Source organism: Python bivittatus, unplaced genomic scaffold (assembly GCF_059951505.1).
Source record: "Python bivittatus isolate LINGU-HERP-01145 unplaced genomic scaffold, Pbiv_v1 ctg000430_np1212, whole genome shotgun sequence".
Classification (NCBI taxonomy): domain Eukaryota; kingdom Metazoa; phylum Chordata; class Lepidosauria; order Squamata; family Pythonidae; genus Python; species Python bivittatus.
The window spans coordinates 158,440-219,387 of record NW_028277071.1 but is presented as its reverse complement, the minus strand read 5'-3'; the positions used below and the strand labels follow the sequence as shown (position 1 = coordinate 219,387).

Sequence of the window (60,948 nt, the reverse complement as noted above, 5' to 3'; positions counted from 1 at the left end):
CTCCGCTGTCTTGTTCCCCAAGTTCTCATTGGGTTGGAGTTATGAATAACCACAAAAACAAACCAAAATCAGAAATTTATTGTTGCTCCAGCTGGTGTTACAGTTACAGCAGCTGTTACTCCATTGTTTAATTTATGATGAGCATCAACATTCCAAAACTGCTTGGACCTTGTCACTTTGGTTCAAGGAAGAAATTGACCATTTCGTGAAAAAGCTAATCCTGGAAACTTCTCCCTGACCAGGTTGCAGAGAAGCAGAGGAGATCTTCCACACTCAAGGACAAGGGTTAGCAGCACCTTGACTCTCAATCCGAGTGTCAACATTTAGTCTGGCAGGCAGGTGTGGTTGGCCTAGCTGAATGTGGAAAGATAAACCTGATGGGAGATAACCCTGAAGAATCCTGAGTTGGTGGAAGTTTGGCAATCCAAGAAAGGGAGTCTCTTATGTGTTTGTGTCTGATACCCTGCTTCAGGTTACAGACGAGGCAAATGCTGTCACTGGGGAATGTAAATGCAGGTAGTATCTCATGCAGCTGGTTTGGGGAACTGATTGTCACTGTATACGGAGTGGCATTAACAATCAAAAGGCCAACTGAAGGTGGATTGAGGTCTAGAAAAAGTGCAGCAAGGTCCCTCCTTCTATCCAATATGGAGCTGGTGATTTTAGTGAACTTGGTTTGTTCTGTTGTAATCAGCAATAGTCCATAGACGATGGATTCCTCTTTCTTAGAGCTGAGAGCCTCAGGCAAACAGGAAATTCAATTCCTTCATAGCAAATTGATTTATATTATATTCCTATATATGAAATCTTTTCCTACCCCTGAAAGAACCTGTCCTGATATATATTATTAATTATAGTCATAACATACCTTATTTATTTATACCTTATTAATTATATTCATAACATACCTCAGATTATTTATATCAGTCAGAAAGTGCACACTTTTGTAAACTGGGTGATAAAGAAAATACAGCTGTGCTTCATATTTAGATTATTATTATTATTTTAAATTTTTTAATTAAATAGTTTAATTACAATAATACAAATAGAAACTAAACTCAGGAAAAGAAGAAGAAATAGAAAGAAGAAAAGTGCACAGAAAAAAAAAGAAAATTAATAAAATAAAATAAAGAAATTTCTAGAAAAGAAGGGCAAAGAAAAAAGAAAAGAAAAAGTTACAAAGAAGTGGCTTCCAATTTTCTTAAAAGCAGTTATAAAGCCATTTCTATTTTACCTTCTGTCTCTAAGGTTACATCATAATTTCCTTCTTTCCATATTCTATCCTTTCTAATTATCAGTTCTAAAAATCACAAGTTCATGTTTTCTTTCTCCAGCAAAAAGCCCATAAGGGGTTTCGAGTCCCTAACAAATGTAAGAGTTGATCTTTCTTTGAGCCAACAAGTTAATTTTGCCACTAATACTTTTATTCTTTATTTTAAATTCAAGTCCATTTTTATCCTGAGGGTACATATCTACATTTCCTTATGAAAGCAGTAACACCTCTCCACCCTGCTAGAATTCTGAGATGGATGTCTACAAGGCATTAAAAAAGGACTTCCATAGAAGTGGGAACCTCTTCAGGCATGCGTGTATAAAGCAAGAATCACATGAAACATACTTGGGTTGGTCAAAACACAGTTCATAGAGTATTCATAAATCAATACACTAGTTTATTGATACCAAGTAGATGACCAACCACTGAGTTATATTACAGGAGACAGCAGAATAAAGAACTCAAAACTTATGGTCAGTTACGTTTAGAATAAGAAATTGTAATGGAGCATTTTTACAGAGCCACACACCATCTTAGAAAATCCTCTTCATTTTAGTTACTGCTTTCCATGGAGTTGTTTTGAAATCACTGTGTGTGTCAATAAAACGGGTTAATGTGGATATAGGACTTGGACGCAGGAGAGACAATTTTTTATTTAATTGGATGTCTCAGTAAGTTGAACGCTTCAAGTACCTAGAGATAGTTTATGTATAAGCATGGTTACACCTGTGAGATGGGAAGCTCAGGTGAAAAAGACTTTGGGTCTGAAGGCAGAAGAGATGATCTGAATTATGGTATCTATAAACCCAGAGGAACCCCACATAGTAGCTGCAATATATATTAGACATACAAATTCAGTATATTATTACATGCAAAATGTTGACGTTTGGCATAACCTAGTCATGGAGAATTCATAGATTCATACACAAGTTTGTTGAAGTCAAATGAGTAACCAGCCTCTGAGTTATAAGACAGCAAATGGAGAAGCAAGGAAATCTTACTCAATAACTCAAATCTTATCATCAGTTCTGTTTAGAAGTAGTGGGATGCAAGATTTTTAAAGAGTCCTACGCCATCTTAAAAATTCATCTTCTTTTTGGTTACTGTTTTCCGTAGAGCTGCTTTGAAGTCACTGTTCCGGATGGTGTAGATGAAAGGGTTTAACATGGGGATGAAACTTGTGTGCACAAGTGATACCACTTTGTTGAGTTGAGGATCGCCCTGAGTTGAAGGCCTCAGGTACATAAACATAAGTACTGTATAAAAAATGGTTACAACAGCGAGATGGGAGGCACAGGTGAAAAAGGCTTTGGACCGCCCGGTGGCAGAAGGGATCTGAATTATAGTGTATATAATACGCACATATGAAATCAGTGAAAACCCAAATGACCCCCACATGATAGTGACACCATATAGGGTACCTACTAATTCGATCAAAGTGGTATCAGCACAAGCCAGTTGCAAGACTGGACCAACGTCACAAAAAAAGTGATCAATAACATTATTTCCACAGTATGGGAAGGTCCACAGCACTACAGACTGAGGAAATATTAGCCCAAATGCACCCAGCCAGGCTAACAAAGCGAGATTGCGACACAGTCCGTGGGTCATAATGGTCTGATAATGTAAAGGCTTGCAAATGGCTATATAGCGGTCAAAAGACATGATAGTAAGGGTGATGAACTGGACCCCCACTGTTGTGAAGACCATGAATCCTTGAGCCAGACAACAGGCAAGGCAGATGGTGTTTTTGCCAGAGAAACTATTGGCTACCATCTTTGGTATCTCTGCTGTGGTGGAACAAATCTCAGCCATGGAGAAGTTGAGCAGGAAGAAGTACATTGGAGTATGGAGCATGGGTTCCACAGAAACAATTATGATTATTAAGGAGTGTCCCATAATTGATAGAAGATACATCAGTAGTAGGACAATATAAAATGCCATGTTCAATCCATAATCAGAAAATCCCAGAAGAATAAATTCATTTAAAACCGTAGCAGTTGACATCATCTTTTTTTTTTTCTAAAAGAACAGCAATAGCATAGGGAAATAAGTTTATTTGGCTGAACTAGGGTAGATTGGATAACACTGAGCTGGATTTCTGAACGGTTTAATTTGTTTCCCTCACAGTCTTTATTAATTACTGGAATTAATTACTAGAAGACAGGAAGCATCCTTCGCCGGAGACTGTCTGCATCTCCTAAATTTTGGGATGTGCAGAGAGGTGAGAAATTGCTTGGTTTCATTTTATTTTTACTTTACTTTATAGATTGTTTTAAAATTTACCTTTTCCTTCAGAGCACATTGAAACATTCTAAAACTGCATTTTGTTTGTTTTTAAATCTAATGCGGAAAAAATAAAACTGACAGACTTGCATCATTACATCAAACCTGCGTCAGCATTGAAGAGAAAGAGAAAGCTTGCATATTGTAGCTATTTTTTAAATGAAAGTTCTGGTAGAATTAAACAGCATGGGGTTTGAATAAATGATTAGAAAATATACAACTGAGAGATAGATAGATAGATAGATAGATAGATAGATAGATAGATAGATAGATAGATAGATAGATAGATAGATGACAGAGAGAACTCTATTAAGAAAGGAAAATTAGAGTGGCAAAAGCTAGAAGGATTTTGAAGAGTTACGGGGGATACATCTAGACAGGTATTTGCAATTTGATAAGAACTACATTAATTTCTTCCTTCTTCCCTATGGAAAAAAAATATATATTCCATGTTTTGCATTTTATAAGAAATGTACCTCTGCACATGAGATAAAAATAAATGTAAAATAATATAAATATAAAAGAAACATTATGCAACTTAATAATGGAAACTCAGGAGACTGCAGATGACCATGATGATCTAATGTCACGTAATCATGATCTGAAGGTAATACAATTTCTCTTATGAAAATATTTTTCCCCAAAACTCTGTAACACTTATGAAATCTGGAAATATTTTGAACAGAAGAATAAAGAAGAAATACCCTGGATGACAAAGGTGTTGGATCCATCTTCTGAAATCCATCAGAAGGGTTGGAAAGTTCCCCTACATGAAATCCAAGAAAACTGATGCTAGCTATCTTCCACAGCATTGAGGTGGATGTCACTAATTCTTCATGAAAGTGACCTACGCAAGTGTAGGTTGTCTTCTAACAGCAGCTGGAATGGGAAGGTTCAGTTTCCCTGTTTAAGGGACACCCCGCCCCCAGTATTTGCCCACTAAGATGAAAGTCTAAAGTATCCTGTGAATATGGGAATACCTGCCTGAGGACAAGGGGATTGCACCCCAAACCAGTCTGCTTGAAATGAGTTACAATTGTTTCTTCAGAGAAACTCAAAATGCTTAATGATTGCATTATGAAAAAGAAGGGCGAACATAGAGGAAAAATGTTTATGCAAAGCCAATTTCATCAGTCTTGTTTCATTAAAGTTCCAACAAATCCAGAACACAAACCTTGCATCAGCCACTTAAAAACATTTGAATGTGTCCTTATTAAAAATAAATCATCTGCACACAGAATTCTTCATTTGGATGAAGAGAAAGCATCAAATATGTTGACAAAATGGTTTTGGAGCAAAATGCATCAATATTCACATATGTCTTCTCCAAGCCCCTCAGATTCAGTGCCATACAAGATTTCCAGTGTATTGAAAACTAAGCCAAAGAACATACCTTTTTATCACTTCCACACCAATTCTGAGATAACGTTTAGGACAATTAATGGGGATATGAATTTTGTTCATTCAATTTGACAAGATGCTTCCCTCCCCCGCTTAGGTCTTTCTTGCTGATAGCTCAAAGATTTCTTAGGAGGCCCCTGAGCACCATATAAATCTCCCTGGGCCAATCTAAGAACACTAATTAATCTCGGAAAGTTTTGTGCACAAAGTTATTAAGATATGTGTCCATTTGTGTGTGTGCCTGTAAGTACCCTTCTGTGTATACACACACACATAGTCAGGATGTAAATATATATTGATATATTTCTCTATTAAAATAACAATTCTTTGGAAAAGTATGACAGTTCATCTAAAAATATAAACATTTAATTATCCAGTTTTTTTCGGGGGGGAGATAAATTTGCTGGCAGATCACTTTTATAGATGTTTTCTTCTTTGTATTACTTTGCCCTAACAGCCTTCCTATAATATTATTCATTGGATTCCCATGATGGCCTCTTATGAAATCCTTGACTTTTATCAACTGGCAATATTCTAAATTTTTTGTAACAATTCAGACATGGTTTAAAATATTTGATTTCCAGGTGACTGGCAATGAGGACTTTTGATGAAGCCATTGCAGAAAATGGTGAATTTCTTCAGTTGTGATGGCATCTCTTAAGGGATATTTCTCTCTCTCTCTCTCTCTCTCTCTCTCTCTCTCTCTCTCTCTCTCTCTCTCAGGTTCCATGGAAACAGCTATGATTATTAAGGAATTTCCCGTCAGTGACAGAAGGTACATCAGTAGCGGAAAAGTTTAAAATCCGATATTCAACTGATGAAATTCAGAAAATCCCAGAAGAAAAATTCAGTGAAACATGTAGCATTCGACGTCTTGTTATTTCCTAAAAAATGATAGTAATTGATGGAAACATGATTGTTTGTTGGTTAAGGAAGGAACAAGCGATAAATAATGAGGGATTGAAGCAAACGTTAATTTGCACAGTTTTCGAAAGAATGGTTGAACTGAACTACTGTGCATAGTATTCCCCAGTATTTCTGAATTGTTTCACTGTCCCCTCCCTGGTCCAACTCATCCATGTTTCATTTATTGGCTGACTTTTGGAAATGTCATAAGACTGAGACAGCCTGTAGCCACTGAATTTGGGAACTGGAGAGAGGACGAAAACCACGTGGCTCATGTTTTGATAAGGACCTCTGGGTATTCAGTTTTCCTCTAAATTGTATGGATATGATTTCCTCATATAGTATAATGATTATTTAAGTCTTTGTTTGTTTATATTTTGCAACTTATCAGCTGCTTGGAGTCCGAATGATTGAAGCTACATAAAAGACTGGCTGGAGGGACGGAGCTATGTTTAAAACTCAGAAAGGAAGGTTGACCAGGTTGAAAGGAGAAAGGCCACCCTGAGGAATCCTGAGGGGAGGAGGTGATGGTGGTGATCCAAGTAAGAGAACTTCTGAGCTTACATTATAATATCTTGATTCAGACCCAAACCAAGCCTAATGGTATCATCAGAGAATTCAGAACCAGGGGCATTTGCAGTGATGTCATTAGCTTCCAAACGGCAGACACACTTGGTTGATCAAAGGACCCTTTTTTAGCAGGTATCAACTGCCTGGCATGCATACGTGCACTTACACACACACACACACACACACACAGACAAGGAGCAGGACTTTGCTTGTCTGGTTGTACCCACCGCGTTGAAACCAGTGGCTGTTGCTATGGATAATTCCATTCAAAAGTCTTAATCAGGGAACTACCTCACTGAGGTCTAGTTTGGAGAACTGGCTGCTTATGAGCCAAGATGTTTGAAGAACAGAAATGAAAGACAACTTGAGCAAACAATAGACATAACCATCTTGAAGACCGGTTGAAGACACTTGGAACTCTAAGGCAAAAGGGAGAAAAGTGTCCCCTTCTATGGCACATGGAGAACAAGCCTGAATGGGGGAGTAGGGTTTATTTCACTGATAGGTGTACACTTCTCCCCAAAAACTGATCACTACAAACTAGCAGAGTGTTCTTCAGCAAGAGAGAGGAGAGCTGGAAGGATCGTGGAAAATATACGCAGCTGAGGGTTGGAACATTGGGTTGTACGAATTCTTAGAGCTTGGGTTTTCATTGGCAGATGTTTCATCCCCACATCTTAAGGGATAGGATCTTGAAGAACAAAGGTTTGTTGATGAGGTGTGGAATGTACAGTTGCCTGTTCTACATTACCTTAAAAAAAGAATAGCTCCTTCTTCCCCAGTTGTAGCTCTAGGATGGAGATCTGCAATGCATAAAAGGTAGATATATATAAGGTAGATATACATAAATGACCATGAACATCTGCGGGCATCCATATATGAAGCAATGCATTATCATATGCAAGATACTTGTGTTCGTTATCACACAGTTCATGGAGATTCAAATATCCATATAAAACACCTGCCACTGAATCATATTACAACAGACAGAAGAGAAAGCAATGCAATTCTGTTTAGGGGAAGAAGTGGTGGGAATGCAAGACTTTTAATGCACCATCTTAGAAACTCTTCTTTGTTTTTGTCACTACTTTCCATAGAGCTGCTTGGAAATCACTGTTCCGGATGGTATAGATGAAAGGGTTTAACATGGGGATGAAACTTGTGTGGACAAGAGACAACATTTTATTTAGTTGGATGTCCCCATGAGCTGAAGGCCTCAGGTACATAAACATAAGTACTGCGTAAAAAATGGACACAACAGCGAGATGGGAGGCACAGGTGACAAAGGCTTTGGACTGCCTGGTGGCAGAGGGGATCTGAATTATAGTGAATATAATGCACACATATGAAACCAGGGAAACCCCAAAGGAACCCCACATTATAGTGGCACCATAGAGGAACCCTATTAGCTCAATCACCCTTGTATCAGCACAAGCCAACTGCAAAACTGGACCAACGTCACAAAAGAAGTGATCAATGACTCGGCGCCCACAGTACGGGTAAAACCACACTACTAATGATTGAGGCAGTATTAGTCCAAATGCACCCAACCAAGCCAGCAAAGACAGACTGAGACAGAGTCCACTAGTCATAATGGTCTGATAATGTAAAGGTTTGCAGATGGCTACGTAGCGGTCAAAAGACATGATTGCGAGGGTGATGAACTCCACAGCTCCCATGGTGAAGACCATGAAACCTTGGGCCATGCAGCATGCAAAGCAGATGGTGTTTTTTCCAGAGAAGCCATTGACCAGCATCTTTGGTATCTCTGTTGTTGTGATACAAATCTCAGCCATGGAGAAGTTGAGGAGGAAGAAGTACATTGGAGTATGGAGCATGGGTTCCATGGAAACAACTATGATTATTAAGGAATTTCCCATAAGTGACAGAAGGTACATCAGTAGCAGAAAAATATAAAATCCCATATTCAATTGATGAAAGTCAGAAAATCCCAGAAGAATAAATTCAGTGAAACATGTAGCATTCGACATCTTGTTCTTTCCTAAAAATGAGAGTAATTTATGGAAACATGATTGTTTGTTGGTTAAAGAAGGAACAAGGGATAAATAATGAGGGATTGAAGCGAACATTAATTTGCACAGTTTTTGAAAGAATGGTTGAACTGAACTACTGTGCATAGTATTCCCCGGTATTTCTGAATTGTTTAAATGTCCCCTCCCTGGTCCAACTCATAAATGTTTCATTTATTGGCTGACTTTTGGAAATGTCCTATTGCTGAGACAGCCTGTAGCCACTGAATTAGGGAACTGGAGAGGGACAAAACCACCCGGCTCATGTTTTGATAAGGACCTATGGGCATTCAGTTTTCCTCTAAATCATATGGATATGGTTTCCTCTGGATCTTATGAATTATGATAACTGAAACCTGATAGGATATGGGAAATTGATAAGGGATCATTGGAGGAAACCATGTGCAGGATTCATAAGAACTGAATTAATTTCTCCCCCATCCCTACTAAACAAATTCACAGACCACATTAATAATTAGCTGTATCTCTATTTCAGTATGTAGTTTAAGGCGAACATTATTCAGTTTAATGTTAAAAGGTCAATAGCAGAGATAGGATAGCTAAGATCCCACAGTACAGAATAGCATTTTGAAGGAAGGGCTGTACATAGAGGAAGAAGAGATGCGTCAGATCCCAGAGCTTTTGGATCTACCACCAATAATCTCTAGTAAGGTCGGTAAGACTCTGTACTCAGAATCTGATAACTGCTACTTGTTGTTTCCGTCAAAACTGAGTTGGACATCGACTCTTCTTCCTGACGCAAGTATAAGTAGCCCTCCACAAACCACTGGGACAGGGAGGTTCAGTCTCCTCCTTTTAGGAGCAGCCTGTCCACCCTCTAAGGTGAACATTTAAAGTATCCTCTGAACATGGAGATAACTACTGGAGGACCACATGATTACAGTCCCAAACCAGTTTGTTGAAAACGCATTCGCTTTCTCAGACAAACTGAAGTTGATGAATGATTGTACTATTTAAAAGAAGGGAGAACATGAAGGCATGGATAAAGAACCTCTACTAAAACCCCATTTAATTGAAATTATTTCATTAAGATTCCAACAAATCCATACCACAACTTGGAACACTAGTTTGTTCAATGCTCCCTCATTACCACAAGTTATTCCATGCTCCCTCATTAAAAATAAACCATTTTAATATAGTATAAAGAGAAATAGATCATTTGCAAGGAGACAAAATTACAGCATCCTTCCATCATCAAATATGTAGAGGAAATGTTGTTTTTCCCAAAAACTTAAACATACAGATGATCTCTTCCCCTAGCCCAGCTCTAAAAAAAATATCACTCGGGTTCAGTAGCACACAAAGTTGACAACAAAGCCAAAGAACACACCTTTTAGCAGCATCCACATCTATTCTGAGATAGCATTCGGTAAGTTTAAGATAGATATGAGTTTTGTTCCTTAAGTTTGGATAAGGTTCTTTTTTCTTCTGACTTTCTTGCACGTACCTCAAGGACTTCTTAGAAGGCCTCTGAGGGTTACATGGATGTATCCATGCCAATTTAAGAAAACTAATTAATCTTGAGAAAATGTATGTCTATGTCTCAGGTTGCATCTTTTTCTCCCTCTCTCTCTCTCTCTCTCTCTCTCTCTCACACACACACACACACACACACTTCTTTCTTTTTCTCTGTAGTGTCTCTGTCTATAACATCTCTATCCCTTCTGTGTCTATCTCTGCCTCTACCTATACAGCTAGAGTATACTTTGTATAATACTCCTTGACGACCATATATTTTCCATCATGAACTTTGAAAGATGAGCCTTTTGTGATTGAATAGATAAATAAATACTTGTTGTTGTTGCTGTCGTTATACATATATTGTTGATGGCTCTGGAGTGACTCGGAAGAGTTACAGCAGATCAATAGTACTGAAAAATAGAACAGCTTCATATTCTTGGGTCTTGTTCATTCATTTGCTCCATGGTAATGTCTTGTATTAAAAGTACTGTTAACAATACAAGTTTACAAAAACTTGTAAATCCACTTGGCGGTGGATTAAGGGCCCTGCAGGCTAGTTGATGTTCATGTAGCCTCTAACCCTCTGTATCCATCATCTCGTACATTTAAAAAAAAAAAAAAGACTGTGAGTTTCAGGAGGGGAGAGGCAATTGTAAAGTTCTTTTCCCCCAGCCAGTTATGGCTGAAGGTCCCTAGAAAAAGAACGATCATGGAAACACATTTCCTTACTGGATCTGGGACTCAGGTATTTGGCCTGAAAGTCCTGCAAGGACTGGAATCAGCTGAGTAAATTGGACAGGGAAAGTATATGCAAAAATGTCATGGGTATTTAATTTATTTCAGGAAGCATTGCACAGTTATGTTGTTTAACTTTGCTGAGGTGTTCTGTCCCTATATGTCTTTGTCTGTGTCCTGATTCCATCTCCTTATGTATAGATTTAGCCTCCTGTACTTTGGCTCCGCTGTCTTGTTCCCCAAGTTCTCACTGGGTTGGAGTTATGAATAACCACAAAAACAAACCAAAATCAGAAATTTATTGTTGCTCCAGTTGGTGTTACAATTACAGCAGCTGTTACTCCAGTGTTTAATTTATGATGAGCATCAACATTCCAAAACTGCTTGGACCTTGTCACTTTGGTTCAAGGAAGAAATTGACCCATTTTGTGAAAAAGCTAATCCTGGAAACTTCTCCCTGACCAGGTTGCAGAGAAGCAGAGGAGATCTTCCACACTCAAGGACAAGGGTTAGCAGCACCTTGACTCTCAATCCGAGTGTCAACATTTAGTCTGGCAGGCAGGTGTGGTTGGCCTAGCTGAATGTGGAAAGATAAACCTGATGGAAGATAACCCTGAAGAATCCTGAGTTGGTGGAAGTTTGGCAATCCAAGAAAGGGAGTCTCTTATGTGTTTGTGTCTGATACCCTGCTTCAGGTTACAGACGAGGCAAATGCTGTCACTGGGGAATGTAAACGCAGGTAGTATCTCATGCAGCTGGTTTGGGGAACTGATTGTCACTGTATACGGAGTGGCATTAACAATCAAAAGGCCAACTGAAGGTGGATTGAGGTCTAGAAAAAGTGCAGCAAGGTCCCTCCTTCTATCCAATATGGAGAACCAAACTAAAATCAGGGTTATTCTGTTCCACTAATGACCCTGTGGAGCGTTCTCCATAAAAACAGATGATTAGAGCCTGGGCAGGTCCCTTGACCAAAAGTGAGAGGGAGAGCTGGAAAGCCCACCTTCATCCTCTACTGCCTTTCCCCATCTGCCTCAGGATAAGACCAGTTCTGATCGTTCATATGAGTGAAACAATCAGGAAACTCTGGGGAGCTATTGTCTCATTCCTCTTCTAGACATCAGGATAACCTTAAATTAGTTTCTCCTATTCCCTCCACAAATGCATTACTATTTTGATCTCAGGGGAATATGTGATGCTTCAGAAGAGCTGGTGATTTTAGTGAACTTGGTTTGTTCTGTTGTAATCAGCAATAGTCCATAGACGATGGATTCCTCTTTCTTAGAGCTGAGAGCCTCAGGCAAAGAGGAAATTCAATTCCTTCATAGCAAATTGATTTATATTATATTCCTATTTATGAAACCTTTTCCTACCCCTGAGAGAACCTGTCCTGATATATATTATAATTATATTCATAACATACCTTATCTCAGATTATTTATATCAGTCAGAAAGTGCACACTTTTGTAAACTCTGGGTGATAAAGAAAATACAGCTCTGCTTCATATTTAGATTATTATTATTATTTTAAATTTTTTAATTAAACAGTTTAATTACAATAATACAAATACAAACTAAACTCAGGAAAAGAAGAAGAAATAGAAAGAAGAAAAGTGCAAAGAAAAAAAAAGAAAATTAATAAAATAAAATAAAATAAAATAAAGAAATTTCTAGAAAAGAAGGGCAAAGAAAAAAGAAAAGAAAAAGTTAAAAAAGAAGTGGCTTCCAATTTTCTTAAAAGCAGTTATAAAGCCATTTCTATTTTACCTTCTGTCTCTAAGGTTACATCATAATTTCCTTCTTTCCATATTCTATCCTAATTATCAATTCTAAAAATCACAAGTTCATGTTTTCTTTCTCCAGCAAAAGCCCATAAGGGGTTTCCAGTCCCTAACAAATGTAAGAGTTGATCTTTCTTTGAGCCAACAAGTTAATTTTGCCACTAATACTTTTATTCTTTATTTTAAATTCAAGTCCATTTTTATCCTGAGGGTACATATCTACATTTCCTTATGAAAGCAGTAACACCTCTCCACCCTGCTAGAATTCTGAGATGGATGTCTACAAGGCATTAAAAGGACTTCCATAGAAGTGGGAACCTCTTCAGGCATGCGTGTATAAAGCAAGAATCACATGAAACATACTTGGGTTGGTCAAAACACAGTTCATAGAGTATTCATAAATCAATACACTAGTTTATTGATACCAAGTAGATGACCAACCACTGAGTTATATTACAGGAGACAGCAGAATAAAGAACTCAAAACTTATGGTCAGTTACGTTTAGAATAAGAAATTGTAATGGAGCATTTTTACAGAGCCACACACCATCTTAGAAAATCCTCTTCATTTTAGTTACTGCTTTCCATGGAGTTGTTTTGAAATCACTGTGTGTGTCAATAAAACGGGTTAATGTGGATATAGGACTTGGACGCAGGAGAGACAATTTTTATTTAATTGGATGTCTCAGTAAGTTGAACGCTTCAAGTACCTAGAGATAGTTTATGTATAAGCATGGTTACACCTGTGAGATGGGAAGCTCAGGTGAAAAAGGCTTTGGGTCTGAAGGCAGAAGAGATGATCTGAATTATGGTATCTATAAACCCAGAGGAACCCCACATAGTAGCTGCAATATATATTAGACATACAAATTCAGTATATTATTACATGCAAAATGTTGACGTTTGGCATAACCTAGTCATGGAGAATTCATAGATTCATACACAAGTTTGTTGAAGTCAAATGAGTAACCAGCCTCTGAGTTATAAGACAGCAAATGGAGAAGCAAGGAAATCTTACTCAATAACTCAAATCTTATCATCAGTTCTGTTTAGAAGTAGTGGGTTGCAAGATTTTTAAAGAGTCCTACGCCATCTTAAAAATTCATCTTCTTTTTGGTTACTGTTTTCCGTAGAGCTGCTTTGAAGTCACTGTTCCGGATGGTGTAGATGAAAGGGTTTAACATGGGGATGAAACTTGTGTGCACAAGTGATACCACTTTGTTGAGTTGAGGATCGCCCTGAGTTGAAGGCCTCAGGTACATAAACATAAGTACTGTATAAAAAATGGTTACAACAGCGAGATGGGAGGCACAGGTGAAAAAGGCTTTGGACCGCCCGGTGGCAGAAGGGATCTGAATTATAGTGTATATAATACGCACATATGAAATCAGTGAAAACCCAAATGACCCCCACATGATAGTGACACCATATAGGGTACCTACTAATTCGATCAAAGTGGTATCAGCACAAGCCAGTTGCAAGACTGGACCAACGTCACAAAAAAAGTGATCAATAACATTATTTCCACAGTATGGGAAGGTCCACAGCACTACAGACTGAGGAAATATTAGCCCAAATGCACCCAGCCAGGCTAACAAAGCGAGATTGCGACACAGTCCGTGGGTCATAATGGTCTGATAATGTAAAGGCTTGCAAATGGCTATATAGCGGTCAAAAGACATGATAGTAAGGGTGATGAACTGGACCCCCACTGTTGTGAAGACCATGAATCCTTGAGCCAGACAACAGGCAAGGCAGATGGTGTTTTTGCCAGAGAAACTATTGGCTACCATCTTTGGTATCTCTGCTGTGGTGGAACAAATCTCAGCCATGGAGAAGTTGAGCAGGAAGAAGTACATTGGAGTATGGAGCATGGGTTCCACAGAAACAATTATGATTATTAAGGAGTGTCCCATAATTGATAGAAGATACATCAGTAGTAGGACAATATAAAATGCCATGTTCAATCCATAATCAGAAAATCCCAGAAGAATAAATTCATTTAAAACCGTAGCATTTGACATCATCTTTTTTTTTTTTTCTAAAAGAACAGCAATAGCATAGGGAAATAAGTTTATTTGGCTGAACTAGGGTAGATTGGATAACACTGAGCTGGATTTCTGAACGGTTTAATTTGTTTCCCTCACAGTCTTTATTAATTACTGGAATTAATTACTAGAAGACAGGAAGCATCCTTCGCCGGAGACTGTCTGCATCTCCTAAATTTTGGGATGTGCAGAGAGGTGAGAAATTGCTTGGTTTCATTTTATTTTTACTTTACTTTATAGATTGTTTTAAAATTTACCTTTTCCTTCAGAGCACATTGAAACATTCTAAAACTGCATTTTGTTTGTTTTTAAATCTAATGCGGAAAAATAAAACTGACAGACTTGCATCATTACATCAAACCTGCGTCAGCATTGAAGAGAAAGAGAAAGCTTGCATATTGTAGCTATTTTTTAAATGAAAGTTCTGGTAGAATTAAACAGCATGGGGTTTGAATAAATGATTAGAAAATATACAACTGAGAGATAGATAGATAGATAGATAGATAGATAGATAGATAGATAGATAGATAGATAGATAGATAGATGACAGAGAGAACTCTATTAAGAAAGGAAAATTAGAGTGGCAAAAGCTAGAAGGATTTTGAAGAGTTACGGGGGATACATCTAGACAGGTATTTGCAATTTGATAAGAACTACATTAATTTCTTCCTTCTTCCCTATGGAAAAAAAATATATATTCCATGTTTTGCATTTTATAAGAAATGTACCTCTGCACATGAGATAAAAATAAATGTAAAATAATATAAATATAAAAGAAACATTATGCAACTTAATAATGGAAACTCAGGAGACTGCAGATGACCATGATGATCTAATGTCACGTAATCATGATCTGAAGGTAATACAATTTCTCTTATGAAAATATTTTTCCCCAAAACTCTGTAACACTTATGAAATCTGGAAATATTTTGAACAGAAGAATAAAGAAGAAATACCCTGGATGACAAAGGTGTTGGATCCATCTTCTGAAATCCATCAGAAGGGTTGGAAAGTTCCCCTACATGAAATCCAAGAAAACTGATGCTAGCTATCTTCCACAGCATTGAGGTGGATGTCACTAATTCTTCATGAAAGTGACCTACGCAAGTGTAGGTTGTCTTCTAACAGCAGCTGGAATGGGAAGGTTCAGTTTCCCTGTTTAAGGGACACCCCGCCCCCAGTATTTGCCCACTAAGATGAAAGTCTAAAGTATCCTGTGAATATGGGAATACCTGCCTGAGGACAAGGGGATTGCACCCCAAACCAGTCTGCTTGAAATGAGTTACAATTGTTTCTTCAGAGAAACTCAAAATGCTTAATGATTGCATTATGAAAAAGAAGGGCGAACATAGAGGAAAAATGTTTATGCAAAGCCAATTTCATCAGTCTTGTTTCATTAAAGTTCCAACAAATCCAGAACACAAACCTTGCATCAGCCACTTAAAAACATTTGAATGTGTCCTTATTAAAAATAAATCATCTGCACACAGAATTCTTCATTTGGATGAAGAGAAAGCATCAAATATGTTGACAAAATGGTTTTGGAGCAAAATGCATCAATATTCACATATGTCTTCTCCAAGCCCCTCAGATTCAGTGCCATACAAGATTTCCAGTGTATTGAAAACTAAGCCAAAGAACATACCTTTTTATCACTTCCACACCAATTCTGAGATAACGTTTAGGACAATTAATGGGGATATGAATTTTGTTCATTCAATTTGACAAGATGCTTCCCTCCCCCGCTTAGGTCTTTCTTGCTGATAGCTCAAAGATTTCTTAGGAGGCCCCTGAGCACCATATAAATCTCCCTGGGCCAATCTAAGAACACTAATTAATCTCGGAAAGTTTTGTGCACAAAGTTATTAAGATATGTGTCCATTTGTGTGTGTGCCTGTAAGTACCCTTCTGTGTATACACACACACATAGTCAGGATGTAAATATATATTGATATATTTCTCTATTAAAATAACAATTCTTTGGAAAAGTATGACAGTTCATCTACAAATATAAACATTTAATTATCCAGTTTTTTCGGGGGAGATAAATTTGCTGGCAGATCACTTTTATAGATGTTTTCTTCTTTGTATTACTTTGCCCTAACAGCCTTCCTATAATATTATTCATTGGATTCCCATGATGGCCTCTTATGAAATCCTTGACTTTTATCAACTGGCAATATTCTAAATTTTTTGTAACAATTCAGACATGGTTTAAAATATTTGATTTCCAGGTGACTGGCAATGAGGACTTTTGATGAAGCCATTGCAGAAAATGGTGAATTTCTTCAGTTGTGATGGCATCTCTTAAGGGATATTTCTCTCTCTCTCTCTCTCTCTCTCTCTCTCTCTCTCTCTCTCTCTCTCTCTCAGGTTCCATGGAAACAGCTATGATTATTAAGGAATTTCCCGTCAGTGACAGAAGGTACATCAGTAGCGGAAAAGTTTAAAATCCGATATTCAACTGATGAAATTCAGAAAATCCCAGAAGAAAAATTCAGTGAAACATGTAGCATTCGACGTCTTGTTATTTCCTAAAAAATGATAGTAATTGATGGAAACATGATTGTTTGTTGGTTAAGGAAGGAACAAGCGATAAATAATGAGGGATTGAAGCAAACGTTAATTTGCACAGTTTTCGAAAGAATGGTTGAACTGAACTACTGTGCATAGTATTCCCCAGTATTTCTGAATTGTTTCACTGTCCCCTCCCTGGTCCAACTCATCCATGTTTCATTTATTGGCTGACTTTTGGAAATGTCATAAGACTGAGACAGCCTGTAGCCACTGAATTTGGGAACTGGAGAGAGGACGAAAACCACGTGGCTCATGTTTTGATAAGGACCTCTGGGTATTCAGTTTTCCTCTAAATTGTATGGATATGATTTCCTCATATAGTATAATGATTATTTAAGTCTTTGTTTGTTTATATTTTGCAACTTATCAGCTGCTTGGAGTCCGAATGATTGAAGCTACATAAAAGACTGGCTGGAGGGACGGAGCTATGTTTAAAACTCAGAAAGGAAGGTTGACCAGGTTGAAAGGAGAAAGGCCACCCTGAGGAATCCTGAGGGGAGGAGGTGATGGTGGTGATCCAAGTAAGAGAACTTCTGAGCTTACATTATAATATCTTGATTCAGACCCAAACCAAGCCTAATGGTATCATCAGAGAATTCAGAACCAGGGGCATTTGCAGTGATGTCATTAGCTTCCAAACGGCAGACACACTTGGTTGATCAAAGGACCCTTTTTTAGCAGGTATCAACTGCCTGGCATGCATACGTGCACTTACACACACACACACACACACACAGACAAGGAGCAGGACTTTGCTTGTCTGGTTGTACCCACCGCGTTGAAACCAGTGGCTGTTGCTATGGATAATTCCATTCAAAAGTCTTAATCAGGGAACTACCTCACTGAGGTCTAGTTTGGAGAACTGGCTGCTTATGAGCCAAGATGTTTGAAGAACAGAAATGAAAGACAACTTGAGCAAACAATAGACATAACCATCTTGAAGACCGGTTGAAGACACTTGGAACTCTAAGGCAAAAGGGAGAAAAGTGTCCCCTTCTATGGCACATGGAGAACAAGCCTGAATGGGGGAGTAGGGTTTATTTCACTGATAGGTGTACACTTCTCCCCAAAAACTGATCACTACAAACTAGCAGAGTGTTCTTCAGCAAGAGAGAGGAGAGCTGGAAGGATCGTGGAAAATATACGCAGCTGAGGGTTGGAACATTGGGTTGTACGAATTCTTAGAGCTTGGGTTTTCATTGGCAGATGTTTCATCCCCACATCTTAAGGGATAGGATCTTGAAGAACAAAGGTTTGTTGATGAGGTGTGGAATGTACAGTTGCCTGTTCTACATTACCTTAAAAAAGAATAGCTCCTTCTTCCCCAGTTGTAGCTCTAGGATGGAGATCTGCAATGCATAAAAGGTAGATATATATAAGGTAGATATACATAAATGACCATGAACATCTGCGGGCATCCATATATGAAGCAATGCATTATCATATGCAAGATACTTGTGTTCGTTATCACACAGTTCATGGAGATTCAAATATCCATATAAAACACCTGCCACTGAATCATATTACAACAGACAGAAGAGAAAGCAATGCAATTCTGTTTAGGGGAAGAAGTGGTGGGAATGCAAGACTTTTAATGCACCATCTTAGAAACTCTTCTTTGTTTTTGTCACTACTTTCCATAGAGCTGCTTGGAAATCACTGTTCCGGATGGTATAGATGAAAGGGTTTAACATGGGGATGAAACTTGTGTGGACAAGAGACAACATTTTATTTAGTTGGATGTCCCCATGAGCTGAAGGCCTCAGGTACATAAACATAAGTACTGCGTAAAAAATGGACACAACAGCGAGATGGGAGGCACAGGTGACAAAGGCTTTGGACTGCCTGGTGGCAGAGGGGATCTGAATTATAGTGAATATAATGCACACATATGAAACCAGGGAAACCCCAAAGGAACCCCACATTATAGTGGCACCATAGAGGAACCCTATTAGCTCAATCACCCTTGTATCAGCACAAGCCAACTGCAAAACTGGACCAACGTCACAAAAGAAGTGATCAATGACTCGGCGCCCACAGTACGGGTAAAACCACACTACTAATGATTGAGGCAGTATTAGTCCAAATGCACCCAACCAAGCCAGCAAAGACAGACTGAGACAGAGTCCACTAGTCATAATGGTCTGATAATGTAAAGGTTTGCAGATGGCTACGTAGCGGTCAAAAGACATGATTGCGAGGGTGATGAACTCCACAGCTCCCATGGTGAAGACCATGAAACCTTGGGCCATGCAGCATGCAAAGCAGATGGTGTTTTTTCCAGAGAAGCCATTGACCAGCATCTTTGGTATCTCTGTTGTTGTGATACAAATCTCAGCCATGGAGAAGTTGAGGAGGAAGAAGTACATTGGAGTATGGAGCATGGGTTCCATGGAAACAACTATGATTATTAAGGAATTTCCCATAAGTGACAGAAGGTACATCAGTAGCAGAAAAATATAAAATCCCATATTCAATTGATGAAAGTCAGAAAATCCCAGAAGAATAAATTCAGTGAAACATGTAGCATTCGACATCTTGTTCTTTCCTAAAAATGAGAGTAATTTATGGAAACATGATTGTTTGTTGGTTAAAGAAGGAACAAGGGATAAATAATGAGGGATTGAAGCGAACATTAATTTGCACAGTTTTTGAAAGAATGGTTGAACTGAACTACTGTGCATAGTATTCCCCGGTATTTCTGAATTGTTTAAATGTCCCCTCCCTGGTCCAACTCATAAATGTTTCATTTATTGGCTGACTTTTGGAAATGTCCTATTGCTGAGACAGCCTGTAGCCACTGAATTAGGGAACTGGAGAGGGACAAAAACCACCCGGCTCATGTTTTGATAAGGACCTATGGGCATTCAGTTTTCCTCTAAATCATATGGATATGGTTTCCTCTGGATCTTATGAATTATGATAACTGAAACCTGATAGGATATGGGAAATTGATAAGGGATCATTGGAGGAAACCATGTGCAGGATTCATAAGAACTGAATTAATTTCTCCCCCATCCCTACTAAACAAATTCACAGACCACATTAATAATTAGCTGTATCTCTATTTCAGTATGTAGTTTAAGGCGAACATTATTCAGTTTAATGTTAAAAGGTCAATAGCAGAGATAGGATAGCTAAGATCCCACAGTACAGAATAGCATTTTGAAGGAAGGGCTGTACATAGAGGAAGAAGAGATGCGTCAGATCCCAGAGCTTTTGGATCTACCACCAATAATCTCTAGTAAGGTCGGTAAGACTCTGTACTCAGAATCTGATAACTGCTACTTGTTGTTTCCGTCAAAACTGAGTTGGACATCGACTCTTCTTCCTGACGCAAGTATAAGTAGCCCTCCACAAACCACTGGGACAGGGAGGTTCAGTCTCCTCCTTTTAGGAGCAGCCTGTCCACCCTCTAAGGTGAACATTTAAAGTATCCTCTGAACATGGAGATAACTACTGGAGGACCACATGATTACAGTCCCAAACCAGTTTGTTGAAAACGCATTCGCTTTCTCAGACAAACTGAAGTTGATGAATGATTGTACTATTTAAAAGAAGGGAGAACATGAAGGCATGGATAAAGAACCTCTACTAAAACCCCATTTAATTGAAATTATTTCATTAAGATTCCAACAAATCCATACCACAACTTGGAACACTAGTTTGTTCAATGCTCCCTCATTACCACAAGTTATTCCATGCTCCCTCATTAAAAATAAACCATTTTAATATAGTATAAAGAGAAATAGATCATTTGCAAGGAGACAAAATTACAGCATCCTTCCATCATCAAATATGTAGAGGAAATGTTGTTTTTCCCAAAAAACTTAAACATACAGATGATCTCTTCCCCTAGCCCAGCTCTAAAAAAAATATCACTCGGGTTCAGTAGCACACAAAGTTGACAACAAAGCCAAAGAACACACCTTTTTAGCAGCATCCACATCTATTCTGAGATAGCATTCGGTAAGTTTAAGATAGATATGAGTTTTGTTCCTTAAGTTTGGATAAGGTTCTTTTTTCTTCTGACTTTCTTGCACGTACCTCAAGGACTTCTTAGAAGGCCTCTGAGGGTTACATGGATGTATCCATGCCAATTTAAGAAAACTAATTAATCTTGAGAAAATGTATGTCTATGTCTCAGGTTGCATCTTTTCTCTCCCACTCTCTCTCTCTCTCTCTCTCTCTCTCACACACACACACACACACACACTTCTTTCTTTTTCTCTGTAGTGTCTCTGTCTATAACATCTCTATCCCTTCTGTGTCTATCTCTGCCTCTACCTATACAGCTAGAGTATACTTTGTATAATACTCCTTGACGACCATATATTTTCCATCATGAACTTTGAAAGATGAGCCTTTGTGATTGAATAGATAAATAAATACTTGTTGTTGTTGCTGTCGTTATACATATATTGTTGATGGCTCTGGAGTGACTCGGAAGAGTTACAGCAGATCAATAGTACTGAAAAATAGAACAGCTTCATATTCTTGGGTCTTGTTCATTCATTTGCTCCATGGTAATGTCTTGTATTAAAAGTACTGTTAACAATACAAGTTTACAAAAACTTGTAAATCCACTTGGCGGTGGATTAAGGGCCCTGCAGGCTAGTTGATGTTCATGTAGCCTCTAACCCTCTGTATCCATCATCTCGTACATTTAAAAAAAAAAAAAAGACTGTGAGTTTCAGGAGGGGAGAGGCAATTGTAAAGTTCTTTTCCCCCAGCCAGTTATGGCTGAAGGTCCCTAGAAAAAGAACGATCATGGAAACACATTTCCTTACTGGATCTGGGACTCAGGTATTTGGCCTGAAAGTCCTGCAAGGACTGGAATCAGCTGAGTAAATTGGACAGGGAAAGTATATGCAAAAATGTCATGGGTATTTAATTTATTTCCAGGGAAGCATTGCACAGTTATGTTGTTTAACTTTGCTGAGGTGTTCTGTCCCTATATGTCTTTGTCTGTGTCCTGATTCCATCTCCTTATGTATAGATTTAGCCTCCTGTACTTTGGCTCCGCTGTCTTGTTCCCCAAGTTCTCACTGGGTTGGAGTTATGAATAACCACAAAAACAAACCAAAATCAGAAATTTATTGTTGCTCCAGTTGGTGTTACAATTACAGCAGCTGTTACTCCAGTGTTTAATTTATGATGAGCATCAACATTCCAAAACTGCTTGGACCTTGTCACTTTGGTTCAAGGAAGAAATTGACCCATTTTGTGAAAAAGCTAATCCTGGAAACTTCTCCCTGACCAGGTTGCAGAGAAGCAGAGGAGATCTTCCACACTCAAGGACAAGGGTTAGCAGCACCTTGACTCTCAATCCGAGTGTCAACATTTAGTCTGGCAGGCAGGTGTGGTTGGCCTAGCTGAATGTGGAAAGATAAACCTGATGGAAGATAACCCTGAAGAATCCTGAGTTGGTGGAAGTTTGGCAATCCAAGAAAGGGAGTCTCTTATGTGTTTGTGTCTGATACCCTGCTTCAGGTTACAGACGAGGCAAATGCTGTCACTGGGGAATGTAAACGCAGGTAGTATCTCATGCAGCTGGTTTGGGGAACTGATTGTCACTGTATACGGAGTGGCATTAACAATCAAAAGGCCAACTGAAGGTGGATTGAGGTCTAGAAAAAGTGCAGCAAGGTCCCTCCTTCTATCCAATATGGAGAACCAAACTAAAATCAGGGTTATTCTGTTCCACTAATGACCCTGTGGAGCGTTCTCCATAAAAACAGATGATTAGAGCCTGGGCAGGTCCCTTGACCAAAAGTGAGAGGGAGAGCTGGAAAGCCCACCTTCATCCTCTACTGCCTTTCCCCATCTGCCTCAGGATAAGACCAGTTCTGATCGTTCATATGAGTGAAACAATCAGGAAACTCTGGGGAGCTATTGTCTCATTCCTCTTCTAGACATCAGGATAACCTTAAATTAGTTTCTCCTATTCCCTCCACAAATGCATTACTATTTTGATCTCAGGGGAATATGTGATGCTTCAGAAGAGCTGGTGATTTTAGTGAACTTGGTTTGTTCTGTTGTAATCAGCAATAGTCCATAGACGATGGATTCCTCTTTCTTAGAGCTGAGAGCCTCAGGCAAAGAGGAAATTCAATTCCTTCATAGCAAATTGATTTATATTATATTCCTATTTATGAAACCTTTTCCTACCCCTGAGAGAACCTGTCCTGATATATATTATAATTATATTCATAACATACCTTATCTCAGATTATTTATATCAGTCAGAAAGTGCACACTTTTGTAAACTCTGGGTGATAAAGAAAATACAGCTCTGCTTCATATTTAGATTATTATTATTATTTTAAATTTTTTAATTAAACAGTTTAATTACAATAATACAAATACAAACTAAACTCAGGAAAAGAAGAAGAAATAGAAAGAAGAAAAGTGCAAAGAAAAAAAAAGAAAATTAATAAAATAAAATAAAATAAAATAAAGAAATTTCTAGAAAAGAAGGGCAAAGAAAAAAGAAAAGAAAAAGTTAAAAAAGAAGTGGCTTCCAATTTTCTTAAAAGCAGTTATAAAGCCATTTCTATTTTACCTTCTGTCTCTAAGGTTACATCATAATTTCCTTCTTTCCATATTCTATCCTAATTATCAATTCTAAAAATCACAAGTTCATGTTTTCTTTCTCCAGCAAAAAGCCCATAAGGGGTTTCCAGTCCCTAACAAATGTAAGAGTTGATCTTTCTTTGAGCCAACAAGTTAATTTTGCCACTAATACTTTTATTCTTTATTTTAAATTCAAGTCCATTTTTATCCTGAGGGTACATATCTACATTTCCTTATGAAAGCAGTAACACCTCTCCACCCTGCTAGAATTCTGAGATGGATGTCTACAAGGCATTAAAAAAGGACTTCCATAGAAGTGGGAACCTCTTCAGGCATGCGTGTATAAAGCAAGAATCACATGAAACATACTTGGGTTGGTCAAAACACAGTTCATAGAGTATTCATAAATCAATACACTAGTTTATTGATACCAAGTAGATGACCAACCACTGAGTTATATTACAGGAGACAGCAGAATAAAGAACTCAAAACTTATGGTCAGTTACGTTTAGAATAAGAAATTGTAATGGAGCATTTTTACAGAGCCACACACCATCTTAGAAAATCCTCTTCATTTTAGTTACTGCTTTCCATGGAGTTGTTTTGAAATCACTGTGTGTGTCAATAAAACGGGTTAATGTGGATATAGGACTTGGACGCAGGAGAGACAATTTTTTATTTAATTGGATGTCTCAGTAAGTTGAACGCTTCAAGTACCTAGAGATAGTTTATGTATAAGCATGGTTACACCTGTGAGATGGGAAGCTCAGGTGAAAAAGGCTTTGGGTCTGAAGGCAGAAGAGATGATCTGAATTATGGTATCTATAAACCCAGAGGAACCCCACATAGTAGCTGCAATATATATTAGACATACAAATTCAGTATATTATTACATGCAAAATGTTGACGTTTGGCATAACCTAGTCATGGAGAATTCATAGATTCATACACAAGTTTGTTGAAGTCAAATGAGTAACCAGCCTCTGAGTTATAAGACAGCAAATGGAGAAGCAAGGAAATCTTACTCAATAACTCAAATCTTATCATCAGTTCTGTTTAGAAGTAGTGGGTTGCAAGATTTTTAAAGAGTCCTACGCCATCTTAAAAATTCATCTTCTTTTTGGTTACTGTTTTCCGTAGAGCTGCTTTGAAGTCACTGTTCCGGATGGTGTAGATGAAAGGGTTTAACATGGGGATGAAACTTGTGTGCACAAGTGATACCACTTTGTTGAGTTGAGGATCGCCCTGAGTTGAAGGCCTCAGGTACATAAACATAAGTACTGTATAAAAAATGGTTACAACAGCGAGATGGGAGGCACAGGTGAAAAAGGCTTTGGACCGCCCGGTGGCAGAAGGGATCTGAATTATAGTGTATATAATACGCACATATGAAATCAGTGAAAACCCAAATGACCCCCACATGATAGTGACACCATATAGGGTACCTACTAATTCGATCAAAGTGGTATCAGCACAAGCCAGTTGCAAGACTGGACCAACGTCACAAAAAAAGTGATCAATAACATTATTTCCACAGTATGGGAAGGTCCACAGCACTACAGACTGAGGAAATATTAGCCCAAATGCACCCAGCCAGGCTAACAAAGCGAGATTGCGACACAGTCCGTGGGTCATAATGGTCTGATAATGTAAAGGCTTGCAAATGGCTATATAGCGGTCAAAAGACATGATAGTAAGGGTGATGAACTGGACCCCCACTGTTGTGAAGACCATGAATCCTTGAGCCAGACAACAGGCAAGGCAGATGGTGTTTTTGCCAGAGAAACTATTGGCTACCATCTTTGGTATCTCTGCTGTGGTGGAACAAATCTCAGCCATGGAGAAGTTGAGCAGGAAGAAGTACATTGGAGTATGGAGCATGGGTTCCACAGAAACAATTATGATTATTAAGGAGTGTCCCATAATTGATAGAAGATACATCAGTAGTAGGACAATATAAAATGCCATGTTCAATCCATAATCAGAAAATCCCAGAAGAATAAATTCATTTAAAACCGTAGCATTTGACATCATCTTTTTTTTTTTTTCTAAAAGAACAGCAATAGCATAGGGAAATAAGTTTATTTGGCTGAACTAGGGTAGATTGGATAACACTGAGCTGGATTTCTGAACGGTTTAATTTGTTTCCCTCACAGTCTTTATTAATTACTGGAATTAATTACTAGAAGACAGGAAGCATCCTTCGCCGGAGACTGTCTGCATCTCCTAAATTTTGGGATGTGCAGAGAGGTGAGAAATTGCTTGGTTTCATTTTATTTTTACTTTACTTTATAGATTGTTTTAAAATTTACCTTTTCCTTCAGAGCACATTGAAACATTCTAAAACTGCATTTTGTTTGTTTTTAAATCTAATGCGGAAAAAATAAAACTGACAGACTTGCATCATTACATCAAACCTGCGTCAGCATTGAAGAGAAAGAGAAAGCTTGCATATTGTAGCTATTTTTTAAATGAAAGTTCTGGTAGAATTAAACAGCATGGGGTTTGAATAAATGATTAGAAAATATACAACTGAGAGATAGATAGATAGATAGATAGATAGATAGATAGATAGATAGATAGATAGATAGATAGATAGATAGATGACAGAGAGAACTCTATTAAGAAAGGAAAATTAGAGTGGCAAAAGCTAGAAGGATTTTGAAGAGTTACGGGGGATACATCTAGACAGGTATTTGCAATTTGTTAAGAACTACATTAATTTCTTCCTTCTTCCCTATGGAAAAAAAATATATATTCCATGTTTTGCATTTTATAAGAAATGTACCTCTGCACATGAGATAAAAATAAATGTAAAATAATATAAATATAAAAGAAACATTATGCAACTTAATAATGGAAACTCAGGAGACTGCAGATGACCATGATGATCTAATGTCACGTAATCATGATCTGAAGGTAATACAATTTCTCTTATGAAAATATTTTTCCCCAAAACTCTGTAACACTTATGAAATCTGGAAATATTTTGAACAGAAGAATAAAGAAGAAATACCCTGGATGACAAAGGTGTTGGATCCATCTTCTGAAATCCATCAGAAGGGTTGGAAAGTTCCCCTACATGAAATCCAAGAAAACTGATGCTAGCTATCTTCCACAGCATTGAGGTGGATGTCACTAATTCTTCATGAAAGTGACCTACGCAAGTGTAGGTTGTCTTCTAACAGCAGCTGGAATGGGAAGGTTCAGTTTCCCTGTTTAAGGGACACCCCGCCCCCAGTATTTGCCCACTAAGATGAAAGTCTAAAGTATCCTGTGAATATGGGAATACCTGCCTGAGGACAAGGGGATTGCACCCCAAACCAGTCTGCTTGAAATGAGTTACAATTGTTTCTTCAGAGAAACTCAAAATGCTTAATGATTGCATTATGAAAAAGAAGGGCGAACATAGAGGAAAAATGTTTATGCAAAGCCAATTTCATCAGTCTTGTTTCATTAAAGTTCCAACAAATCCAGAACACAAACCTTGCATCAGCCACTTAAAAACATTTGAATGTGTCCTTATTAAAAATAAATCATCTGCACACAGAATTCTTCATTTGGATGAAGAGAAAGCATCAAATATGTTGACAAAATGGTTTTGGAGCAAAATGCATCAATATTCACATATGTCTTCTCCAAGCCCCTCAGATTCAGTGCCATACAAGATTTCCAGTGTATTGAAAACTAAGCCAAAGAACATACCTTTTTATCACTTCCACACCAATTCTGAGATAACGTTTAGGACAATTAATGGGGATATGAATTTTGTTCATTCAATTTGACAAGATGCTTCCCTCCCCGCTTAGGTCTTTCTTGCTGATAGCTCAAAGATTTCTTAGGAGGCCCCTGAGCACCATATAAATCTCCCTGGGCCAATCTAAGAACACTAATTAATCTCGGAAAGTTTTGTGCACAAAGTTATTAAGATATGTGTCCATTTGTGTGTGTGCCTGTAAGTACCCTTCTGTGTATACACACACACATAGTCAGGATGTAAATATATATTGATATATTTCTCTATTAAAATAACAATTCTTTGGAAAAGTATGACAGTTCATCTAAAAATATAAACATTTAATTATCCAGTTTTTTTCGGGGGGGAGATAAATTTGCTGGCAGATCACTTTTATAGATGTTTTCTTCTTTGTATTACTTTGCCCTAACAGCCTTCCTATAATATTATTCATTGGATTCCCATGATGGCCTCTTATGAAATCCTTGACTTTTATCAACTGGCAATATTCTAAATTTTTTGTAACAATTCAGACATGGTTTAAAATATTTGATTTCCAGGTGACTGGCAATGAGGACTTTTGATGAAGCCATTGCAGAAAATGGTGAATTTCTTCAGTTGTGATGGCATCTCTTAAGGGATATTTCTCTCTCTCTCTCTCTCTCTCTCTCTCTCTCTCTCTCTCTCTCTCTCTCTCTCTCTCTCTCTCTCTCTCTCTCTCTCAGGTTCCATGGAAACAGCTATGATTATTAAGGAATTTCCCGTCAGTGACAGAAGGTACATCAGTAGCGGAAAAGTTTAAAATCCGATATTCAATTGATGAAATTCAGAAAATCCCAGAAGAAAAAATTCAGTGAAACATGTAGCATTCGACGTCTTGTTATTTCCTAAAAAATGATAGTAATTGATGGAAACATGATTGTTTGTTGGTTAAGGAAGGAACAAGCGATAAATAATGAGGGATTGAAGCAAACGTTAATTTGCACAGTTTTCGAAAGAATGGTTGAACTGAACTACTGTGCATAGTATTCCCCAGTATTTCTGAATTGTTTCACTGTCCCCTCCCTGGTCCAACTCATCCATGTTTCATTTATTGGCTGACTTTTGGAAATGTCATAAGACTGAGACAGCCTGTAGCCACTGAATTTGGGAACTGGAGAGAGGACGAAAACCACGTGGCTCATGTTTTGATAAGGACCTCTGGGTATTCAGTTTTCCTCTAAATTGTATGGATATGATTTCCTCATATAGTATAATGATTATTTAAGTCTTTGTTTGTTTATATTTTGCAACTTATCAGCTGCTTGGAGTCCGAATGATTGAAGCTACATAAAAGACTGGCTGGAGGGACGGAGCTATGTTTAAAACTCAGAAAGGAAGGTTGACCAGGTTGAAAGGAGAAAGGCCACCCTGAGGAATCCTGAGGGGAGGAGGTGATGGTGGTGATCCAAGTAAGAGAACTTCTGAGCTTACATTATAATATCTTGATTCAGACCCAAACCAAGCCTAATGGTATCATCAGAGAATTCAGAATCAGGGGCATTTGCAGTGATGTCATTAGCTTCCAAACGGCAGACACACTTGGTTGATCAAAGGACCCTTTTTTAGCAGGTATCAACTGCCTGGCATGCATACGCGCACTTGCACACACACACACACACACACACACACACACAGACAGACAAGGAGCAGGACTTTGCTTGTCTGGTTGTACCCACCGCGTTGAAACCAGTGGCTGTTGCTATGGATAATTCCATTCAAAAGTCTTAATCAGGGAACTACCTCACTGAGGTCTAGTTTGGAAAACTGGCTGCTTATGAGCCAAGATGTTTGAAGAACAGAAATGAAAGACAACTTGAGCAAACAATAGACATAACCATCTTGAAGACCGGTTCAAGACATTTGGAACTCTAAGGCAAAAGGGAGAAAAGTGTCCCCTTCTATGGCACATGGAGAACAAGCCTGAACGGGGGAGTAGGGTTTATTTCACTAATAGGTGTACACTTCTCCCCAAAAACTGATCACTACAAACTAGCAGAGTGCTCTTCAGCAAGAAAGAGGAGAGCTAGAAGGATCGTGGAAAATATACGCAGCTGAGGGTTGGAACATTGGGTTGTACGAATTCTTAGAGCTTGGGTTTTCATTGGCAGATGTTTCATCCCCACATCTTAAGGGATAGGATCTTGAAGAACAAAGGTTTGTTGATGAGGTGTGGAATGTACAGTTGCCTGTTCTACATTACCTTAAAAAAAGGTAAAAAAAAAGAATAGCTCCTGGTTCCCCAGTTGTAGCTCTAGGATGGAGATCTGCAATGCATAAAAGGTAGATATATATAAGGTATTCTGTTTAGGGGAAGAAGTGGTGGGAATGCAAGACTTTTAATGCACCATCTTAGAAACTCTTCTTTGTTTTTGTCACTATTTTCCATAGAGCTGCTTGGAAATCAGTGTTCCGGATGGTGTAGATGAAAGGGTTTAACATGGGGATGAAACTTGTGTGCACAAGAGACAACATTTTATTTAGTTGGATGTCCCCATGAGTTGAAGGCCTCAGGTACATAAACATAAGTACTGCGTAAAAAATGGTTACAACAGCGAGATGGGAGGCACAGGTGACAAAGGCTTTGGACTGCCTGGTGGCAGAAGGGATCCGAATTATAGTGAATATAATGTGCACATATGAAACCAGGGAAACCCCAAAGGAACCCCACATTATAGTGGCACCATAGAGGAACCCTATTAGCTCAATCACCCTTGTATCAGCACAAGCCAACTGCAAAACTGGACCAACGTCACAAAAGAAGTGGTCAATGACTCTGCGCCCACAGTACGGGTAAGACCACACTACTAATGATTGAGGCAGTATTAGTCCAAATGCACCCAACCAAGCCAGCAAAGACAGACTGAGACAGAGCCCACTAGTCATAATGGTCTGATAATGTAAAGGTTTGCAGATGGCTACGTAGCGGTCGAAAGACATGATTGTGAGGGTGATGAACTCCACAGCTCCCATGGTGAAGACCATGAAAATTTGGGCCATGCAGCATGCAAAGCAGATGGTGTTTTTTCCAGAGAAGCCATTGACCAGCATCTTTGGAATCTCTGTTGTTGTGATACAAATCTCAGCCATGGAGAAGTTGAGGAGGAAGATGTACATTGGAGTATGGAGCATGGGTTCCATGGAAACAACTATGATTATTAAGGAATTTCCCATAAGTGACAGAAGGTACATCAGTAGCAGAAAAATATAAAATCCCATATTCAATTGATGAAAGTCAGAAAATCCCAGAAGAATAAATTCAGTGAAACATGTAGCATTCGACATCTTGTTCTTTCCTAAAAAATGAGAGTAATTTATGAAAACATGATTGTTTGTTGGTTAAAGAAGGAACAAGGGATAAATAATGAGGGATTGAAGCAAACATTAATTTGGACAATTTTCGAAAGAATGGTTGAACTGAACTACTGTGCATAGTATTCCCTGGTATTTCTGAATTGTTTAAATGTCCCCTTCCTGGTCCAACTCATACATGTTTCATTTGTTGGCTGACTTTTGGAAATGTCATAAGACTGAGACAGCCTGTAGCCACTGAATTTGGTAACTGGAGTGAGGACGAAAACCACGTGGCTCATGTTTTGATAAGGACCTATGGGCATTCAGTTTTCCTCTAAATCATATGGATATGGTTTCCTCTGAATCTTATGAATTATGATAACTGAAACCTGATAGGATATGGGAAATTGATAAGGGATCATTGGAGGAAACCATGTGCAGGATTCATAAGAACTGAATTAATTTCTCCCCCATCCCTACTAAACAAATTCACAGACCACATTAGTAATTAGTTGTATCTCTATTTGAGTATGTAGTTTAAGGCGAACATTATTCAGTTTAATGCTAAAAGGGCAATAGCAGAGATAGGACAGCTAAGATCCCACAGTACAGATTAGCATTTTGAAGGAAGGGCTATACATAGAGGAAGAAGAGATGCGTCAGATCCCAAAGCTTTTGGATCTACCTCCTATAATCTCTAGTAAGGTCGGTAAGACTCTGTACTCAGAATCTGATAACTGCTACTTGTTGTTTCCGTCAAAACTGAGTTCCGTCAAAACCCTAACCCTAACCCACCCTCTAAGGTGAACATTTAAAGTATCCTCTGAACATGGAGATAACTACTGGAGGACCACATGATTACAGCCCCAAACCAGTTTGTTGAAAACACATTCGCTTTCTCAGACAAACTGAAGTTGATGAATGATTGTACTATTTAAAAGAAGGGAGAACATGAAGGCATGGATAAAGAACCTCTACTAAAACCCCATTTAATTGGAATTATTTCATTAAGATTCCAACAAATCCATACCACAACTTGGAACACTACTTTGTTCAATGCTCCCTCATTAAAAATAAACCATTTTCACATAGTATAAATAGAAATAGATCATTTGCAAGGAGACAAAATTACAGCATCCTTCCAGCATCAAATATGTAGAGGAAATGTTGTTTTTCCCAAAAAACTTAAACATACAGATGATCTCTTCCCCTAGCCCAGCTCTAAAAAAAATATCACTCGGGTTCAGTAGCACACAAAGTTGACAACAAAGCCAAAGAACACACCTTTTCAGCAGCATACACATCTATTCTGAGATAGCATTCGGTAGGTTTAAGATAGATATGAGTTTTGTTCCTTAAGTTTGGATAAGGTTCTTTTTTCTTCTGACTTTCTTGCACGTACCTCAAGGACTTCTTAGAAGGCCTCTGAGGGTTACATGGATGTACCCATGCCAATTTAAGAAAACTAATTAATCTTGAGAAAATGTATGTCTATGTCTCAGGTTGCATCTTTTCTCTCTCTCTCTCTCTCTCTCACACACACACACACAGACACACACACACAGAGACACATTTCTTTCTCTTTCTCTGTAGTGTCTCTATCTGTAACATCTCTATCACTTCTGTGTCTATCTCTGCCTCTACCTATACAGCTAGAGTATACTTTGTATAATACTCCTTGACGACCATATATTTTCCATCATGAACTTTGAAAGATGAGCCTATGTGATTGAATAGATAAATAAATATTTGTTGTTGTTGCTGTCGTTATACATATATTGTTGATGGCTCTGGAGTGACTCGGAAGAGTTACAGCAGATCAATAGTACTGAAAAATAGAACAGCTTCATATTCTTGGGTCTTGTTCATTCATTTGCTTCATGGTAATGTCTTGTATTAAAAGTACTGTTAACAATACAAGTTTACAAAAGCTTGGCGTTTCATCTAAAGTTCATCTAAAAAAAATAAACATTTAATTATCCAGTTTTTTTCGGGGGGGAGATAATTTTGCTGGCAGATCATTGTATCACTTTTGTAGATGTTGTATTCTGTGTATTACTTTGCACTAACAGCCTTCCTATAATATTATTCATTGGATTCCCATGATGGCCTCTTATGAAATCCTTGACTTTTATCGTCTGGCAATATCCTAAATTTTGTGCAACAATTCAGACATTATTTAAAATATTTGATTTTCATGTCACTGGCAATGGGGACTTTTGTTGAATCCGTTGGAGAAAATGGTGAATTTCTTCAGTTGTGATGGCATCTCTTAAGGGATATCGCTATCTATCTATCTATCTATCTATCTATCTATCTATCTATCTATCTATCTATCTATCTATCTATCTATCTATCTATCTATCTATCTATCTATCTATCATCTCCTTCTAATCCCTATGAAACCCAACATGTGTTCTGGAGGAACTGATGGTGTATGGAGATCTAAAGGAAGCTGCCCCCTTTATACAAATAAAAATCCACTCACTCTTCATGATATGTAAAGAAAGTTAGATACTAATGGAAGCTGCATGTTCTTGGCTTTTCATAAAGCAGAATAGGGGAATCAGAATTTATATCTCTTCTATAATGTACCTGAAATGCCCCTTTTCCTACTTTTATTTTCAACATGTCTCCAACACCTAAACTCAAAAAGCTTTCTATAGATAAAGCATTGACTTTTTGAGGTGTGTGAGGGTTTGGGGAGGGTGAGGTAGGGTACCAACTATGATCTCCTGTGTATTGTTGAAGGCTTTCACAGCTGGAATACAATGGCTGATGTGGGTCTTCTGGGCTTTGTGGCCGTGTTCTGGAAGTTTTGGTTCCTAACGTTTCGCCAGCATCTGTGACCGGCATCTTCAGAGGACAGGAGCGCAGATAGGAGCAGTTCCCTCTGTGCCCGTCTGTACTCCTGTCCTCTGAAGATGCAGGTCACAGATGCTGGCGAAACGTTAGGAACCAAAACTTCCAGAACATGGCCACATAGCCCGGAAGACCCACATCAGCCATATGATCTCCTGTCTTCAGAGTTCCTGTTCATCAACAGATCAGCACTTATGTGGATCCCCAAGTCCAATGTCAATTTTCAGTCTGAATTCTCTAACATTCTCTAATTTTAGGTCACTATTGGAACACTTCTGGTGCATTAGATTTAGATCTCATTAGCTGCCACCAACCTGTCCAATGTTCAGAAATGATCTATGCTTTGCCCTGAACAATCTTTTTGGCCTAATAGACTCATCTGGAATGCTGAGATTGTTATGGAATTTTGTTAAATATGTGGTCACATGAAGAGGGGTGGCACCTGTCTATTGCAACATTGCCACCATGGGCATCAAGCCAACCATTTACCTTAATCCTCTATAATTCTTCAGGATGGGCCCTCTTCTGAATTATGAAAGACTTTCCATTATATATTCGTTGACATGTGACTGGTAAGTAAGAATAGCAGTCTTTATTGCAAACTTTGTTCAATTATTATCCAATTATTATCCAATCTTCCAATTATTACAGTATATTTAATATGACTCCCCAATCCAAGAGAATTTATTCAAGCTAAAACTGAACGTGGATCAACAATCTTATTATCAATAGAGGTGAATGTGTGTAGCTCAGGGTTGAACTACGGAGTCCTTGTGGTTCTCTGAGCTTGGTTCTTTACTTACAAATGTTTCATTACCCAGCTAGGTAACATCTTCAGTGCTAAAATGGGATGGGGTTTGCTCTCTATTTATGTGCTATGGTCTACCTTGCCAGTACTGGTGGAGCTGGGGGTTTTGTTTTGCTCCTCTGGTAGTTCCTTGATTGGCATATGTTTGCTGCTTGATTGTGTGCCTGGCGGTAACTTTTGCTTATCTGGGTGATGATTGCTGGTGATGATTGCTGGTGATTGATTGCTGGTGAGGCGATCTTCAGGCCTTTTGTCTCTTTTGAACAGTATTTAGATGCTGTTAATCTCTATGTGTCTGTTAATTTCTGCCTTGTCTGAATACCAGCCTTCCAAGAATTCTCTTGCATATTTCGATTTAGCTTGGTCTAAGATCCTGAGTTTCCCAGTTAAAACTATGGTTGAGTCTGTCCATGTGCTGTGAGATTAAGGAGTTTTCATCATGTCTTCTGACTGCTAGTTGGTGCTCATGGATGTGCTGTGCTAGTCTTCTGCCTGTCTGAAGACATGATGAAAACTCCTTCATCTCACAAGACATGGACAGACTCAGCCATAGTTTCAACTGGGAAACTGAACATCCTAGACCAAGCTAAATCCAAAAATGCCAGGGAATTCCTGGAAGCTTGGCATTCAAACAAATCAACCATCAAGAGACACAGAGAGATAAACAACATTGGCACACCATTCAAAAGAGACAATAAAAACCGTAAAAAGGAAACAAAAAGACCAGAACACATCCCCTCCAGCAGCCAACACCCAGAGAAGCAGGGATTAACACCAGATGAACAGTCAGGCAGAAAACAATACCCTAATCAAGGAACTACCAAGGAGAAAATCACACCTCCACCAACACTGGCAGGACAAGCTACTGTATACAAACAGGGAGAAAACCCCACACTTATTCACACTGATGATGTTACTTAATTGGGTAATGAAATGTTTGCAAGCAAATAACCAAGCTAAGAGAGCACCAAAGACTACAAAGTGAATAATCTCTCTGCTGTGATGTTTATCCACATTCTTCAGGATAATCTCTACCTCCTCAACTTAACTGCAGCAAAACAAAGCTTAACCATATATTTAGCCCTAGAATTAACTAGCTTCACAGTAACCCAAGACATGAAAAAAAAGGGGACTGGGATATATATTGGTATCAAAATCTACATAATCCTGAATTAGGTGCATGTTCACTCACTTTGAGGGCAAGAACATCAATTCGTTTCAGTGTATCTTTGAAGACTTCCTTTACTTTCTCATTCCGAAGTGTATATATGAATGGATTCAGCAAAGGTGTTACCACAGTGTGAAGCAGGGCCACACCTTTGTAGAAACCAGAGGAATGGATTTTCTCTGGCAGAAGGTACATGAAAATGGAACATCCATAAAAAACCGAAGCCAAAGTAATGTGAGCAACACAGGTGGAAAATGCCTTTTGTCGGCCAGTTGAAGATGGAATGCGTAGGATGGTGGCAATGATGTACAAGTAAGACACTGAGGTTAGGAGAAGTGAACACAGGACAATAAGGGCTGTTGATGCATAGCTCAACCATTTCAGTATGGTTGTGTCCTTACAGGCCAGCCTGAGCACAGGAATGATATCACAGTAGAAGTGGTTAATAATACTGGGACCACAGAATGGGGTAACATAAAGGATGATTGCTGAGGCAAGGACTGAGAAGAATGCCCCTGTCCAAGTGCCAGCAGCAAGCTGGAATGTGAACCAACCACTCATGATGACAGAATATCTCAAGGGGTTACAGATGGCTACGTAGCGATCAAAGGCCATGATAGCTACCAGAAAGTAATCTGAAGTTCCCAGGAAAAATAGAAATATATCTGGATCATGCAACCCATGAAGGAAATAACTTTCCTCTCTGTGATTATATTGAACATCATTTGGGGAATAATGGTAGAGGTGAAGCAAAGTCCTGAGAAGGAGAGGTTACCCAGAAGCCAATACATGGGAGTGTGGAGTCGATAATCTTTCCACACAAAGAAGATAATCAGAAAATTCCCAGTTAATATTAACATATAGGTCACTGCTATGATCAGGAACACAAGAACCTTGAATTTCTGGATGCCAGGAAAACCTATTAAAATGAATTCTTTCACTATGCTGTGATTTTCAGACCTCATGCTTTCTTTTTATTTGAAGTCCACTGGAATAAAAGAAGACAAATTAATTTGGTGTCGTGTTATTCAAAATCAAGAATAGCAAAGTCATAATTTTTAAGCTAGGGAAATTTGCCTTCCCTGGATTCAGCTTTATGCTGAGTCAAAACATTGAGAAATTACATTTCCTCATTAAAACAGCATCTTTGAGTACGGCTACTATACATTGACAAGCACATCTGAGCTAACATTAATGATGAGTCTAAACATGCGTTATTTAATATTTCCAATAAAATAATACAATATTTTAATTCTTTCAGGAATCAGAATATAAGTACTTACACTGCCCTTTGAGAGTTGGGATGCGGTTTTTGTCACAAATCAGACTTAATCAATTCAGAGAAAGGATAAGATAGTGGAGAACAAGGGTGGAGGTATATCCCTAATACATTTTTGGAGTGGTGAGATTTACTTTACTAATTTATGATTTGATTGATAGCTCATTCCACTTTTCTTCTCCCCTTTTTTCTTGTTTAATCATATATATATCATGTATACACACACACACACACACACACACACAAACATACACATACTTACAAAAAGAATATTGAAATGTTCTTTCAGGTGTCTAACACCATCCAATGGTAAACTTTAGTGAGTTCTGTTTTCCAGAAATTTGGTTTCCCCAGAAGGTACAGATATGCTGGTGTATAGACTGAACTAGTTAGTCTGAACTGGGCGAACTAAAGATGAAGCAGACATATAAGTGGAGAGGACAAAAAACCAGGAATCTCGTCTAAAAGATTCATTCAGGGTGGTAGATAAGAAGGAAACAAGTTGTTAAGGAAACAAAGGAAAAAATGTCACCTGAACCAGACAAAGGAAGTTGGGCCTCAACACATGGGACTCCCCCACCCCCCACCGCCCAAATCCCATCAACAGCTACCAGACATGTAAATTAAAAAGTACTGCTAGTGTTGTGAATCAACAAAGCAAGGACTTTTGGAGATAAAAGGGGTCCTGAAGCCCACCCCCTCTTTGAGTTGTCTTTGGATCCAGCCTCAACAGGCTGTGAATGTATGAGTGACCATAAGCCAAACCTGGGAGCATCTATAGTGCTGGAAAACATGGGAAATAAAAACATGTCACTACTGAGACAAGTCTTCAAATGATTATCAAGCAACATGTTTGTGACTATTTAGACAGGCATTCTACAATTCTCAGGAGCCAGCATAATTCTATTCTATAATTCTATTCTCAGGAGTGGAATTTTGTCCCAGCGTTCATAATTTTATTTGTTCTACCAGAGATTTACGAGGTTCAAACCCTCTACTGGGAATTGAACTCACAGCTTTAGATGACCATATACATTGCATTAGTTTTAGGAGTTATGGAGGACTTGGCAATCAGTGGTTACTGAAAGGAATATCTAGAAGAATATACTGTCCACTTTCTCTTAAGTTCTCAGAAAAAGAGATAGAGATGTTATATTACGTCATGCCCCCATGTATGGTTTTTAAATAGTTTCCACCATACTTCTTGGAGGGGGGGGGGAATTTCTCTAATTTTACACAATGTAAACCACATACATGATGTATAAGGTAATATTATCTCTGTATCTCTCTCCTTTCAGAGCTTAAGGGAAAGTGAACTGTATGTACCATTCTGAGAATCTGTAAAAAGCGTGAGGTGGTTTACAGTCAAATTTACAAACAACAATAAAACATGGATATTAAAAGAAAGCCTGTGAGAGAAAATATCATTGAGGCATCAGTGATGTAGTTAGTAGGGACCCCTCAAATAATAGTAGTAAGAGGAATACTCCTACTAATAATCGTAGTTCTTACAGCCATGGTCATAGCATTGATTAGATTTATACTCTGACTTTCCTACAGGAATTTAGGCAGTTCATTTTCTCCTGAAATTGTTTTCCACAACTACAAGCCTTTCAAGTTGGACCTTTTGAAGAGGGCAGATGGCTCCAAATCCATTAGTGAGCTTCCATTGTTGTGGAAGGTCTTAGTCTAAGTCTAATTTCCTTGGTCTCACTCCAATCTCTTAAGTATGTTTATCTACAACTGTTAAAGAGTACAACAGGGGGTGGGAAAGAGCTATCCTTCCCTCAGAAGAAATCTAATTGATTTTGGAGTTTTTCATACTTTGAGCAGAAAGATCTAAAAAGGCTGATTAGCGTGTTTGGCTGAAGAGCTTAGAAATACACCCACAGTCTTCCTTAACAGGGCTGGGTTTCCCAATCTAGGGAGCATGGGTGTATATTCACTTTTACAATCTTACCTTCTACTTTTGGATCTTCATCCTAAATTTCTGAAGATTTCAAAGACCAATTGGGCAATATCTCCCCATAAAGTCAATTTATTTTCCAAGCTGTTGACAATATTGGGAAGATTGGGCTTGTATATATTAAATATAAATATAATTGGAAGGATCATGGTGTGAAGTAGATAGGCGTTGAATTTCACCATCCCAAAATAAATGCCAAGATCTTTGGATGCAGATATATTCAAATGAGAGACAATCTAAAACTCAGCTGACTTGTACAGCTTTAATATGAGGTATACTCATGTAAACAGTATATGTACAATAAAACTTGGCAATATTGTTAGAAAAATGGACAAGCTACTCATCTCTTTTCCATTTTATAACGCTTTCAAATGACCTGGTATATCATTTAGCCATAACATACCTATGAAACCTGAAAGATGAAATCTTCTATAGAAGAATTTCCTCCATGAGGGAGATTAGTTGCTGATGGTGATGGAGAAACCAAGCAGAGTTACAGCAGATTAGTAAGACTGAAAAACAGAGGAGCATAACCTCTGTTCAGAGCATGGTTCATTAGTGAACCTATGTGACAATGACTTTTTCATAAAAAAAAAAAAATACTGCAGCAACAAATTATTATAAAATCCCAAACTGGGCCAAGTGTTAACATCTGGGAATGGAGGTAAACTAATCAGTTAGGGACTTCTTGGGAGATGGTCTGGGGAACTGGGTTGGTGCTGAGCCAAGGCTAAGGAAGAACACAAAATATAACTTGAAGAAATATAGACGTCACCACCAGTAAGACTACCTGAAGCCATTTTAGAGCAAGATTGTACCCCTTACTATTCCACACGGAAAAGCAAACTTCCAGTGTTTGGACTTTATTTTGCTACTTACAGTGTGATCAACCCCTTCACAAAATCAATGCCTTAAGCTACTTAAATACTGTCATTTGAAATCTGGTTGCTCTCATCCGAGTTATGCCAGGAGATGGGAAAGAGAAAAATCCCTTCAAATCCTTTCAACCACAAAGTTCATGTTGTTCTTCGGACACTAAAGTAATTTGCATGGAAGGCAGTGATCTGTGAAAAATGATGGGAACTTTTCAGTCTTTCCTGACACATCCTAATCAAAAGTGGATAAAACAGAAGAACTTTCTCAGAGTTCCTCATTCTTGCAGAAATGTATTCTCTTGAAGTCAGACTGAGATTGTGATCTTTCACCTTCTTCTACTTACAGTTCTGAGACACTCCAATAAACTGATTAACTTTAGAAAGGTACCATGAATCTCAATATACTCTTGATAATACCTGAACAAAATCTCCATTTATGTTAACTGGTCATGGAACCAGTCACTCTCCCAGACTTTCTAAACCCTACAGCTAGAAATTGTGAGGGCTACTTCACACATAGTCAAAAGCAAACCGATCTGACTGCTGCAAGAAAAATGGAAGAAAGTTCGAGTATGGATATGAAGAATGCTTCGAAAGGCATGAAACATGCATAAAATATTTTGAGTCTTCTTCATGCATGCATATTCCAAGGTAGACATTATCAAATGGCGGCGGCGGGGGGGGACCTTATCAAGAGTCCTGAACAGTCCATAAAGAATTCATAGTCTCATGTACAATTTCATAGTTGTCGAGATAGATGTGCAACCATTGAATTATATTCCACCAGACAGAGGTGGTAAGGAGCATAAACTATTTTTGCAGTTCTCTTTTGGAATGAGAAGTCACAGAGAGCTCTAGATATTTAGAGTAATGCACCATGTTAGAAACTCATCTTTTTTGTTACTGCTTTCCACACAGCTGTCTTGAAATCACTGTTCCGGATAGTGTAGATGAAAGGGTTTAACATGGGTATAAAGCTTGTGCGCACAAGTGATACAGCTTTATTGAGTCGGGTGTCACCATGGGTTGAAGGCTTCAAGTACATAAGCATATCTGCTGTATAGAAGATGGTTACAACAGTGAGGTGGGAGGCACAGGTGACAAAGGCTTTGGACCGCCCAGAGGCAGAAGGGATCTGAACTATGGTGCTTATAATGCGCATATATGAAATCAATGAAAACCCAAAGGAACCCCACATTATAGTGGCACCATAAAGGAACCCTATTAGCTCGATCACCCTTGTATCAGCACAAGCCAACTGCAAAAGTGGCCCAACGTCACAAAAGTAATGATCAATGATATTGTGCCCACAATATGGGTATGTCGACACCACTACTGACTGAGGAAATATTATTCCAATCCCACCCAACCAAGCCAGCAAAGACAGATTGAGACAGAGTCCACTAGTCATAATGGTCTGATAATGTAAAGGTTTGCAGATGGCCATGTAGCGGTCAAAAGACATGATTGTGAGAGTGATGAACTCCACAGCTCCCATGGTGAAGACCACGAAACCTTGGGCCATGCAGCATGCAAAGCAGATGGTTTTTTTTCCAGAGAAGCTATTGACCAGCATCTTTGGTATCTCTGCTGCTGTGGAACAAATCTCAGCCATGGAGAAGTTGAGGAGGAAGAAGTACATAGGAGTATGGAGCCTGGGTTCCATGGAAACAACTGTGATTATTAAGGAATGTCCCATAAGTGACAGAAGATACATTAGAAACAGGAGAATATAAAATCCCACATCCAATTCATGATATTCAGAAAATCCCAGAAGAATAAATTCATTGAAAAGTGTAGCATTTGACATCGTCTTCTTCTTTTCTAAAATGGTACAATAATTTATGGAAACATTATTATTTGTGGTGTAAAGAAGAACCAAGATATACAGTGGGATTTGAGCAAACTTTAATTTGCATAAGTTTCCAAGGAATAGTGAATTACTGTTCAGGGTTTCTGAACTGCTTAATCTTTTTTCCTCACACAACTGTTCATTAATCAGTGGATTTGGAAATGCCACCACCACTCTGAATGAATCTGGGGTTATTAATTTGGAACGTGAAGGGGTACAAGACATTGATTTTTTTCCCATAAAATGTGACTGCTATTTTTTCCCCCCACTGAAATATTGCAAACTACTTTGAGGGCTCTTAGGGTTTGTTTGTTCTTTCTGAAATCTAATGTGGGGAAAAAACAAAACTGGCAGAATCTTTCTTTTTTAGTTTGGTATTTTTGAAGGACAGCCTATAATGTTGACTTTTTTTTTTTAACTGAAAGAGAGGATTAAAATGTGTGAAGAAAAACTTTTATAACTTCATTGTGGTGTGTAATAGAATCGGGTGACTTCATAAAGCAAGTAGAAAATGTACTAACTATCCATCCATCTACTCACCTATCCATCAATCCATACACTTTCACATGCACACACTCATGAACTATGGATTAATTTACATTAATTCAGGGAAAACTAAAAAGATAGGGGGAAGCGGTGAGTGATATTTGTAGGCAGGAGGCATTTGTAATTTGCAAGAACTTTTCTTTTATTCTACTACAAAGGAATTGTATTCTATATTTTGTAACTCTAGAAAGTTCATACTTTAGCCCTATTTGATCATTTAGTTCAAGGTAAGAATTGTGCTCTTTAGGGTTAAAATATCAGTAGAGGAGGAATGCAACCAAATAGTAATTTGAAGGCAATGAAATCTTTTTTATAGATACAACATCTTTACTAACTCTTGAATCCTCATTCTTTTAGAAAGGTTGTCCATGGAGAAAAAACAGATGCTTTTGGATGGCAACAACCTTGGATTCATTTTCTGAAATCTCATGTTAGGGAAACAAGATCCCTCACTTGAAATGTGAGAAAAGTAATGTTAGTTATTGTCAACAACACTGAGTTTGATCTCACTGATTCTTGATAAACTGTCTAAAAGACATTTAGATAGTATTCTACCAGCAGCTATGGCAAGAACTCCAATCTTCCCTTCTAAGGCCAGAATCTTCCCTCTGGTCCATAATGTAGAGATCATAACATTCATATATAAACCTGGAAAATGTTTCTGAGGCCACAAGATTGGACAGACTAACTATTTTCCTTAGCCATGCTCTAGGTGGTTAATGATATTATTAAAAGAAGGAAGAACAAGAACCTATGGAAGAATTTCTGCCCAAATCCAGTTACATCAGATCCACTTTCTTCCTTTTCAAACACATCCATAACAAACCCTAGAAACGTTTATAGCTCCATTATCTTAAAAACATCACATCTTTCTTTCATTAAATATAAATTATTTGTGCCTACAACACTTGATCGGAATAAAGGCAAAATGAGCATTTCCTCCTAGCATTAAATACACTGATAAACTGTTTATTGACCAGCCTGTACAGACAGTCATATATGATGTTGCAGGCAAAAGCTGGCTCACTTAAATAAACCAAATCACTTTGACGATGCAACATACATTGATTAAGCACGCAGACAACTACGGTGTACACCGACATCCCAGCAAAGCATCGGCAGCTTGCCGAGGAGTCCTGAACAAAAGCAGAACCACAGCTCATATCCCTTTGGCCTACTACATTTCAAAGCCAAGACAAAGAAAAAGGCTGATACAGTATGAATTATAGCATGACCTTGGACTGTCTTTGATAAACCCGTCTGGGTGATTATTTTATTATTGATCACTTTCTACTTGTAGCTTCTAGATAAAGGTCATGCAATAATATCATTCTCAGTGAAATCTTGGTGCAAACTCAAAGGATTGAATTTGATGGGCATGTGACTTGCAAACTTATAGCCTCAGGAAATTATAAAGAACCATCTGTCAAAGTCTTGCAAAAGTCTTGGGGGACACTCAGCTCCTATCGTTTTTTTCCGGAAACACTTCATCCTCCATGTGCAATCCATCCTCCTCCCCTTCTTGTCCTGGTCTTCCTCTATGCGAGGGGCAGGCATGGTGCAGGCAAACCTTGCAGAATCTGAGGAACGAGTGGCTGAAGTAGCTGCAGCAGATGGGGTGAGGCTGAGGCATGACGAGAGTAGGCAAATAGGAGCAACAACAGAAAAGGCTGAAGTGGAGACCTTGGCTTGGAGTTAAGGCAAGGAAAAATGAAGCATGAAGTCAGATGCTAGCAACAGATGGCCATCCTTGTTGGGTATCCTCTCTTTCTGAACGCTCGCAGCTGAAGCTTTTCTGGAGAGACAGCAGCTGGCCAGCCACTTATTCAAGAGGCACACACTTTGGCAGCACGCAGGACCTCCCCCGCTTTTCAGCTTGGCGCCCAAGTTAGTAGAAAGGCATCAAAGCTGGGTGAGAAAGCTTGCAACTGATTAAGTCATGGGCGCAGACTTCTGGACCATTTTCCTATCACCTTAACCTTTCTATCTCTTTACTCTTTCAACACCAACCCTTACAGGGCATTCCCCCATGTTAGGCAACACACCTCCTTAGGCACCAAACACCACATACCCATATCCTTTTTAGGAGCCAATGACTGAGGCTTCCTTTTCTTTAGGGCAACTGTTTTCCATCCCTCCCCCCACTTTACCTCCTACCTTTCCTCTAATCTACACTCAACAATCTCATTAACTCAAATAATAAAAAGAGGAAAACACACCTGAAAGGTTGGAAGTATAGTGTGGACGTAATCATGCATTCCAAGCCTTCCCTTTTTACTGCAAACAGATTCAGCTTTCACAGGGACAGACCCACATTGCTTTCCACTTTCTCTCTCTGGCTCAGAACAGATTTCCCACTTGGTTTTTTATACACACACAAGCTCCATGTAGCTGAGAGTAAGGTGAAGCAACAGCACATCACCCACCTCCTTTGACAAATGCACACACAAATAGGCAGAGACAAGTGCTTACAATCAGAAGGGCCTGGTGCCTTAATCCTACTGACATCAACGTTGACAATATCCCATAGCAGCGGTGAGAAAGTTTATAAGGTGGTCAGTCTTTCCCTACTTGTACATCTTGCACAGGAATCAAGATTCCTCCCTCTTGCTTTTCAACACACTGAGGTCACTGGAACCAAAGTGCCTGGCTCGGCTTATGAGGGAGGCTGGGAGGACGAGATACCTTGCCCTGGTCTCCAGGCAGGAAAGTTCACTTGAAGTTCAATCAAATCATTCAACAGGGAGAGAGACTAGCACAGACAAACACATACATTTCTCAACTGGCTATGTATAGTCATATAGATCTGAAGCTGCCCATTATTCGTGTCCTTGCGGAGTCAGCTGGCAACAATCCGGACCTTATCTCAACTTGCCCACGCAGAAGAGCCTGCCATGGTGCTTTCAGCTGGAACCCACACCTCACAGGGTCCTTCCCAGAACCATTCCTTGACCTGTCTGTGCAGTGTCCCACTAGCCCACAACTAGCAGGGCCAAATCCAAACCAAAAATTCCCTGGCCAAATTAAAATTCCCCCAAGCGTATCTTCAAACAAAATGGGTTCAGGGCCTCAGAGGAAAAAGCAAGGGGAAGAAACCAAAAGGCTTCGTAAGTGGTAGGAGCTGCAAGGGATTGACTGCCTCCCCTCTTATCCTTCTGATTCACAACATGGCACCAAAATGTTGTGCCCAAAACCTGGTTCAGCAGTGTTGGTTGGCTGGGGAATTCTGGGAGTTGAAGTCCACTCATCTTAAAGTGGCCAAGTTTGGACAACACTGACCAAATCACTTAGAAGATACAACATACATTTATTAAGCATGCATACAACTACAGTCTACACCGAGGTCTCAGCAAAGCATTGGCAACTTGCTGAGCAGCCCTGAACCAAAGCAGAACAACAGCTAATCTTCCTTTGGCCAATATGGAAAAGGGCAGACACAGTGTAAATCACAGCATTACATTACAATGTTTTTCATAAACCCATCTAGGTGACATTCTTATTATTTAACACTTCTTACCAGGTCAGCATGCTAGCTATACTATCTTTGAGATCCGGGATTATTGGATCACTACTTCCTGACTGGTTCTACCCCCTGTCAGTCAATTCAGCTGGCTGTTAATGTCTTATTACAAGGGCAGTTTAAGCAGCTCACATATAAGGCGGCATCTTATAGGGTTGGGTAGTAAATGTAGCTGACATGTGTCCTTATACCTCCACAATGATGTTTTCCCCTAGCCCAGCTCTAAAAATTATCTCCCACATTCAGGTGTATCCTTGCTTTCTGGCTGGCCAATTGCCAGTAAGAACCACTCACCATTGTTGATATCCTTCCACTCCCAGCCCATTGCAAATGCCCCTTGTTCTCCGAGTTCAATGCGATTCTGCTATTTTCCAACTTGAGTTGTCTTAAGCCCTTCAAAGCTTTCTTCCATTCTAGTAGATTGGCTTAATTGCTGGCACCACCACCCCTCCCTTCAGTAGCTAGTCACTGTCCCAGCAGACATTTTTTCCTAGGCTGTCAGGCTGCTATGTTCTCTACTGGCTGGTAATTGCTAGGTTTATTTATTTGTTTTAACAATCCTGTGATGGATCCTTGCATCAATGGATTATCCTCAACCCTAAAAGCTTCATTCGACCCTTGCATCTCCTAGTGGGCTTCTTTTCAATTTCCGCCTAGGCTGGCTCAAGCATGAAGCTGAAAAAAAAAAGGAAAACTAGAAAGGGGTATGTTGGTATCAAAGGAGATAATGAGAGAAAGAATGTGAAGCTATCCAGGTATGCAAGCTTCTAGGAAAGCAGAGGAAAGGCACAGGGATGAGTAAGGAAGGAACAATCCTTAAAAAGGGAAGTCAGGCACAGAAGCCAGCCACCCAGCCAGAGAGGCTTTGTCTTCTCTGTATGGATGGGAGGACAAGAGAGAGACAACCAATGAGGTCTTATGGTGGCCTTAGTCTAGATTTAGCACCAGCCCAGCCCCAATGCCAGCCTGTCCAAACCCAAACTGGAATTTCAGCAGTTGTCTTAAGGAATATCCAGGACTAGCATGGTAGACCACTCAGTGCCACATGGATTTCTCATTGGGTTCAAAGCAAAGTCAAGGAACATACCTTTTTAGTGGAATTCACACCTTTCCTGAGATATCACTCAGGTGGATTAATGTGGATGTGAATTCTGTTCATTAAGACTAAGTACTTCTTTTTTTTTCCTTGTGACTTTCTTGTTCAAAATCTCAGGGGTATCTTCAGAGGCCTCTGAAGACTTGACAGATCTTCCCATGTTACATTAAGAAAACCAATTAACCTCCTAGAAGTACTTTTAGGATTAATATTTCCCTCTATATACTATGGCCAAATTTTGTTTAGTTGCTTCAAACTGTTTCAAGGAAAAATAATATAACTTCTCATAGAAAAATTCATCTTTAAATTATTAAAATATAAATAATGAATGTTCATGGCAGCAGACTTTCTTTACATGTACTGTTCTCCAAATAATTTCTCACTGAATTTGATTTGTAGATGGCCCCTTATGAAATGCTTTAATTTGGTTGATAAGCTATCTCCAAGTTTAATTTAACCATTTGAATCTCCAGGAAATCTGTCAGCATGGATCCTGAAAAAAATAAATTCTGCCTATCAGCCTTCTGAAGTTTCCTGAGATTATCAGTAGACCTAGGGATGAAGAGTATCAACTAGGAAATCAATGCAGGGAACCCAATTCTTGAACTTTCAAAAAATCTTTGACACGGTTTTTCTTCAATGGTTCTTTAGTAAGCTTAGTGGTCATGAGATAAGAGGACCCATCCTTTTTTGGACTGTTAGCAGAAAGCAGAAGACAAAGAGGTGGAATAAATTGGCTATTTTCTCTGTGGAAGGAAGTAAGAAATGGGATCTTTCAAAAATCTATTTGGGTATCAGTGCTTTTTAACTTGTGCATAAATTGTGGGGTTACTCACATCCTAGAGCTCTTGTGCTTATGCCTTTAACAGGAACAAAGACAAAAGTTTTCTTGGCAAGGTTTTTCTCCGCCAATTGCCTCTTTCCTAGGGCTGAGAGAAAGTGATTGGCCCAAGGTCACCCAGCTGGCTTTGTGCCTAAGGTTGGACTAGAACTGCAGTCTCCTGGTTTCTAGCCTGGTGCCCTCACCACTACACCCAACTGGCTCCTAGAGTAGCGTAGTGCAAATCAGTGAAGACCACCTTCCTTTGAGTATGGGATATAAGAAGAGATCTAGGGTGCAGCCATAGGTTTTATTTGCATGTTTGCCTTAACTGGGTGTCAGGTTCAGGGATGGTAACAAACTGTCAGGCCTAGCCCAAGGAACTCCAAGAGACCATGTAAATTCAGTCCAGCTATGTTTATTAGCTACAACCTCTAGCCAGAATCTTCCCAGACTGAAACCCCAGCTCCCAAGTAATGCCAGCCACAACATTGTGATTTTCTCAGGGAGGTGCCATCTCATCCTCTTGTATCTCCCATGCTCTTCAGGAGATGTAAGGAAATGTTTTTTGCCCTGAGCCTGGCCTTCATAATTCCATTACATCACACAAACCCAGCCAATAATAAAGGTAGACTTTGGTTGGAAAACCACTTTTATTATCAAAGCAATTGTTTACAGACTAAACTGAGTTGCTTAAATCTTGAAGTAGCATGTGAATTATTATTTGCAATGGCTATGTTTTTCCTCCATTTATTCCCCTTCATCTCCTAAGCAGTGGTCATCTGGCAACTTGACTGATTATTTGCCATCAAACCAGTATGGAATGGCTATGAAGGACAGTGAGAAGATCCATTACAAAGGCAGTGATCAGACAAACCACAACTTAAGCCCATTCCAAGAAACTTTGCAGACATTTCTCATACACAATGTAATATGTATACACATCATAACACAACAAAATCCATAGAGAGCAGCATGGTTCCTAAATCTCTTTTAGGATCTTAACGAAGTTGATCGTGTATAATTTGATAACATTTTATATATTTACCCAAACCAGATGCCTCTCCTTAAAAAAAAAAAATAGAATAGAATAGAATAGAATAGAATAGAATAGAATAGAATAGAATAGAATAGAATAGAATAGAATAGAATAGAATAGAATAGAAGTAGAGAATCAGGATATACTATTCCACTGCAACTGCAAATGACAAGATGAAGTTAAAGATTTAATTTTTTTTAAAACCAGCTGTCAGGGGCATCTGTAGAGGAGGATCCAAAAAGATGGAAGCTTTGATTTTGTGATTGAAACTTTAAAAAACTCAAAGAAGCCTACAATTTGTTGAATAACTTAATATCAACAGAATTCAGATGCCTTGTTGTTGAAAGACAAAGAAAATAAGTAGAGTCAGGGTACACTTTAACTGCAAGTAAAAAAATAATAATAATAAGATGAAGTTAGAAAGCTTCTTCTAAAAGCTCTCAGGGGCATCTGGGGTGGGAGGGCAAGAAAGATGGAAGCTGTGCTGTGTCATTGGAGCCCCACCCCTTCTTACCTGTCTCAGGTATGCTACACCCTTAAAAAGAGGGCAGGGCTTTGACTGCATGAACACACCTGCTTTCCAGCCATTTTGACCCTTTCTGCAGTTAACCCTAACTGACCCCAAGATTTTTTTTTTTTAAAATTTAGAATGAGGTTCAACTTCTCAGGAAACTAAATGCACATTATATTTGTATCGAGGTCTTGTACATTAATACTAAGGGTTGTATAAAACCACATTAAACAACACTTTCTTTTTAACAATGTCCAAATCCTAGACAGCAAGCTTCCGTCTTGTGGTTTTCCCTAGAGCTGTTTTGAATTCACTATTCCGGATTGTGTAGATAAAAGGATTTAACATGGGTAGTAAACTTGTCCGCACAAGAGATATGACCTTATTGAGTCGGGTATCACCATGGGTTGAAGGCCTCAAATACATAAACATGCCTGTTGAGTAGAAAATACTTACTACAGTGAGGTGGGAGGCACAAGTGAAAAAGGCTTTGGACCGTCCGGTGGCAGACGAGATTCGAATGATAGCAGCTACAATATACATGTATGATATCAAGGAAAGAGAAAAGGACCCCCACATGAAAGTGGCACCATAGATAAGACCAATTAGTTCCATCACGCTTGTATCAGCACAAGCCAATTTCAGAAGAGGTCCTATATCACAAAAGAAGTGGTCAATGACATTGTCTCCACAATAAGGGTACATCCACACTACTACTGCCTGAGAAAAGACAATGATGAACCCACTAGTCCAAGCCACCAAAGCTAAGTGAAGGCTGAATTGATTGGTCATAACCATTTTGTAGATTAAAGGTTTGCAAATGGCCATGTAGCGATCAAAAGACATGATTGTGAGCATAAGGAATTCAACCCCTCCCATTATAAAGATAGTGGTAACCTGTGCCATGCAACAGCGAAAACAGATAGTATTTTTGCCCAAGATGATATTCATCAGCATTTTGGGGACTTCTGCTGATGTAGAGCAGATCTCAGCAATGGAGAAGTTGAGGAGGAAGAAGTACATTGGCGTATGGAGCTTGGGTTCTATGATAACAACAAAGATGATTAAACTGTGCCCCAGAAGTGATAGAAGATACATCAGTAGAACTATGGAATAAAACACCATTGTCAGTTCACGGAATTGTGGAAATCCCACAAGGATAAATTCTCTGAGCAAAGTTGCATTGTCCATCTTCTTCTTTCCTGTAATAAAAAGAAGACAATATGTAAGGAGAAAAATATCTTGCTAAATCAAGAAGGGTGGGCTAGATTTGAGTGTTGCAGAACTATTGGGTACACAGGATTAATATCTGAAATTTCAGATGAGGATAGTTTTTATAAACTCAGATTATTATCCTTCAATTACCTAAATAATCAGGCAACTTTTACGAGCACCATGCCTGTCATTGAATCTGGCAGATGCTATTGCAAATCTCAGCAACTGTCTCCATCTTCTGTGTGTATCAATCAGATCCAAGAAAATGGAAATAAAATTCTCCAGTCTCCATGCTCTTGGGATTTGCTACATGTGAAAAATGGTAGATATTTGTAATATTTGGAGGGGGGGGGGAGTCAAAACATCTTCAACCCACCCCTTAAGAAAACATGCATTCTTTAATAGGTCCAAAGACTTGGGGGGTTCTACTGTCACAAGAGATTAGGATGTTTAATGTCCAGTTCTACCATCAAACAGCTTCTCTACTGGGACTAGATATCAGGAACATATCATCTGTATCATCATCTATATTTATCTCTCTGTCTCTCTTTCTATCACTATCTATCATCTGTATATGGATACTCTATTAGCATTTAGCTTTCTACACATAAAGATTTTCCCCTTTCTGCAGAGAAAATGTTAATCTTTTCTCACAAACATCAGTGTTGCAGATATTGGTAAGCATCACAGACCTTAACCATGATAGTGAAAAATAGTTACAGTCCATATTAAGTATATATCGATGCTCCTACCTTCTTAGCCACCTTCAGAAATGTTCCCTTTGTTCATATTAACAAAGAAAGGCTCTCTATATAACTCTGCTTATTAAGAGTGTATCACTGGAAGATTTTTTTTTCCCCCTCATGCAACCTCTTCACAGTTCCTCAGGGATACTGCAACTGATGTAAAAGTTTTCTTCATGCCAATTAGTAATTCAGGTATAGATATTTTTAAAAAACAACTTTCAAATAATGGAAATGGGTCATCTGAAAAAATGCTGGGTCCAGTGGAGAAATATGGATTGGTGTTTGGGATGGACAGACTACTTAGAAGGTTTTGCTTTCAGATGTTACTCTGGGACAATTTCAAATGTGACTTGGTGAGGAAGGAAGGAAGGAAGGAAGGAAGGAAGGAAGGAAGGAAGGAAGGAAGGAAGGAAGGAAGGAAGGAAGGAAGGAAGGATGGAAGGAAGGGAGGGAGGGAGGGAGGGAGGGAGGGAGGGAGGGAGGAAGGGAGGGAGGGAGGCAAATTCTATAAAGAACTTGGAATACCCTGGTGCAAATCACAGGAATGAGGTGAATCTATTTTCTTAGGATCAAGAATGATTGAGCACTAAGTATATATGGTCATCTATTGTGGATGAAGACCTCTGTACTGACTGAAGACAAAGTGAAAAAGTCCTTGAGGAAGGCAGTCAGAGAAACAAATTGTGGTCTGAGTTTGTAGAAGTATCTGCAGCAATTTGGGTGCAACAGTTGTGGTAGAGCAGATCTCCAAGAAAGCAAGGTTGCTCAGGACAATATACACTGGGGCTTTATGTTTTGGCTCCATAGCTATGAGATGAGCATGAATCCATTCCCAAAGATGGTTACAAGGTTCATCATCATCATCATCATCATCATCATCATCATCATCATCATCATCATCATCATCATCTATTTAAATATGTTGGCCACCCAACTTCAATGCACTTTAAACCCACAACAAGGAAGAGTTCATGGAGCTTGTAGAGAAGGGGCATACCCACCAAAATAAATTCAGTCACAGCTGATGTATTCATCACTTCAGATGCTCTCTGGATATTGTTTATCTGTGCTTAGTGCAACTCTTTTCCCCCAAAGTCCTTCATGAAAGGTCGTAAAAAAACAACAACAATCCAACTTTGGAAGAGTGAAATAAATTGAAACCTTTCTTAGTGAATTTCTTTAGTATTAACCTTCCTTCTATCAGTACTGCAAGTGAAAATATGGAATTTACATATGATGTGCCTGACTGACACTTGCCAGAAAAGGGAAGATGACAAAACCAAGGCAAAAATTGAATCTTATTTATTTAATCCAATAAGTTAAGATGACATGATTGCTTCCACTATACTTTATAATTCCTCCCGTCATCAAGTTCAAAATTACACTTCAGCAACAACCTTTTGGAATCTCTGGTTCTAGTATAACCCTTGATGCCGCAAAGCATGGCATTGATAAAACTGTTGTATTGCCTCAGTTTGCCCCTTTAGGGTCCCCCTCTTTTTAAGGACTGCTGTCAAGAAAAAAGACAAGCGTGTCAAAGTCATAATACAGTTTGATCTGAGCTTTGCTGATTGGTCTTGATATTTTTGTTGTCTTATAAATGTGTTTGGATTGAATGATTTTTTTCCCTTTTAATTTATTTCATTTAGCTTTTGAGTGCCACTCAAAAGAGAGGTTGGCTATCAATTCCAGTAAATGCAGAAACACACCCACTTGCCTTTAATTTTTTTCTAAAAAATCAACTTCCCACTCTAGATTATGAGTGTAAGCAAAAGAATCCCAACAAATGCTGTTAACGTGCACAGGGATTGGAAACCTTGTACATCTGTGTTGTAAAGTATATAGCCAAACGGTCTTTTTAAATCTGAAACTGCCAATTGAATTCTGATTTCATCTACCCACTCAAAATATCCTCCATGCCTTAATGCTCTAAATTTCACCTCATTGATAATACATAGGAGACATTTGGAAATATGTTTCCCCTCACTCTCTCAGTTTAGGATCCCTTTCCTTTTATGGATTATATTCTGGACAGCCTTTTTGACCTCAGCATTCCGGATTGTGTATATGAAAGGATTCAGCATTGGGGTAAGGGTGGTGTTCAAGACTGCCACGGTCCTTGTCAAGCGGGATGAGGACTGGACGTTGGGCCTCACGTACATGAAGACAAGAGCCCCATATAATATGGACACCACAAGCAGGTGAGATGTGCAGGTGGAGAAGGCCTTCTTCCGCCCTACAGCAGAGGGAATGCGCAGGATGGTGGCAACGATGAAAATGTAGGACACAATCATGGGGAACAAGGTCATAATAATAATTGAAAAGGCAGTCAACAGTGTAAAATGTTCAAAAAGTTGGGTATCAGCACAGACAAGGCTCAGAAGAGGACCAATATCACAGAAGAAATGGTCACTAATATTGGACCTACAGAATGGAAAAGTCCAAACAATAAAATAATAAAAAAAGATAAGCAGAAATGCAGCATACCAGGTGGCCATAGACATTTGAATGCACACATGCTTGGACATGATGATTGGATACTGAAGGGGCCTGCAGATGGCCAGATAGCGATCAAAGGCCATGGCTGTGAGGATGAAGAGTTCCGTACTGCCAAAGATGAAATGGAGAAATCCTTGGGCCAGGCAGCAGTGGAAACAAATGGTGGTTTTGGTTTCTACAAGTGTCTGTAGAAATTTGGGTACAACAGTTGAGGTATAGCAGATCTCCAGGAAAGCAAGGTTGCTCAGGAAGATGTACATTGGGGTCTGAAGTCTTGGCTCAATGGCTACAATGATGAGGATGAATCCATTCCCAAAGATGGTTACAAGGTACATGAATAGACCCAGCACAAAGAAGACTCTGTGAAGATCATAGAGAAAAGGAATTCCCAGGAGGATAAATTCAGTCACTCCTGACATATTCCTAGCCTCCATCATTGCAAAATTGTCAATGATTTGTCTTGCATATGTCTTGAAAGTGACTGTTAAACAAAGTCATAACATCTACACATTTAAACTAAATAGGTACTGCATTTTATTATTAATTTTTTAAACTCATACATCTTTTAATATCAGTCAAATATCTTAGAAGCAAAATCAAAGAGAGACCAAGGTATTATGCAAAAAGTCACTATGATAAGGCCAAAATTCAGTTGCCTCACATATGATATTTCCCTCTTTGGATTGTTATTTCAGACGTTACACTGGCCATCTTCTTCCTTCCTGAAATAAAAAGAAGAGCATATGTAAGGAAGAAAAATTCGTACTGAATGAAGGAGGGTGGGATATTTTCTGAGTGTTGCAATACTTCTTGGGATACGGCATTAATATCTAAAATCTCAGACAGGAATAGTGTTTACATGCTCAGATTATGATGATTAAAGCAGCAAAAAGAGTCAAAGAGGATACTCATGGAAATTGTAATATACTTCTTATATTAATTTTATCTAAATAATCAGGGAATTTTTTACCAACACCAGTATCATTCTTTGAATCTGGAAAGGACTACTAACCCTAACCGTTGCAAATTCTCGGTTCTTTATGGGTGCCAATCAGATCAAAGATATTCAGATAAAATTGTCCAGTCTCCATGCTCATGAATTTATTTATTTATTTATTTATTTATTTATTTATTTATTTATTGCATTAACAATTGTAGATGCTTTTACTATTTGGGGGTTGCAGAAAATTCATAACCTCCTAAGCCCCCCCCCCCAAAAAAAAGATGAATTCCTTTAAAGGATCTAAAGACTTGGGAGTTTCTATGGTCACAAGAGAACAGGATGTTGAATGGTCAGGTCTACCATCAGGCAGATTCTCTACTGGGATGGCATGTCAGCGAAAGGACAACCAATTTTAGTGATTTCAATTGTCATTGCTGTTTTTTGACTGCCAGTAATGGTGACTGGAATTGCCTGGAAACAGTGCTTGGGCATTCTGAAACCTGACTTATGTAGGGGGAATTAATTTTAGCTCCAAGTAGATTAGTTTCTAAGCATAGCCTCTACAAGCAAATATCCTGGTCTCACATTGCTCTTAGCAGAAAAGGAAAAAAAAAAAAAAAAAATAAGGAGAAGGGGAGGAAGGAGGGAGGAGAGGAGAGGAGAAAATGATTTGAACAGCAGAGGAGAAGAAGAGTTCATAGGGCTGTGCAGGGCTAAAAGTCAAAAATGAAAAGGTAGTTTGGAGCATCTTTTGGGGCTCTGAGTGTTGCACTTGCTTCCCTGGCTTTAAAGCAGCTGTTTCCTTCTCTGGAATCATGGTGTTGCCCTCCATGACTCTCATGAGATCCAAGGAAAAACCTACTTGATTGAAAGAGTGGCAGTCAGGTGTCTTTTGCTCCAAATCCAAAGCATTCCTAAAAAAAGTGATCTGCTCAAATCTTTCAGACGCTGCAGATAGTAGCCCATGTTAAGTTACAAAGAGTAACTATGTTCTCTCCCTTTAGAGGGGTATTCTTAAAAAGGACAAACATGGGTTTCGTTATTGGTCATGCTACATCTATCAAATAAGCCAGCCAATTCCAAATTGTAGGCTCCTCCAGTGCTGGAGCAGCCGGGATTCTTCTCTCTTTCTGTCTCTCAGACCGTCACTCCCACAACTGCTGCAATGAACATGCCTATGGAATTCCTGTCCTTCCCTGGCTAGATTTGGGGTCTGACCAGGTTCTTGTTGTGGGAGAAAGGGAAGGAGGGAGGGCTATGAATGTTGCTGGGAGTTTCTGAACAAAAGTAGTGGGATGCAAATCATATAAATGAATGAATGAATGAATGAATGAATGAATGAATGAATGAATGAATGAATGAATGAATATCCTTACCTGAAACCTCTCAGATCTATTCACCCTCAACTGCCATAACACATGCTATACTTCAAAAGAGATGTGGAGAAGATGCCTTTTAAGATGCACAACCCCATTTACAACTTTTTGGTGACAACACGTTTGTGCATGAGGTCATTTGAATTATCATCATGAGAAAAGCTTCCATCATGTCACTGCTTGAACAGAAGGCAACTTCTCCTCTTCTCATGAATACAAACAGCTTCCATCTACAGCTATGAAAGAAGGTGCCAACCTCTTACTTCTTATGGCTCTTCTTCTGAAAAGCACATGTATTATGGGCAGCTTCTCTAGCATGAAGAACTAACCTAGGGAGACTAGCTACCTGTTTAAAGAGCTTGGGATGCACAAATCAAGGCTGATGGCCACCACTGGTCCTGGAAATTCTTCTGTACCCTGGCATGTTTTTCAAGCCCAGTGTAATCTGGAACCCTAAAACTCGTTATAACTTATGGCTTATCACATGCATCCTACATTATCGACCTGTCTATCCCTACCTACCTACCTACCTACCTACCTACCTACCTACCATCTATCTATCTATCTATCTATCTATCTATCTATCTATCTATCTATCTATCTATCTATCAGCATATGGATACTTTGTGAGCATTTAACTTTCTACCTTTAAAGATTTTCCTCTCCAAGTAAAGAAAAAATGATCTTTTCTCCCAGACATTGCAGGTATTGGTAAGGGTCCATTTGAAGTCTAAAAATGATTTTGCCCAAACCCAAAATTACCATGTGTGTAAAGAGCTTACAATCCATGTCAGACAAAGAATCTCCTTTCTTACCCTTCTTGCATGCATCAAACATGTTCTGGAGATAATTTTAACAAAGAAAGGTTCTACATGTAACTCCCTTTAGTAAGAGAGAAGAGCTTGAAGATTTTTTTTTTTTTTTACTCGTGATTTCTTTACAGTTCCTCAGGGATACTGTAACTTACGTAATAGTTTTCCTCATGCCAACTAGAAGTTTGTGTGTAGATTTCTTCAGAGAACAACTTTCAAATAATGGAAATGGCTCATCTGAAAAAATCCATGGTCAGGCTGAGAAATATGGAATGATCATTAGGATGGGCAGATTAATTAGAAGCTCTTCCTTTTGGAGGTGACTCTTCTAGCTCACCAAACCTCTCAAGTGAGAGTTTCAATAAGGCTCAGTGATTTTTTTGGATGTAAAGATGATGCTGGAGACTGGTGGTTGGGGGATCATGACAGCATTGTATTATCTATGTTTCGAGTTAAAAGGACCTTTTAACAAGTGAGATGGGTAGGGAGACTTGTGGAGATCAGTGCAATTGTTCATCCATGCTATGGTGTCATAATAGTCAAATGGAAATAAATTGTGCTACTTAAGGCAAGTAAGTCACTCCTTCCCCCAAATCTGAATTGTTAAGGAAAACACACTGCCCACTTCCCCAAAGAAACTTTTAGACACAAGAATATTGGTTAAGACAGGAAGGAGAGGAAGCCAAGCCACTAGAAGATAACATCTTGAGAAAATAGCCATGGATAGCAAGTTTTATTCAAAGAACACAGCTTTTGTCTAACTAAATCAACCACTGTATCTTTTTATTGTAATTTTATTAAAAATCAAAATTAAAAAGAGAAAAACTAATGCAAATTAAAAAATAAAAGAATAAAAAGAAAAAGTAGAAAGTGCAAAAAAGAAAAAATAGAAAGAAAAATAGAAAAGAAAGAAAAAGTAAGAATACAGTAAAGAAAAAGAAATATATAAAAAAATTACTTCTCCCTTCATCACAAGTATAAACAATTTTATCACCTTCTCTTAAAATACAATGAATGATCGTTTCTCCCATAGCCCATGTCTTATCTATAAACAAATCCATTGAAAAAAATTCAGTCCTGATCAGCAAAATCCATTAAGGGTTACCAGAGATGACGACATATCTATTTTAACCTTGATCAAATAGACCAACTTTATATTCCTTCCTTTTAACAATCTTGATCTTTAGTCCCTTCAAATGATGTCCTAGATTTTGATTTCTTTCCATTTTTCTTCATCCCTTCTCACAAAATACTTCAAAGCTTTAACAAATCTATTTTGTAAATCCCGTATACGAAAGTTATCCAGGTCACTCTTTTCATTTGTTATTGGTATATCCCTTTTAATTATTAAGACATCAGCTAGTTTCTTTTGTATATCCAGTGTAGCATCTTCTTCCATATCATTCTTGCAGCCTGTCATTTTTATATCTACTTTCAGAACACTTTCAGAGTGGTTTGGAGAAGAATTATAAAGAGCCGCTCTACTCAACTTTAATTTATTATAATTTATAATTATATTATTAATTAATAACTTTAATAAACTTTAATTTATTGAAACACAGATGCTGCCACACCAAGCCAATACATTGCAGTTGTATCCAATTACCTGGATGTTATTATTTGCATAATTTTATATAGATGGGTTGCATCCTTGCCCCTTTCTACATTAGCTGCTGCTGCCTCCGGTACTGTAATAAAAGGTTTGTGCTCCAGTGAAAGCGTCTGTGTGATTCTTATTATTCAAGAACTGTTTGGAGATTGTTCTCGTACACAATGTATTACCTATCCATGTTGTGATCGAACAAAACCCAGAGAAAAGGACACAGTTCCTACATTTCTTTTATGACATCAAGGATGTTTTAGCTAATAGTCTGGTAAATAATTTATATATTAACCTAACCCAAAGGCCTGGCTATTGAAACACAAAGAGAATTAGCAGAGAATCAGGGTGTGCTCTTGAACTGCAAGTGTAAATGTTAAGATGAAATGAAAGATTTCATTCCTTTAAAAGCTGCTCTCAGGGACATAAGTGGAGGGGGATCAGAGAAGATGGAAGCCATGACTGTGCGATTGAAGTCCCACCCCTTTTAACCTCTTTCACACATGTAACACACAAAAAGGGGCAGGGGTTTGATCATATGGTTCCAGCTGCTACCTGGCTTTTTGACCCTTTCTTCAGATACCCTTAGCTGACCCCAAGTTTTTATTTGTTTTGTTTTTGAATGATAGAATGAAATTTATTATCTCAGGAAACTAATTGTACACATCTATCTTGTTGTCTTATGGGATTAGTATGAATTAGTACCATTAATACTAATGGTTGTATAAAACCACAATAAATTGCCATTTCAGTTCCTTTTTAAAAAGAATTTCTTAGAGAACCAGCATCCATCTGATTGTTTTCCCTAGAGCTGCCTTGAATTCACTGTTCCGGATTGTGTAAATGAAAGGATTTAACATGGGTATGAAACTTGTCCTCACAAGAGATATGACTTTATTGAGTTGGGGATCGCCACGTGTTGAAGGCCTCAAGTACATAAACATGTCTGCTGTGTAGAAGATGATTAGAACAGTGAGGTGGGAGGCACAGGTGAAAAAGGCTTTGGACCGTCCAGTGGAAGACGAGATTCGAATGATAGCAGTTACAATATACATGTATGATATCAGGGAAAGACCAAAGGACCCCCACATGAAAGTGACACCATAGATGAGACCAATTAGCTCTATCAGATTTGTATTAGCACAGGCCAATTTCAGAAGAGGTCCGACATCACAAAAGAAGTGGTCAATGATGTTGTCTTTGCAATAAGGAAATGTCCATATCACTACAGCCTGAGAAAAGACAATGATGAACCCACAGGTCCAAGCCACCAAAGCTAAATGAAGACTGAATTGATTGGTCATAACCATTTTATAGATTAGAGGTTTGCAAATGGCCATGTAGCGATCAAAAGACATGATTGTGAGCATAAGGAATTCAACCGCTCCCATTGTAAACATAGTGGTAACCTGTGCCATGCAACAGCGAAAACAGATGGTATTTTTGCCCAAGATGATATTCATCAGCATTTTGGGGACTTCTGCTGATGTAGAGCAGATCTCAGCAATGGAGAAGTTGAGGAGGAAGAAGTACATTGGTGTATGGAGCTTGGGTTCTATGGTAACAACAAAGATGATTAAACTGTGCCCCAGAAGTGATAGAAGATACATCAGTAGAACTATGGAATAAAACAGCATTGTCAGTCCATGGAATTGTGGAAATCCCACCAGAATAAACTCTCTGATCAAAGTTGCATTGTCCATCTTCTTCTTTCCTGTAATAAAAAGATGACAATATGTAAGGAGAAAAATATCTGTCTGAATCAAGGAGGATGGGCAATTTTCCAGTGTTGCATAACTATTTGGTACACAGGACTAGTATCTGAAATTTCAGATGGGAATACTTTTTAGAAACTCAAAATATTATCTTTCAACTTCCAAAATATGTTGTAAAAAGTATACTTGTACAACTGGTAATTTACCTCTTATATTAATTTTATCTAAATAATCAGGCAACCTTTACCAATGCCGTGCCTTTCATAGAATCTGGCAGGTGCTATTGCAAATCTCGGCAATTGTCTCCATCGTCTATGGGTATCAATCAGATCAAAGAAAATGGATTTAAAATTCTCCAGTCTCCATGCACTTGGGATTTGCTTTATGTGCAAAAGGATAAATGTTTGTAATATTTTTGGGGGAAAGGAAGTCAAAATATCTTCAGCCTGCTCATTAAGATATCATGCATATATTTATAGGGTCTAAAGATTTGGGAGCTTCTACTGTCACGAGAAAATAGGATGTTTAATGTCCAACTCTACCACTGAACAGCTTCTCTGTTGGAACTAGAGGTCAGGGGCATTGAAATTGACTTCCTAGTAGCTTAGCTGCTCAACTTAGTTCTAGTAGCAAATTTCTTGGTCTCATCCTGCTGTTACAAGAAACAGAGAAGGAGTGGAGGCAGAGAGGACAGGAGAATGGGATCCGAGCAGCAGAGGAGAAGGTGAATTGATAGGGCTGTGCAAGGCTTCAGACGCAAAAATGACAAAGTGGTTTGGAGCATCCTTTGGGGCTCTGAATGTTGTTCCTGCTTCCCTGGACTCAAAGCTACTGCTTCCTTTTCTGGGATCATGGCCTTTCCTTTCACAACTCTCATGTGATCCCAGGAAATGACCTACTTGATTGAAAGAGTGGCAGAGAGACGTTTCCTTTGTTTTGTGCTCCAAATCTAAAGCAGTGATAAAA

The 60,948-nt window shown here is 38.6% G+C and overlaps 8 protein-coding genes and 1 pseudogene across 8 annotated transcripts; all 9 read right to left on the bottom strand.

The window, feature by feature from the left end:
- Positions 1–2,350: 2,350 nt before the first annotated feature.
- LOC148215200 (olfactory receptor 6X1-like) lies at positions 2,351–3,172 on the bottom strand. The gene has a single exon (XM_088143881.1). The coding sequence runs from the start codon at positions 3,170–3,172 to the stop codon at positions 2,351–2,353; it is 822 nt and encodes a 273-aa protein (XP_088000007.1).
- Positions 3,173–7,494: 4,322 nt separating this feature from the next.
- On the bottom strand, positions 7,495–8,427 carry LOC148215199 (olfactory receptor 6X1-like). The gene has a single exon (XM_088143880.1). It carries the CDS (start codon positions 8,425–8,427, stop codon positions 7,495–7,497), a length of 933 nt encoding a protein of 310 aa, XP_088000006.1.
- A 5,131-nt stretch (positions 8,428–13,558) lies between these two features.
- On the bottom strand, positions 13,559–14,488 carry LOC148215198 (olfactory receptor 6X1-like). Its single transcript, XM_088143878.1, has one exon. It carries the CDS (start codon positions 14,486–14,488, stop codon positions 13,559–13,561), a length of 930 nt encoding a protein of 309 aa, XP_088000004.1.
- Positions 14,489–18,693: 4,205 nt separating this feature from the next.
- Positions 18,694–19,626, bottom strand: LOC148215197 (olfactory receptor 6X1-like). Its single transcript, XM_088143877.1, has one exon. The coding sequence runs from the start codon at positions 19,624–19,626 to the stop codon at positions 18,694–18,696; it is 933 nt and encodes a 310-aa protein (XP_088000003.1).
- A 5,140-nt stretch (positions 19,627–24,766) lies between these two features.
- On the bottom strand, positions 24,767–25,696 carry LOC103060201 (olfactory receptor 6X1-like). The gene has a single exon (XM_007445116.1). It carries the CDS (start codon positions 25,694–25,696, stop codon positions 24,767–24,769), a length of 930 nt encoding a protein of 309 aa, XP_007445178.1.
- Positions 25,697–35,554: 9,858 nt separating this feature from the next.
- Positions 35,555–36,537, bottom strand: LOC103058745 (olfactory receptor 6M1-like; annotated as a pseudogene).
- Positions 36,538–40,572: 4,035 nt separating this feature from the next.
- On the bottom strand, positions 40,573–41,502 carry LOC103058509 (olfactory receptor 6X1-like). The gene has a single exon (XM_007444765.2). It carries the CDS (start codon positions 41,500–41,502, stop codon positions 40,573–40,575), a length of 930 nt encoding a protein of 309 aa, XP_007444827.2.
- Positions 41,503–49,337: 7,835 nt separating this feature from the next.
- Positions 49,338–50,201, bottom strand: LOC107326726 (olfactory receptor 6X1-like). Its single transcript, XM_088143876.1, has one exon. The coding sequence runs from the start codon at positions 50,199–50,201 to the stop codon at positions 49,338–49,340; it is 864 nt and encodes a 287-aa protein (XP_088000002.1).
- Positions 50,202–53,028: 2,827 nt separating this feature from the next.
- LOC148215196 (olfactory receptor 6X1-like) lies at positions 53,029–53,955 on the bottom strand. The gene has a single exon (XM_088143875.1). The coding sequence runs from the start codon at positions 53,953–53,955 to the stop codon at positions 53,029–53,031; it is 927 nt and encodes a 308-aa protein (XP_088000001.1).
- Positions 53,956–60,948: the final 6,993 nt, after the last annotated feature.

Excerpts from the sequence above, each read along its gene's own strand:
- LOC148215196 (XM_088143875.1), bottom strand. The coding sequence starts at position 53,955 with ATGTCAGGAGTGACTGAATTTATCCTCCTGGGAATTCCTTTTCTCTAT.
- LOC103058509 (XM_007444765.2), bottom strand. The coding sequence starts at position 41,502 with ATGTCAAATGCTACACTTTTCAATGAATTTATTCTTCTGGGATTTTCT.
- LOC148215200 (XM_088143881.1), bottom strand. The coding sequence starts at position 3,172 with ATGGGACACTCCTTAATAATCATAATTGTTTCTGTGGAACCCATGCTC.
- LOC103060201 (XM_007445116.1), bottom strand. The coding sequence starts at position 25,696 with ATGTCAAATGCTACGGTTTTAAATGAATTTATTCTTCTGGGATTTTCT.
- LOC148215198 (XM_088143878.1), bottom strand. The coding sequence starts at position 14,488 with ATGTCAAATGCTACGGTTTTAAATGAATTTATTCTTCTGGGATTTTCT.
- LOC148215199 (XM_088143880.1), bottom strand. The coding sequence starts at position 8,427 with ATGTCGAATGCTACATGTTTCACTGAATTTATTCTTCTGGGATTTTCT.
- LOC107326726 (XM_088143876.1), bottom strand. The coding sequence starts at position 50,201 with ATGGTGTTTTATTCCATAGTTCTACTGATGTATCTTCTATCACTTCTG.
- LOC148215197 (XM_088143877.1), bottom strand. The coding sequence starts at position 19,626 with ATGTCGAATGCTACATGTTTCACTGAATTTATTCTTCTGGGATTTTCT.